General features: G+C 37.4%; 1 long non-coding RNA gene across 1 annotated transcript; it reads right to left on the reverse strand.

Annotated features, from left to right (window-relative positions):
* Window positions 1–19587: 19587 nt before the first annotated feature.
* On the reverse strand, window positions 19588–43327 carry LOC126947644 (uncharacterized). The gene is made up of 3 exons (XR_007723154.1): window positions 43272–43327; window positions 30178–30276; window positions 19588–19666 (listed from the first exon to the last, which is right to left on the reverse strand). It is a non-coding gene; the product is annotated as an uncharacterized LOC126947644 (long non-coding RNA).
* Between the last annotated feature and the right edge of the window lie 28762 nt (window positions 43328–72089).

A 72089-nucleotide genomic window follows, 5' to 3' on the forward strand; every position in this document is an offset into this window, starting at 1 on the left:
ATGCGTGTACCCCACAAATACGTACAAATGTTATGTATCAATTTAAGCATTTTTTTCAAAAACAGAATTATTACATACAAGCTATTCTATAAGACTTTGTCATTTAATAATATACCCTGAATACATACATTACATGTACATACATACATACATTATGGGAATTTATCAGAATGAAATATATTTATCTAATTCTCTGTTGCTGAAATTTTAGGTTATTTTCTATATTTTCCTGTTATAAAGCATGCTGTGATGTATCTACTTGTAAATATACTTATGCAACATTTGTTCTATTTTTTGAGCTATACCAGAACTTCATTTTTACTGTGATTTTCATAATGACCCTGATTTTTAATATGTGAATTGTTATGAACTATAAGAGGCCAGGCCCAGGAACTGGCACCTTAAATGTTAAGCACATGACTTACAGCTCTTAGCCTTCTTCTTTACTTTTACGAGGCCAACATCATCCTGATACCAAAGCCTGACAGAGACACAACAAAAAAAAGAGAATTTTAGACCAATATCCCTGATGCACATCGATGCAAAAATCCTCAATAAAATACTGGCAAACTGAATCCAGCAGCACATCAAAAAGCTTATCCACCATGATCAACTGGGCTTCATCCCTGGGATGCAAGGCTGGTTCAACATACGCAAATCAATAAACGTAATACAGCATATAAACACAACCAAAGACAAAAACCACATGATTATCTCAATAGATGCAGAAAAGGCCTTTGACAAAATTCAACAGCCCTTCATGCTAAAAACGCTCAATAAATTCGGTATTGATGGAACGTATCTCAAAATAATAAGAGCTGTTTATGACAAACCCACAGCCAATATCATACAGAATGGGCAAAAACTGGAAGCATTCCCTTTGAAAACTGGCACAAGACAGGGATGCACTCTCTCACCACTCCTATTCAACATAGTGTTGGAAGTTCTGGCTAGGGCAATCAGGCAAGAGAAAGAAATCAAGGGTATTCAGTTAGGAAAAGAAGAAGTCAAATTGTCCCTGTTTGCAGATGACATGATTGTATATTTAGAAAACCCCATCATCTCAGCCCAAAATCTCCTTAAGCTGATAAACAACTTCAGCAAAGTCTCAGGATACAAAATTAATGTGCAAAAATCACAAGCATTCTTATACACCAGTAACAGATAAACAGAGAGCCAAATCATGAATGAACTTCCATTCACAATTACTTCAAAGGGAACAAAATACCTAGGAATCTAACTTACAAGGGATGTAAAGGACCTCTTCAAGGAGAACTACAAACCACTGCTCAGTGAAATAAAAGAGGACACAAACAAATGGAAGAACATACCATGCTCATGGATAGGAAGAATCAATATCGTGAAAATGGCCATATTGCCCAAGGTAATTTATAGATTCAATGCCATCCCCATCAAGCTACCAATGAGTTTCTTCACAGAATTGGAAAAAACTGCTTTAAAGTTCATATGGGACCAAAAAAGAGCCCGCATGGCCAAGAAAATCCTAAGTCAAAAGAACAAAGCTGGAGGCATCACGCTACCTGACTTCAAACTATACTACAAGGCTACAGTAACCAAAACAGCATGGTACTGGTACCAAAACAGACATATAGACCAATGGAACAGAACAGAGTCCTCAGAAATAATACCACACATCTACAGCCAAACAAACATCTACAGCCATTTGTTTATCTTTGACAAACCTGAGAGAAACAAGAAATGGGGAAAGGATTCCCTATTTAATAAATGGTGCTGGGAAAATTGGCTAGCCATAAGTAGAAAGCTGAAACTGGATCCTTTCCTTACTCCTTATACGAAAATTAATTCAAGATGGATTAGAGACTTAAATGTTAGACCTAATACCATAAAAATCCTAGAGGAAAACCTAGGTAGTACCATTCAGGACATAGGCATGGGCAAAGACTTCATGTCTAAAACACCAAAAGCAACGGCAGCAAAAGCCAAAATTGACAAATGGGATCTCATTAAACTAAAGAGCTTCTGCACAGCAAAAGACACTACCATCAGAGTGAACAGGCAACCTACAGAATGGGAGAAAATTTTTGCAATCTACTCATCTGACAAAGGGCTAATATCCAGAACCTACAAAGAACTCAAACAAATTTACAAGAAAAAAACAAACAACCCCATCAAAAAGTGGGCAAAGGATATGAACAGACATTTCTCAAAAGAAGACATTCATACAGCCAACAGACACATGAAAAAATGCTCATCATCACTGGCCATCAGAGAAATGCAAATCAAAACCACAATGAGATACCATCTCACACCAGTTAGAATGGCAATCATTAAAAAGTCAGGAAACAACAGGTGCTGGAGAGGATGTGGAGAAATAGGAACACTTTTACACTATTGGTGGGATTGTAAACTAGTTCAACCATTATGGAAAACAGTATGGCGATTCCTCAAGGATCTAGAACTAGATGTACCATATGACCCAGCCATCCCATTACTGGGTATATACCCAAAGGATTATAAATTATGCTGCTATAAAGACACATGCACACGTATGTTTATTGCAGCACTATTCACAATAGCAAAGACTTGGAATCAACCCAAATGTCCATCAGTGACAGATTGGATTAAGAAAACGTGGCACATATACACCATGGAATACTATGCAGCCATAAAAAAGGATGAGTTTGAGTCCTTTGTAGGGACTTGGATGCAGCTGGAATCCATCATTCTTAGCAAACTATCACAAGAACAGAAAACCAAACACCGCATGTTCTCACTCATAGTTGGGAACTGAACAATGAGATCACTTGGACTCAGGAAGGGGAACATCACACACCGGGGCCTATCATGGGGAGGGGGGCGGGGGGAGGGATTGCATTGGGAGCTATACCTGATGTAAATGACGAGTTGATGGGTGCAGCACAGCAACATGGCACAAGTATACATATGTAACAAACCTGCACGTTATGCACATGTACCCTACAACTTAAAGTATAATAATAATAAATAAATTTTTAAAAAAATTTTGACCAATTAACTTCAAAATTAGTTAATTAATTGAAGTTAATAGGCATAATTAATTAATTGAAGTTAATTGGCATAATTTGTTCAAGTGTTCAAGTGAAAGGAAGAGTTTTATGTCTCTCACTTTAAATCCAAAGTTAAAAGTGATTACACTTAGTGAAGAAAGCATGCAGAAAGCTAAGATAGGCCAAAAGCTAGTGCTAAATAGCCAAGTTGTGAAATCAAAGGAAAAGTTCTTGAAGACAATTAAAAGTGCTACTCCAGTGAATATACAAATGATAAGAAAACCAAACAGCCTTATTGCTGATATGAAGAAACTTTTGTGGTCTGGATAGGAGATCTAACCAGCCGCAAGATTCTCATAAGCCAAAGCCAATCCAGAGCAAGGCCCTAACTCTCTTCAATTCTCTGAAGGCTGTCAGAGGTGAGGAAGTTGCAGAAGAAAAGTCTGATTCTTTTCTTCTGCAGAGGTTGATTCATGTACTTCAAGGAAAGAATCTGTCTTCATAATATAGAAGTGTAAAGTGAAGCAGCAAGTGCTAATGTAGAATCTCCAGAAAGGTTTTCAGAAGATATAGCTAAGATCATTGATAAAGGTGGTAACAACAAATAGATTTTTAAGGTAGACCAAACAGCCTTCTACTGGAAAAAGATGCCATCTAGTACTCTCATAGCTAAAGAGAAGTCAGTGGCTGACTTCAAACCTTCAAAGGACAAGCTTGTGAGGGGCTAATACAGCTGGTGACCTGAAGTTTAGACTAATGCTCATTTTCCAGTCTATAAATTCTAGAGCTCTTAAGAATTATGCTACATCTACTCTGCCTGTGCTCTATAAATGGAACAACAAAGCCTGGATAACAGCACGTCCGTTGACAGCATGGTTTACTGAATATCTTAAGCTCATTCTTAAGATCTGCTGATCAAAAAAAAAAAAAGATTTCTTTCCAAATATCACTGCTCATTGACAATGCATCTGGTCACCCAAGAGCTCTGATGGAGAAGTACAATGCGATTAATGTTTTCAAGCCTGTGAATACAACTTCCATTCTGCAGCTCATGGATCAAGAAGTAATTTAGACTTTCAAGTCTTATTATTTAAGAAATATATTTTGAAAGGCTGCAGCTATAATACATAATGATTCCTCTGATGGAATGAGAGGAATCAAAACAAATTGAAAACTTTTTGAAAACAAGTCATTACTCTAGATGCCATTAAAATATTGGTGATTTATGGGAAGAGGCCAAATATTAACATTAACAGGAGTTTGGAAGAAATGTATTCCAATCCTCATAAATGACTTTGAGGGGCTCCAGACATCAGTGGAAGAAGTCACTGCAAATGTGGTAGAAATAGCAAAAGAAATAGAACTAGAAATGAAGCCTGAAGATGTGACTGAATTGCTGCAATCTCATAATGTTTGCACAGATAAGGACTTCCTTGTTATGGATAAGCAGCAAAAGTGATTTTTTTCAGATGGAATCTACTCCTGGTGAAAATGCTGTGAACACTGTTGAAATGACAACAAAGGATTTAGAATATTTTATACACTTATTTGACAAAGCAGCAGCAGAGTTTAATAGGGTTGACTCCAATTTTGAAGGAAGTTCTACTGTGAAAAATAGTTATACTGGTAAAATGATAGCAGCATTGCATGCTACAGAGAAATCTTTCGTGAAAACAAAAGTCAATCCATGAAGCAAACTTCTCGGTTATCTTTTTAAGAAATTGCCATTGCCACCCCAACATTCAGCAACCACCATCTGATCATTCAGCAAACATCAACACTGAGGTAAGACCCTCCACCAACTGGAAGATTAGGACTCAGTGAAAGCTTAGATGATCATTAGCATTTTCTAGCAATAAAGTATTTTTAAGCAAGGTATGTATATTTTTTAGACATAATGCTATTGCACATTTAATAGACTACAAATAGTGTAAACGTAACTTTCATCTGTACTAGGAAACCAAAACAATCCATGTGACTCACTTTATTGTGATATTCACTTTATTGTAGTGGTCTGGAACTGAACCTGCAATACCTCCGATGCATACCTGTACATGTCATGCAGCTAAAGGGAGTGTAGTGTCTTAAATCAGCCAAAAACAAAATAAGACAAAAAGAAAATACAAAAGTGGAAATTAGTCACTATTATTTGTAGAAGGGAAGAAACAGTTCTCGGAGAAAAGATAAAATTACAGGAAAAATTGCAAACTGAAAGATTTTAAACTTCCAAATCACTGCTATTTTCGCTAATAGTTGTCTAATCATTTGCTATAATTTAGTTTGGTCAAACAAATCATCTCAGTATCACATTCTGAGAAATTTTTTTTGGTTACATAATTTTCAGAGAAGTTAATTTCAAGAACATCTGAAATACACCACAAATGAAGATAATTAGAGCTGGGAGAAGCAGATATAGTAGGTTACCAATGAACTATTGGTTGCACAAAGTTGATAATTTGTATTTGCTTAGCATAACTTTTTAGCAAAACTCCTCCAGTATGTGTCAAGCTTGAACAGTATATAAAATTTCCAACTGACACTCAATTGCACAATATGACAGAGATGAGTGCAATAAAAGAAAGTATGAAAATTTCTGGTCCCACCTTTTTATACCTAGAATCAGCTGGTATATTTTAGAAAAGCAACAAAACAAAAGAATTATAATCAAACATCTGGCACTGCTGTAGTTTTCTATGGTATTATTGACTTCTTCAGTGACATTGTGAGAATAAATGAAATAACATATCTAAGGCCGGGCGCGGTGGCTCAAGCCTGTAATCCCAGCACTTTGGGAGGCCGAGGCGGGTGGATCACGAGGTCAGGAGATCGAGACTATCCTGGCTAACATGGTGAAACCCCGTCTCTACTAAAAATACAAAAAACTAGCAGGGCGTGGTGGCGGGCGCCTGTAGTCCCAGCTACTTGGGAGGCTGAGGCGGGAGAATGGCGTGAACCCGGGAGGCGGAGCTTGCAGTGAGCCGAGATCACACCACTGCACTCCAGCCTGGGAGACACAGCGAGACTCCGTCTCAAAAAAAAAAAAAAAAAAAAAAATCTAAAAAACCTAGATTAATACAATGCAGTTATAACTGTAGTTCTGGAATTAACTCTTTTCCTATGCTGCAAAAAACAGGTAAATGCATTGGTATATCTGGACATATGTGTTGGGTTTCTTAAAGGCTGTGATGGTTAATACTGAGTGTCAGCTTGATTGGATGAAGGATACAAAGTATTGATCCTGGGTGTGTTCATGAGGGTGTTGCCAAAGGAGATTCACATTTGAGTCAGTGGGCTGGGAAAGGCAGACCCACCCTTAATCTGGGTGAGCACAATCTAATCAGCTGCCATCAAGGCTGGAATACAAGCAGGCAGAAAAATGTGTAACATGAGACTGGCCTAGCCTCCCAGCCTACATCTTTCTCCTGTGCTGGATGCTTTCTGCCCTTGAACATCGAACTCCAGGTTCTTCAGTTTTGGAACTCGGACTGACTCTCCTTGGTCCTCAACCTGCAGACAGCCTATTGTGGAACCTTGTGATCATGTGAGTTAATATTTAATGAACTTTCCTTTGTATTTATATCTATTCCATTAGTTCTGTCCCTCTAGAGAACCCTGACTCAATGAATATCAACAACATCCATATTCTCCACCTGAGTTCTGAGCCATTCAAAATACAGACCTAGCTGTCAAACAGTAGGGGGTAAATATTTCAACTTTATTATGAGTAAAGTCATTTAGAGAATAGCTTAGGTCTGCATGCAAGATGTCTCAGCCAGTCTAGCAGCTGTGAACAGCTAGAGGACCACTATAGGCCACAGAGGCAGAGCCTGCTGACAGACGCTCTCCTTGACCAAATTTGAGTCAGGTGCCTCTGAGCCCTCTTTCTAGTAAAGCTTGACCTTCGACCCTGTTCTTGCTGAGCCTGCATATCCCAGTTTTATCATGAATTTTGCTAAATTAGTTTAGAAAGAATCCCCCACCCCAGATATCTGATCATCCTTGGTATCTGATTAAATTCCTCATCTCTTACCATTGTCTAGGTGATAACCTCGTTATCTTGGTCTGCCTTCAGCAAGGATCATGTTAGTTTAGCAAGAATTACCCCTACCCTTGATGTCTGCTCTTAGAAATTTTCCATCCACTGCCCCCGCTTCTCCCTAACCTGCTCCTTAGCTATAAAATTCCGTTTATTGTTGTATTTGAAATTGAGCTGGATCTTCCTTCCCTATTGCAATAGCCTGGATAACTATCACCATAGTTCTGAATAGTCTTTCTTACCATTTTAACAAGTGTCAGAATAATTATTTAACACTGCTCCACTCAGTTTACATCATGGCAGAGAAAGAAGATGAGAATAAACTTTCTCTGTAGTCAGGCAAAACCCAATAAGAGAACCAGGAGCAGCCAAAATGTGTATGCATGTCTAATTCTGGTTCCCAAACTCCTTGAGCAGGAAAAAGTATAAGAAAGCAGAAAGATGTTAATTTAACTAAATATATTCACATTCACTACGCACAGTGAGGTTCTTAAATATTCTTTCTCCTGTCCTTAATGCTAATCAGGACAAATAGTCAAAGTGCAACCTCTAATTCAGGTCTGCTAAAGAAGCACCATGTGCCCACCACTAAAAAGAGTGGAAAACAAATGTAAAACATAAACCCTACCAGCAAGGAAATTGTCCAATAATTATCATTAATGAAACACTAATTAGTTAACGTGAAATTAGCTTAGTGACCACCTACTCTGTGCTGAGAACAACACTTTAAGATAATTCAGAAGTGTGATACTTGGTCCCTGGTACCAAAAAGCTTAAGCTCTAAAATTTGACCTTCATATGTCTAGAATGCCAATATCTAAGGGCCTCAGCCCTCAGTAATAACACCAAGGATCTGAAAATAACTAAATTGAGACATCAGGTGACAGATAACAGTTACACAGGTCAAGAAATTCTGTATCTCCTGGTTATACACACTAATTATGTCTTTGTCTCCAAACTGCCTCCTTCACTCACTCATGCCCTGAAAAAAAAATTTATCATTGATCTCTACCTTCTCACCCACATAACAAATCCATCAGCAAATTCTGTTGCTCAGACCTCCAAAGTCAAACCTGATTCTATCCACTTCTCACCACCTCCACTATCACCAATAATATGTGGAGCCGCTGCCTGGACCTTGTAATCAGCCTAGCGACTGTTTAGGGAATTTCTCTCTTACCTGTTCAACCTATGCAGCTGGAAATCTTCTTAAAATATATTTGAGATCTTCCCACTTTCCTGCTGAAACCTATTTCCAACCGTACTTAGGAAAAATATAAATCCATAAAATAGCCAAAAAGGCCATGCAATATCTGACTCCACTAGCTGCACATTGCTTTGTGTCACGACACTCCTGCGACATTGGCTTCTCTTTAATTCCTACAAGCACGAAACTCTTTTGCAACCTGGGGCTTTAACATATGATATTCCCTTGTCCTGGGATGTTCTTCCCTTGTTCCTCATCTGGCTAAGATTCACCTGCTCTTTGGATTTCAGCTTCAATGTCCCTTCTCTGTAGAGGTCTTCCTTGACACACACATCTAAATCACTTACCTTTGTTTTACTTCATCGTAACATCCCTGTAATTTTCCTTCTTTGTGCCTTCTCTAATTTATACTTCTATTTATGTGCTTTTTGTTTAGTACCTATACTCTATAAGTAGCGTAAGACCTAGCAATGTCTGCTTTACTATTGTCTAGTAACTAGCATAATACTGAAATACAGTGATCAATAAACACTAAATGAACCAATAATTGAATCTTCTTAGAAGCAGAGGCTTGAATGAGAAATAGGGGATCTTTTTAATGTTTATACCTTGAGGAGCAACAATTGACAGTAGTTTTGGGGCTAATTGTATCGGGAGAAAACAACAATTACATGTTTATGATCATATGTCACCAAGAAAAGCCTAAGTTGTTTTAATATAGATGTTTACTGAAGTAGGGGAGTAACATTTTCTGTAAAACTTAACAAAATTAACATTTTTAAAAAGCTTCTTACCAAAATGGTTATTTCAGTTATTTTACAAAGCTAACTATTCATCTTGGATTAATGAGATATTATTTGGAAAGTTAACACTTCTATACACAAAACAATCCATATGATAAAATGTGTTACAAACATTAAGGTTCAGCAGAAACAAGGAAGGAAAAAATATCATTTTGAAAGAGATTTACTTAGGGAAAAATTTTGAATAGAATTTATATAGGTAGAGAGATCCTAAGGAGTGGGTTCTAGCAGAAAAGAAACAGAAAATTCAGAAATGCTTAAGTGGAAAAGATGGAAACCTGCATGAAATAGAGCAAAGGGTCCACATTACAGCAATAAGGTTGGATAGATAGATTTGGGTCAGACTATTTGTAAGTGCAGAGGTGGAAGAAATAAATGTCCTAATCTTGATGCTTTAAGCTACAGATTTACACATTTCTTCGTAAAAGGAAACCCATAACCTCAAATTGAACATGAACCATTTCTCACTCCCTGAATTACCTTTCCTACAGATAGAACATAGCTTTAGGGAAGACTGTCTTTCCTAATACAAAATACCTAATGTCATAATAAATTCAAATTAAATAATTATGGTTTTGTGAGGCTTTTTCCCCCAAAATTACTATCAAACACCTCAGTAAATATAAGCAGTAAGACTACGCACAGCCATTACAGAAGTCATCCTGGTTCTAAATTCCACTATTGATTTAGCTATTAAAAAGGCCAGCTTCAGCCAGACTGCTGGCCAGAACAACCCCAGTGGGAGATAACCTACCTACTACAACAAAGGGCTTTAAATAGGTCTTTAGCCCAGCCCTCTGCTTCTGTGAGTCTGAGGAACATAAATAAATAAACTTGCTTTCCAGACAAAAATTGAGAGATTGCTCTACTTTAAAAGAAAAAAATCAAAAGTAAATCATCTAAGACAATTTATTAAATAACTATTCAGTGGTAATACGGAGCAGGATAATGTTCACACAAATCAATAGAATTATCACTGACTTTGATATAAGTATATTTATTTATAACATTTACAAACACACAAAACTAGAAAATTAGAGGTAATGAATTGAACATTAGGATGAAGATTCCATAAGGTATTAAACTTGAACAAAGGGTTAAGTATGAAATTTTAATGGAGCTGTGTCAAGACCTGTATATAGGTCTTTCAAAAAAAATTACATAAATACTTAATATGCTTCAAGGTAGGTTCACATTCAAAAAGTGTTCACTTGGCTGAAATTATAACATACCACTAGTAAGATTTCATGTAACATACTTCCTTACATTTTAACAGTGCTGTGCATTTTTCAGAGGTCTTTATTTAGCGTTAGCAACAAGCCAGTGAAATGTGGCAGCAGCAAACATTCCTTGAGCTCCTCACTATGTGGCTGTTGCTTTATCTTGTTCAACACTCAGACCAAATGTCTGTGAGATAGGTGCTACTATTATCCCTGCTTTACAGGTCAGGAAACAGGTTTTTAGAGTAACTTGCTCAAGGAGCTTCGTTTATTCATTTGAATTTTCCCAGTGCTGAGCACTTTATAAAACACAGAGAAAAAAATAAAATTATTGTGTGTGAGAGAGTGTGTGTTTTAGTTTAAGGAAAGGATTTTCCAACAAAACAAGAGAAAGAAAACGGGAATAAAATAAGTAGCCAATCACAGGACTGTGAAAGAGAAAAAAAACTACAACCATCTCTCACTCGAAAATCTATTGTCCTATCATTTAAAAATAAATATTAAGTACATTGATTTTAAATTATTTTAAATGTCTCCCTCAAAATTTAATTAAAAGCAAGATTACAGAAAACGTTAACTAAATTAAGAAAAGCAGAGAAGTTCCAAGTAAACAATTAGAAGAATTATAACTATACATCTTTCATCTCTAGGGATTATAAATACCTCAGGAATAATTTTCTGTTTCAGTGAATAAAAAGATATGCAATTAGTTCATCATTTATTCATTTATACCTTTCCTTGTTTCAAAGGACATTTAGGAAGTTTATCGAATTTCATGCAATTTATGGTGAAATATGTAATGAAATCAAGGGGAAAAAAAGAACAGCTGGGTGGAAAAGGCTGTAATAAAGCCCAGGAGAAAAATTAGTAAACAAGATACCTGCTGAGAGATCCTGCAATGTGAGAGAAAAATGTTGCTGTGAATTTTCTAACACCCTACACAGACAAAGGCTGTCAGCTTTTTGGTTTGCCATGTCATACAGTAAAGCAAACCACTCACTTGGGAGAAATACACAACATGTGGCATGAAGCAGAGAAAAAGATTATCCTACGTAACGTTACAAGTGTGTGACATTCTCCACTTAGAGTAAACAAGATGAAAAGTTTCAGCAATGTAGGCAGATAGTTTCATTCCAATGTGCAATTGAGCATTAAAAATGCCAGTTGGCACAGGTGTTTGCTGACCTGTCTTTTAAAGGGTATATTTTAGAGCAGAGTCCAGAAAAATTAATAACTTGCATATTTTCATATAGTCATTCATATGTGTGATTTCTCCTAAGAGAACTTTTATTTTATTATTATCAAAGTATGTTTGGATCTATAGGGAGATGGTTAGACAACATGTTAAAAGTAGTTATAACAGAGACACCTAATTTAATCCATCAAGTATTCTCCCCCATTTATTTTTTAAATGTAGTTTTCTGCAGCCTCTCCATCACGCTCTCTTCAATTCCTCAGAAACAACTGTCTTCAACTTCTCCACTTGTTTTTGTTTGTTTGTTTGTTTTTGGTGGGCAACTATATAGCAAAAACAAACAAAAAACACACAAAAAGTTGAAATAGTTATTTATTGATTTTTCCATTTTAGGCATTATCTATTGACTTTGCCAAAAGGACGCAAAAGTCAGCTTAAAGTAGTCCCCACTGGCCAAATCGGGGACGAGATGAGCATCAACATAAATAAAGATAATCGATAGAGCCAGAATCCATGCACCCACACTGATAAAAAGAAAGGTAGGAGTGGGGGCCCTTTCTTCCAATAGAAAGCCAACTAATAAATAGCAACAGAATGATACCATTAGAAAATCATCAACTGGCAACTATTATGACAGTTAGCTTAGGCAAGAATTAGCAAGCGATGCTAAAATTGGAGGATAAAATTTAAGGGAATAACAGAATATTTACATAGTGTCAAAATACTACCCCCAGGATACATATTAATTGCAGAGGATAAAACAGTAACTTCACAGGGGAAAAGCCTGGCAGACACCATCTTAATCAAGTTTAATATATTTGATAATGAGACTGATAGCTTGTGCTTCCTGATATAATGCATTAAGAAGAATTCAGCTCACATCTATAATATTCCTGCCAAACTTGCATAAACTGAGAAAACACCAGACAAACCCAAACTGAGAAATATTCTACTGAATAAATGGCCTTGCCCTTCAAGAGTGTCAATGTCATGAAAGACAAAGACTTAGGAAGATCCAAATTAAAGGACATTTAAGATATATGGTAATCAAATATAATACATGACCTTGTATTTACTTTGTCTAGACAGAACATTATTTTATAAAGTCTGAATGAAGTCTATATAAAGACAAATTTGAATAAATCCCACAGATTATATAACAGATAATATGTAATATACTGCATAAATAATCATATGATACTAATGTTAATCTCTTAATATTATAATTGCACTGTGGTTATGTAAGAAAACTTTTTTTTCTTTTGGAAATACATATGAAAATATTTAGAGGTAAAGAGTCATCATCTTTTCAACTTACGGTTCTGGAAAACAAATATATATATATAGCAGCAATTACAGCATGTTTAATGATTGAAAGGATTCATCATACTCCACAGTGTATTCACATAAGACATTTAAAAGAGTGAAGAATGTGGTACAGCAGGAAAATCATAGGCCAACATCAGAGCAACCTGAGACTTCCAGTTATGGTTCCCAGGGTTTTTCCCAGTCTCGCAGAACACATTTCATCTTCAGAACATGAATCACAAAGACTGTGTGAGACATCTTTTCAGTGGTGCCACAGTCCCCCCTGAGCAAGAGTTTTTAATATCACACTGATCACACAGCCAAAAGCAAGTTGCATGATCAGGCTCAATAGCAAAAACCAGGTGCAAACAATCAATCTGTACGTTTTCTGAAATAAATGCTGATAAACTGCTAAGGTTTTTCCTGATGTTTTTCAGACCCTAGTACAGATCTGTATCAATCACTAGTTAGCACATTTCATTCAGGTTTAGCCAGTAATTGGCACTATGGCTCTAGGGGTCTTGAAGATAAGTACAGGGATACAACAGGACAACTGAAATTAGACCTATACTCACATAGTCCAAGCCCCTGACCCTTGGTCAGCTTTCTAAATTCCAAACCACATAGCATTATTCTTTTTGCATCTTTCAACATTTACAGAATAAAAGAAGTAGAAAGATACATATCCAAACACTAATCATTTGTATCTTCCATTGAGGAGTAGGCATTGCTTTACAGAGTCATTTGAGTTTACCAAATATTCCACCATAGGCATTCAAAATCATGTACAAACCTGACAGCTCCTTTACCTCCTTCCACAACTAAATATGAACTTTCTGAAAGTTATCAATGTAAACAAATTGAATTTAACAGGTTGACTGATGATTAACAAAATCTGTTCTTTCTCTAATCAATCAGCTTTCATCAGAAGAACAGCTCATGGGAGTTTTTTCATTCTCCCAAAAAATTGCAACACTGATATCAGCTTATCACAGGTTTGTTGAAATCAAATTCACCTTACCAGTTATACCAGTATTACACCAAAATCCAGTTACATTATGAGTTATCCTAAGATCCTAACAAAATTAATCAGAATTTCAATAGAAAATTTTCTTACCCTTCTAAAAAAATGATATTTGCACAGATGTTGTCATGGACTGAACACTCTAGATATAAATACAGACAGAGATAGAGATAGATGATAGAGATGTGGATAGGGAGACACAATATATTGTGTGTATATATATGAAAGAAAGATAACAAATAAATATGTATATTTATATATACAGTGTATACAACTGTTATACACTATATATGGTGTATGTTTACATATATACAACTATATATACAACTGTATACACACTATATAGTGTGTATGTATATAGGTAGATGGATAATGTGTATACAGTTGTTCCTTCCATGGGTACCAAATTGTGGATGCTCAAGTCCTTGAAATAAATTGATGTAGTATTTCATATAACCTATGCACATGCTCTGTATATTTTAAATCATCTCTAGATTATTTATAATACCTAATACAATGTAAAGTCTATGTAAATAATTGTTGTATTGTTATACATTATTCCTGTATTCCATTATTCTGGTATAATGTATTCCTGTTATACATTATTCCTCCCTGTTTAGGGAATAATGATGAGGGAAAAAAAGTCTTTACGTGTTCAGTACAGTTGCATTATTTTCAAATATTTTCTATCTGTGGTTGATTAAATCCATGAATGTGGAACTCTTAAATACTGAGGGCTAACTGTGTGTGTGTGTGTGTGTGTGTGTGCGCGTGTGTGTGTGTGTGTATTCTATTGGTTTAGTTTCTCTGAAGAAACTTGACCAGTACATGTGGTTTTTGTTGGTACATGGGGTCTTTCAAGTCAGAGAGCAACCCATATCAATTACATCTTTAATTTATAAATTCCAATTTACTAGAGATATCATAAGTCTCCCACAAATTTATTCCCTGGCTTCTACTGCCAAAATTTTTCATTGAGCTACCTAATAGCCCCTCTGGGGTCAGCCTGTATACTGTTCTCCATTTATGCCCCATTAGCAAACTGGCTGCCTATCTGTTGAGTTTGTTTTACGTGTTTTTCTAAAGCTGTCTTATTTGTCCAGGCCAATTGCCATCCTTTTCCTTTTTTGCCAAAATAGCATCATTTCAGCATTCAATATGGCAAGTAAATCTTTTTTCTCAATACAGCTCTCTTCATTAAAGGTAAATGTGGTTTATTCTAGGATGTGGATCTGTACCAATTTATTCTAATTACCTTTTAGAAAATTTTTTTACTGACGTTTATTTTTCCACCAAATGTTTCATTGTCGTTGAGGACTTAGTATTAGAGTATAATTTAATTGCATAAATTTCCATTTCCATTTTCCCAATAAATCTGAACACAGATATCAGTGTCCCAGGACAGTGTCACATAGTTAATAGTCACTTTCAAATATACTCCACTTTGAACATCCCATAGAGTTTCTCATAGGTGCCCTTGGTGAGTATCAGGGCTATCAGCAGTATGTAGATGACTTCACTGTGTCATCCCTAAACAGTGGTTCCAGTTTTTCATCTTTACTTTAGCCACCAGTGTCCACTTATAGGAACATGTCTATAAACACAAGGAAACATGAAAGAATGTTTTATGTCCACTCATTCCAGGCACTTTTCAACAGATTGTCACTTAGGTTAATAGTTACACAGTGGCTCTGTTATAGAACAGGTCTTTTGTGTGCATACAGGAGCAACAATCCCCATGTTACCTTCTAATGGGAGTCCTCTGTAGTGTATGTAATGTGCCAAATGAACACAAAAGACAAAGCAAAATAGAATTATTCCAAGTGCTCATCCACAAGGCCTTAAGGTCATCAAGGCACATCACACAGCCAACTCTATATTGAATGCTAGGATCCATCCTTGACCTTTAGCTCCAAATAAAAGAGTATATTTCTTCAGGCAAATAGATTCCCTCCTCTAGGATTCAGGGCTGGCTTCAAGAGCTTGAGACCTGTACAGTCATACAGCGCCTCGTGCTTACAAGAGACATACTTGGTTTAATGCTTGACTGACTACCAATGCTTTATCATTTCTGAACAAAACGCCTTGCATTTTTATTTGCACTGGGCTCCACAAATTTTGTAGCCAGTCCCATGTTCATGTGTAAAAACAGCTTACAGATAATATCATTCCCTTGCTCTCATCATCTCACAACAAAGCAAGGTAATGTTAGCTTTCCCTTTTAGCATTATCTATTTATTTACTCTCTTTGCATCAGCAATTACTTCACCTTCTTTCCATTTGTCATTAATTTTAATTCAGACCCTTTGCCATAGAAAATAAATACCAGATTCAGCAAGAGGAATGACCTGCAACACAGGTAGCAAGTTCTTCATCCTTTCTCTGGAACAGGATTGGAAAAGTACATTTTTACTCACTGTGTAGGAAAAAGGCAGACACCATTAATTTCAACTTAGGTGAGAAATAAACACCCCTCCCACCATTTCTCTATAGATTTGACAGTTATATTTTGATATATTATCATAGTGTCATGCTTGTCAATTGATCCTTTCTCTGGAACTCCTAGATGAAATACAGGTCCCAGCACTATATAATCAGGCAGAGAAAACAAAAATAAAAAAGTAAAAAGGAAGTTTACATAAGGTCTTATGTATGTTTTTCCTATATTTCTTCTTAAAAAAAAGGGGGGATACATGTGCAGAATGTACAGGTTTGTTACATAAGTATACATGTACAGTGGTGGTATGCTACACCTATTGATTCATCCTCTAAGTTCCCTCACCTCACCCCCCATCCCCAACAGGTCCTGGTGTGTGTTATTCCCCACCCTGTGTCCACGTGTTCTCATTGTTCAACTCCAGCTTATGAGTGAGAACATGCAGTGTTTGGCTTTCTGTTCCTGTGTTAGTTTGTGGAGAATGATGGCTTCCTGCTTCATCCATGTCCTTGCAAAGGACATGATCTTATTGCTTTTTATGACTGTATAGTATTCCATGGTGTATTTGTACCACCTTTTATTTATCCAGTCTATCACGATGAACATTTGTGTTGGTTCCATGTCTTTGCTATTGTAAATAGTGTTGCAATAAACATAGGTGTGCATATGTCTTTATAGCAGACTGATTTATAATCCTTTGGGTATATACCTAGTAATGGGATTCCTGGGTCAAATGGTATTTCTGGTGCCAGATCCTTGAGGAATCGCCATACTATCTTCCACAATGGTTGAACTAACTTACATTCCCACCAATAGTGTAGAAGTGTTCCTGTTTCTCCACAGCCTGGCCAGCATCTATCATTTCCTGACTTTTTAATAATTGCCATTCTGACTGGTGTGAGATGGTACCTCATTGTGGTTTTGATTTACATTTCTCTGATGATCAGGGATGTTGAGCTTTTTCTCATACGTTCATTGGCCACCTAAATGTCTTCTTTTGAGATGCGTCTGTTTGTATCCTTCGCCCACTTTTTGATGGAGTTGTGTATTTTCTTCTTGTACATTTGTTTAAGTTCCTCGTAAATTACGGATATTACACTTTTGTCAGATGGGTAGACTGCAAAAATTTTCTCCCATTCTGTAGGTTGCCTGTTCACTCTGATGATAGTTTCTTTTGCTGTGAAGAAGCTCTTTAGTTTAATTAGATCTCATTTGCCAATTTTGGCTTTTGATGCGATTGCTTTTGGCGTTTTGTCATGAAGTCTTGGTCCGTGCCTATGTCTTGAATCGTATTGCCTAGGTTTTCTTCTAGGTTTTTTCTGGTTTGGGGTTTTACATTTAAGTCTTCAATTCATCTTGAGTTAATTTTTATATATGGTTTAAGGAAGGGATCCAGTTTCAGTTTTCTGCTTATGGCTACCCAGTTTTCCCAGAACCATTTACTGAATAGGAGATCTTTTCCCCATTGCTTGTTTTTGTTGGGTTTGTTGAAGATCAGATGGTTATAGATGTGTGGTGATATTTCTAAGGTTTCTGTTCTGCTCCATTGGTCTATATGTCTGTGTTGGTATTAGTACCATGGTGTTTTGGTTACCGTAGCTTTGTAGTATAGTTTGAAGTCAGGTAGCGGGATGCCTCCAGCTTTGTTCTTTTTGCTTAGGATTGTCTTGGCTATATGGGGTCTTCTTTGATTCCATATGAACTTTAAAATAGTTTTTTCTAATTCTGTGAAGAATGTCAATAGCATTGAATCTATAAGTTACTTTGGGCAGTATGATAATTTTCACGATATTGATTCTTCCTATCCATGAGCATGGAATGTTTTTCCATTTGTTTGAGTCCTCTCTTACTTCCTTGAGCAGTGGTTTGTCATTCTCCTTGAAGAGGTCCTTCACATCCCTTTTTAGCTGTATTCCTAGGTATTTTATTCTCTTTGCAGTGATTGTGAATGGGAGTTCATTCACGATTTGGCTCTCTGCTTGCCTATTGTTGGTGTAAAGGAATGCTTGTCATTTTTGCACATTGATTTTTGTATCCTGAGACTTTGCTGAAATTGCTTATCAGTTCAAGAAGTTTTGGGGCTGAGATGATGGGGTTTTCTAAATATAAAATCATGTCATCTGCAAACAGAGATAACTTGACTTCCCCTCTTCCTGTTTGAATACCTTTTATTTCTTTCTCTTGCTTGATTGCCCTGGCCAGAACTTCCAATACTATGTTGAGTAAGAGTGGTGAGAGAGGGCATCTTTGTCTTGTACCAGTTTTCAAAGGGAATGCTTCCAGGTTTTGCCCATTTAATATGATATTGGCTGTTGGTTTGTCATAAATAGCTCTTATTATTTTGAGATATGTTCCATTAATACCTAGTTTATTGAGAGTTTTTAACATGAAGTGATGTTGAATTGTATCAGTTAAGGTCTTAAATTAACCCCCACTCCCTCTTTTGAGTCATCTCAACAATTTATCCAGTGGTGATCCTCTTTTACTTTCATGTATATTCAGTGTTAACATGCATTCATTTAATCTTGCAAGCCATTCATTCGTTCTCTTATCATGTCCCAATTTAGTTAATAGATATTTTAATTGTCTATTTTCATTTTTACTTAGTCCACTACTTTGTAGATAAAGTAGACAACAGTCTATTGTACATGATGCTTGTTAGCTCTCTATTGTATTTCACCTGCAGTAAAATGGCCACAGTGACTGTAAAGATTCCAAAAAAACCCCATGAAGAAAAACCTCGTAAATACCTGACAAGCTCTAACATTCCAGTATAAACTGCAAGATAAACTGACTGTAAAACACAGGCCTAAATACCTGACCATCCTAGAATAAACTTGCCACATATAAACCATTTAAAATTGATAAACATTATGGCTTTTATTTAGAATAATTGATCTGCTTCCTTTGTCAGAAAAATATTCGTGGCTTTCAGAAATCTTGGTAATCAGAATAATTCAAAGTTAGGGTCCCATTGATATCACACATGTCTGGCTATTTCCAACTTAAGAAATTTAACAAATAATGCTATACTACTGCTAAGCCAAGTATTATTTATCAAAGCTTATTGCATAATTTTAACATGTGAATATTGTAATGCCATAAATTCTAAGGTAATAGCCTTGCTTTTAACCACTTTTTTTTCTCTGTATCAATACATTATTGACTGATGGAATAACACTTCCTGAAAAGGAAGCTAAATTGCAGAAAACATACAAAAAAATCACAATTTCTAAAATGTTAAAATAATTACAGACTGCAAAATAACACTTTTACTTAAGGATAGTTTAAAATACCAATGAAAATTAACATCGCTTTGCCACCAAAGAAAATTGTCAACTCACATTCATTTATGCAACATATTCGTCTGTAATCCAATTCTGGTTTAGGGACTGGGACACCAGGATTAGGAATTTATAGTCCCTGAGCTGTAGAAAGAAACAGGTTTTTTGATAAATCAATAATGTAAAATAAATAAGCATTCACAATGCAGGGGTCACCTCATATCCAGAAAATAATAGAAAATAAGAAAAAAAAATTTTGCCTCAAAAATCAACACAATCTATCAGAACAGAGAATTGGAAACTATGCTTAAAGAAATAGACTGAACTTCAGGTCAGTAAAATTCAGACTATTATCTATTTTAAATACACTAAAATCAGAAAGAATTTGCCAATTAGACAGGGGTACTTCAGCCATTTAAATATACAGAGAAAAAGAAAGTCATATACAGGGGAAAAGGGGGAAAGGTCAGTAGTTTTACTCCAACTACCAAAGGAACTACCCAGAAGAAGAGTTTTATGAGGTTTACAGGATTATCTGCTCTGCCTGAAGGCACATCCCTGTTGCTGAGGTAGTTGTGTCCAGTTATTGGAGCTTAATGTCAAAAAATATTGAAATTACACAATGAATATAAATCTCCTTGTTCTGATTCCATGCTCATCAAGCATCTCCTCAATAGTTTCGTTTTCACTATAGCTTAAATACAGAGAGCAAAGGTACTTAACAGATAAATGTAAATGTCATGTCAGTTTCACAGATATTTCTCATTTTAAGTTGACAGAATGGCCTCTCTGAGGTCTCTTAGTGTGAGTTAGCATCTTTACATCTAATCATTCTTATTAACAGAGACGTGGTTGAGGCTGGATTCTGAGCACACATAGCTCACCGTCTGACTCTGCACTGTGGTGAGGTCACCAGGCAAATAAATGAATACCACCCCGTGGCAATGTATATAGGTGACCCATTGACCTACCACATGAAAACACCTATTCATCCTCATTACACGTGTTCTTAAATCTTCTAAACTGATGAAGGCCATATCATAGATGTGCAGACAGCATACCTAACTCTACCTGGAGAACATCATAAGGGATGAAAGAATAGGAGCTAACCCTTCAGCTGAGGCTTAACTTGGCCTAGTAGCTAAGGGAGGGAAGAGTACTCTAGAAAGAAATTTCCCTTGCAAACAGCTGACAAATGTGAGAAAACTTGGGAAGAATAGTCTTTGGAAAGTCTGCAACACGGAGTATGCTTTGGGGACAGATAAGAGATGACATTGGAAATGTGGAACACGACAAAATTATGAGGAATTTGTATGTTTTCAAATCAATTATGAAGTATATCGAGTGTCTGCCATGCTCTAGGCTCCATTATAGACCTTTGAGACACATCATTGAATGGAAGGTTGGACTTTGTAGTACAGTTAATGAAGATTAAAAACATTTAGCCAGAGAACTCATATGTTTCTTACAAAGACATTCAATACAAATGGTAGCGTACAGAAAAGAGTTTACATAGCAAGCCTGAGGATGATATTCTCAGAAAGAGCCACTTACAAGATTAGCTTTTGGCCTGTGTCTGGGAAGTTGGATTTCAAGAAGGTCTTCAGCATTCCCTAACTTATTAAAACGACTCTGCCTAAATTGTTTATACGAACAGTGTGGTTGTTCAGGGAACACCTGATTTCCTTCTAAGAACTTGGAATTTTGGTAAGTAAAAGACAGAGGGTGTCTGCATGACCAGTCAACTACAAAAAACATTGGGCACTGGGTCTCTAATGAGCTTGCCTGGTAAACAACCTTCATATATGTTGTCTGAAATTAATGCTGAAAAGATTAACCATGTCCTACGTGTCTCCACAGGCAGAGGACTCTTGGAAGTTTGTACCTGGCTTCCACTCAGACTTCACTTCTTGCACCTTTTCCCTTTGCAGATTTTGTTTTGTGTCTTTTAGCTATAATAAATCTTATTCATGAATGCTACTATATGCTGAGTCCTACAAGTCATTCTAGCAAATTAAAGAACTTGGAGAGTGGTCTTGGGGATCCCCAACACAAACAGATGGGAGGAGATCGGGAATGGATATGTGCAGTAATAGAGGGAGTAGCTGATGGTCAGTTGATGATCAGGCAGAACTTTAACAGTAAGATTCTGAATTTGCATGCGTTACTGAATGAATAGTATTATTATTAAGCAATACTTTATAAAAAGTTTTCAGAAGAAACAAATTTAGGGAGAAAAATATTTTCATTTTAGACCTAGTATATTTAATTTAGCTATTAGATATCCATAGAGGGCAACTTAATAAGTAGTAAGAAACATAGGCTTGGACCTTGGGATAGAGACATTGTAGGAGTCACTGGCATTATAGCAGGGTATCTATTAGATCACTCAAGAAAGTTTTAGGAAGTAAGGAAAAAGAACCAAGGATTAAACCACAGAATATCAACATTTAAGAGGCAGATGGAAGAAAATAATTCTACAAAAGAAATAGTATGGTAACAAATTTTAAGTAGTATCAAATGCAGCAGAAAAGTGAAGTATGAAGATATCTGAGCACTGTCCATTGGATTCACCATACTAAAGGTCCCTAAAGACCTAGGAGGGGGTAGCCTTACTAGAATGTGTGTGCTGGACCATAGCAGAGGGAGAAACCAGATTAATGAGTGAGTAGGGAAAAAAGAAATAGGGACAAACAAAAATAATTAAGATAATTCCCTGAAGCATGAAGAAAGCCTTTTTGGCTTTTTTGGTTTTTTGTCATTGCTTACTTACACATGTGAGAGAGCCTTGGATATATTTCAAGTTTAAGGAAATAAAGCTAAAATTAATAGGGAAAGGCTGAAGAGTCAGGAAGAGTCAGGAAGAATACAGGAGAGTCAGGAAGGCTGCCAACACATGGCTATATTCTTATAAATTATCCTAGCTCTTCAGTGATCAATAGGAGACAGTTGAATGACACACATTGGCAGAGGGGGGCTCCTGTGTGTGGCACCTGTTGATGTCCAAGACATCCTGGCAAGATAAGTGATTATACATATAACAAAAATCAAGTTATACAGATGTGAGCTTTGTCCTGTAAGTCAGCCCATTCCAAGCTCATGCAAGAGCAAGTCTATCAATGAAATACATTTTTTCCTCATTAATCTTCATCCTCTTTGTCCTAAAATTTCCATTGTTCCCATCCACATCAGGTCATCAATAGCTTCCCCATTAATAGATTAGCAGAAAAAAAAAGGCCTTCAACAAGTGCATTCAGAAATCTCCACAGAAATAGAAATAGACTCCCATGAAATGAGTCTTTCTCTTTTAGACCTCTTACTTGATATTCCACCCTAAGCTTTTTAGGTGTTGAGCTTCATAATGTAAGAACCATTTTTATTTGCCTTACAAGAAAGAGTATTTTTAACTATATTTCTGAAAGTTTAAAGAGATTAATTTAATTAATCCAAATCATAAATCCATGAATACTATCATCATATTTAAAAGATTTACCAGAAAAGAATATATTTCATATCTTTTTTCTTTTCCCCACATTAAAGTTAAATAAATATATAATTAAATATGTTATTTCTCCTTTATAAGACTATATAGATAAATGTTCAAATCAAAAATGTAAACTGTCAGATATTTGGAAGAAAATAAAGTTACAATATCTATAAAATATTGATCACTCTTCATTTCTGTCAGCATGTGAAAAAAAGAGAAGGTACAGGTCAAGAGGCCAAATTCAAATTGTAATGTCCTCAAAAAAGGTAAAACACACACACACACACAAACACACACACAACCCTACCTAGCTGCTATCACTCGTGTGAGCACTTAGAAGGTACCCTATTCTGACTGACAGGGATAAAATGAAAAAGAAAATTTAAAGAGGTATCCTAGGCCCTATGGCAAACTGCTAGTCATTTATAGGGAACAAAAATAAGATGTTAGCAACAGGTATAGGGAAGATGGAGGACAGGAGGCAAAACTAGCTGGCAGCTCCCACTCGGACAGACAGAGAAGCATATGGAGCTTTTGCTCCAAAAATTACCACAGGAAGATACCAGGAAAGCTGAGAGAATCCACAGAGGCTTTAAAGGAACTGGATCGATGCTGTACGCTCCCTGAGACTCCAAAAAACTGAGAGTCTGCTTGCTTTCTCAGAAGGGAGGCTGGTAGTCCAGCGCAAGTTCTCAGCCCTGTTCACTGGCTGCCTGGAAATATACTCAGTGCTATTGGGAGGCACAGTGGGAGTGACACCAGCCTTTAGGACAGTGGGCTGCATGGGAGCAGTGTGAGGCCTGTGAACCGCCAGCTTTCCCCTACTTCCTTGATGACCTGTATGATGAAGCAGAGCCAGCCATAATCCCCCTAGTAATACAACTCCATTGGCCTTGGAACCACACCCCATCCCCCAACAGCAGTCATAGCAAACTCTACCCAAGGAGAGTCTGAGCTCAGACATGCTTATCCCTGCCCCTACCTAGTGGTCTTTCTCTACCCACCCTGGTTGCTGAAGACAAGGGACATCATCTCTTTGTCCTGCCCACCACCTGAGAAACCTGAATACTTAACCAGGCAACCCTAGGACAAGTTTGCATCCTCCCTATAGTATCACAGCTGATACATTCTTGAAAGCACCACCTCCTGGCTAGAGGCCAACCAACACAAAACTAGCACACTAAACAAAAATACAACCAAGAACCCTGACAGAGTCCACTTCCCACCCCTGCTACCTCCACCAGAGCAGGTGGTGATATCCACGGCTGAAAGACCTGAAGATGGATCGCATCACAGGACTCTTTGCAGACACTCCCCAGTGCCAGCCCAGAGCCTGGTAGCTCTGCTAGGTGGCTAGACTCAGAAGAACCAAAACAATCACTGCAGTTTTGCTCTCAGGAAGGCCCATCCCTAGGGGAAGGGGGAGAATACCACATCAAAAGAGCACCCTGTGGGACACAAGAATCTGAACAATGACCCTTGAGTCCCAGATCTTCCCTCTGACACAGTCTACCCAAATGAGAAGGGGCCAGAAAAACAATTCTGGTAATATGACAAAACAAGGTTCTTTAACAGCCCCAAAAGATCACACCAGCTCACCAGTAATGGATCCAAACCAAGACAAAATATCTCATGCCAGAAAAATAATTCAGAAGGTTAATTATTAAGCTAATCAAGGAGACACCAAAGAGGGGTGAAGTCTGACTTAAAGAAATCAAAAACATGATTCAGGATATGAAAGGAAAAATCATCAGTGAAATAGATAGCATAAATAAAAAACAATCACAACTTCTGGAAATCAATGACACACTTAAAGAAATGCAAAATGCACCGAAAGTCTCAACAATAGAATCAAATAACCAGACGAAAGAACTTCAGAGCTTGAAGCCAAGGCTTTCAAATGTACACAATCCGTCAAAGATAAAGTGAAAATAATTTTTTTAAAATGAACAAAGCCTCCAAAAATTTAGGACTATGTTAAGTGCCCAAATCTAAGAATAATTAGTATTTCTGGGGAAGAAGAGAAATCTAAAAGTCTGGAAAACATATTTGAGGCAGTAATCGAGGAAATCTTCCCCAGCCTTGCTAGAGATCTAGACATCCAAATACATGAAGCTCAAAGAACACCTGGGAGACTCATCACAAAAAGATCATCACCTAGGCACTTAGTCATCAGGTTATCTAAAGTCAAGATGAAGGAAAGAATCTTAAAAACTGTGGGGCAAAACCATCAGGTAACCTATGAAGGAAAACCTATCAGAGCAACAGCAGATTTCTCAGCAGAAACCCTACAAGCTAGAAGGGATTGGGGTCCTTAAACGAAACTATTATCAGCGAAGAATTTTGTATCCAGTGAAACTAGGCTTCATAAATGAAGGAAAGATACAGTCTATTCCAGACAAACATTGGGAGAATTTGTCACTACCAAGCCAGCACTACAAGAATTGCTAAAAGGAGCTCTAAATTTTGAAATAAATCCTCAAAATACACCAAAATAGAAACTCCTTAAAGCATAAATCTCATAGAACCTATAAAACAAAAACAGAATAAACAAATTTTTTTTTAAAAAAGGTATTCAAGCAACAAATAGCACAATGAATAGAATAGTACCTTACATCCCAATACTAACATTGAATGTAAATAACCTAAATGCTCCCCTTAAAAGATACAGAATGGTAGAATGGATAAGAATTCACCAACCAGGTTTCTGCTGTCTTCAGGAGATTTTTCTAACCCACAAGGACTCACATAAACTTAAGAAAAGGGGTTGGAAAACAATATTCCATGCAAATGGACACCAAAAGTGAGCAGGAGTAGCTAGTCTTACGTCATGCAAAAAAAAACCTTCAAGGCAAAAGACAAAGAGGGAAATTATATAATGATAAAAGGACTAGGCCAACAAGAAAATGTCACAATTCTAAATATATATATACACACCTAACACTGGAGTTCCCAAACTTATAAAACAAGTACCACTAGACCTAAGAAATGAGATAGATGGCAACACAATAATAGTAGGGGACTTTAATACTCCACTGACAGCACTAGACAGGTCATCAAGACAGAAAGTCAACAAAAAAACAGTGGATTTAAGCTATACCCTACAACAAATGAACTTAAGAGATATTTACAGAACATTCTACCCAACAACTGCAGAACATACATTCTATTCATCAGCACATGGAACATTCTCCAAGGTAGACCATATGATATGCCACAAAACAAGTCTCAGTAAATTTAAGAAAATCCAAATTAAATCAAGTACTCTCTCAGACCACAGTGCCATAAAATTGCAAATCAACTTCAAAAGGATCCCTCAAAACCATGCAAACACATGAAAATAAAATAACTTGCTCCTGAATGATTTTTGGGTCAATAATGAAATCAAGATGGAAATAAAAAATTATCTAAACTCAACAATGATAGTGACACAACCTATAAAACTTTGGGATACAGCGAAAATGTTGCTAAGAGGAAAGTTCATAGCACTAAATCACTACATCAAAAATTCTGAAAGAGCACAAATAGACAATCTAAGGTCACACCTCATGGAACTGGAGGAACAAGAACAATCCAAACCCAAACTCAGCAGAAGAAAAGAAATAACAAAGACCAGAGCAGAGCTAAATGAAATTGAAACAAACAAACAAAACATACAAAAGATGAACCAAACGCTTGTTCTTTGAAAAGATAAATAAAATTGATAGACCTTTAGCAAGATAAACCAAGAAAAGATGAGAGAAGATCCAAGTAAGCTCAATTAGAAACAAAATGGGAGATATTATTACTTATGCCACAGAAATACAGAAGATTATTCAAGGCCAATATGAACACCTTTATGCACATAAATTAGAAAACTTAGGGAAGGTCAATAAATTCCTGGAAATATACAAACCTCCTAGATTAAGCCATGAAGATAGAGAAACTCTGAATAGACTGATAAAAGCAGCGAGATTGAAATGGTAATTTAAAAATTGCCACCAAAAAAAAAGTCCAGGACCAGACAGATTTATAGTTGAATTCTATCAGACATTCAAAGAAGAATGGTACCAATACTATTGACACTATTCCACAGGATACAGAAAGAGGGAATCCTCCTTAAATCATTCTATGAAGCCAGTATCACTTTAATACCAAAACCAGTGAAAGACATAACCAAAAAAGAAAACTATAGATCAATGTTCCTAATAAACATAAATATAAAAATCCTCATCAAAATACTAGCTAACCAAATCCAACAGTATATCAAAAAGATAATCCACCATGATCAAGTGGGTTTCATACCAGGGACGCAGGAATGGTTTACCATACACAAGTCAATAAATGTGATACATCACATAAACAGAATTAAAAACAAAAATCGCATGATCACTTCAATAGACACAGAAAAAGCAGTTGACAAAATCCAGTGTCCCTTTATGATGAAAACCCTCAGGAAAATTGGCACAGAAGGGACATACCTTAAGGTAATAAAAGCCATCTGTGACAAACCCACAGCCAACACTATGCTGACGGGGAAAAGTTGAAAGCATCCCCCTGAGAACTGGAACAAAACAAGGATACCCACTTTCACCACTTCTATTCAACATAGTACTAGAAGTCCTACCCAGAGTAATCAGACAAGAGAAAGAAATCAAGGGCATCCAAATCAGTAAACAGGAAGTCAAACTGTTACTGTTTGTTGATGATATGATCATATATCTAGAAAACCCTAAAATCTCCTCCAAAAAGCTCCTAGAACTGATAGAATTCAGCAAAGATTCAGGATACAAAATTAATATACACAAATCAGTAGTTCTGCTGTATACCAACAGTGACCAAGCTGCTGATCAAATCAAAACTTAACTGCTTTTACAACACCTGCAAAAAATAAAACAAAATACTTAGGAATACACCTAACTAAGGAGGTGAAAGAGCTCTACAAAGAAAATTATGAAACACTGCTGAAAGAATCATAGACTACATAAACAAATGGAAGCATACTTCATATTCATAGATGGATAGAATCAATATTGTGAAAACGAACATACTGCCAAAAGTAATCTATATATTCAATGCAATTTCCATTAAAATACTGCCATCATGCTTCACATAACCAGAAAAAAAAAAAATCCTAAAATTCATATGGAACCAAAAAAGAATCTGCATAGCCAAAGCAAAACTAAGCAAAAAGAACAAATCTGGAGGCATCACATTACCCAACTTCAAACTATACTATAAGGCCATAGTCACCAAAACAGCACGTTTTTATTGGTATAAAAACAGGCACATAGACCAATGGAACAGAATAGAGGACCCTGAAATAAAGCCAAATAGAGCCAACTGATCTTCAACAAAGCAAATGAAAACATACAATGGGGATACTTAAATCTAAGTCCTGAAACCATAAAAATTCTAGAAGACAACATCAGAAAACCCTTGTAGACATGGGCTTAGGCAAAGACTTCATGACCACACACCCAAAAACAAATGCAACAAAAACCAAGACAAAGAGATGGGACTTAATTAAACTAAAAACTACCTGCACAACAAAAGAAATAATCAGCAGAATTGACAACCCACAGAGTGGGATAAAATCCTCACAATCTTTACATCTGACAAAGGACTAATATCCAGAATCTACAAAGAACTCAAACAAATCAGCAAGAAAGAACAACCAATCCATCAAAAAGTGGGCTAAGGACATGAATAGACAATTGTCAAAAAAGATATACAAATGGTCAACAAACATATGGAAAAATGCTCAACATCACTAACTGATAGTGGGGAAATGCAGATCAAAACCACGATGCGATACCACCTCACTCCTGCAAGAATAGCCATAATCAAAAAATCAAACCATAATAAATGTTGGCATGGATGTGGCAAAAGGTAACACTTTTACACTGTTTGTGTAAATTTAAACTAGTACAACCACTATGGAAAACAATGCAGAGATTCCTTAAAGAACTAAGAGTAGATCTATCATTTTCTCCAGCAATCCCACTACTAGGTAACTACCCAGAGGAAAAGTCATTATACAAAAAAGATACTCACACAAGCATGTTTGTAGCGGCATAATTTGCAATTGCAAAAATATGATCTCTTCAGATGCTGTTATGGACAGAATTGTGTCTCCCTAAATGTATAAATGTATATGCTGAATTTCCCATCTTTAATGTGACTGTATTCAGATTAAGAAAGTAATTAAGGTTAAATGCAGTCATAGAGTTGGGATCCTAATCTGGTAGAATTACTGTCCTTATAAGAAGAGATATCAGAGCGCTCTCTCTCTCTCTCTCTCTCTCTCTCTCCCCCTCTCCACCCCCCGCCCCTTCCTCTCTCCCTCTCTCTCTCTTCACCACGAGAGGAGGAGGACGTAGTGAGAAGGCAGCTGTCATCAAGCCAGGAGGAGAGCCCTCTCTGGGAACCAAACTGGCCTGTACCCTGATCATATGCTTCCCAAACTTCAGAACTCGGAGAATTAATTACTTTTTATTAAGCCAACCTAGGCTACACAAAGAGCTTATGATATTTTGTTATGGCATCCCAAGATGACAAATACAAATGCCACATAAATACAACATAAATAAATACTGAAAGGAATACCCCACACACCCAGTTCACATGAAAAATCTCAATGCAACGTTATAAAAATATTACACAAATTGTAAATCTGTGTCCAAATATCCAAGGGCTTTTAAGAAATCATAGGGTAAAATGAAATGTTTGAAGAAAACACTAATTATTAGATGCATTAGTCAGCTCTGCTGCATAACAAACAAGCCCCAATACTAAGTGGCTTTAAACAAATGCACATATTAGGAGTCATCAGGGTAACTCTTGGATTCTTGCTAGATTCACTCATGCATCTGAATCAGCCGTGGGTCTAGTAGGCAGCTCTTCTGGTCTTGGGTGGACTGTCTCACACATTTAAGGATCATCTAACTCTGGGCTGGCTTCTAGACGGAATAATGGGACTTTCTTCCACATAGTCTCTTATCCTTCACAAGTTGGCCTAGGCTTATTCACATGGCAGTGATATGGTTTCAAAAGAAAAAACAGAAGCATTCATGACTGCCTAAAGCCTAAGCTTAAAAGTGGCACCTTAGCTCTTCTGTCACATTCTATTGACCAAAACAAGGCAGAAGGTTTAGCCCAGATTAAGGGAGTAAGGCAATAGACTTACCTCTTGATGGAAGAATCTGCAAGGTCACTTTGCAAAGGGGATGAATACAGGGAGGCCATTAATTGTGGACTTCAATGCCATTGATTTACATTAGAGAACCTGAAAAAGCAATTTATAAAATGAATGTATGCACAGAAATGGAGGTGGGAGGGTTGGCCCATATAGGGATAAATTAGGGCTGACATTTCTTAGGCATAATTATCATAATTTAAGAAGTAGTTATACATACAGAGGTGTGGGAGTACAGAGATTATTCTAATTTTCCTAATGAAAGAAAATTCACTTCTTTAAAGAACATTTGAAAGAATTTAAAATGAAAGATTTTAATTACATAACCTTAACATGAAGATATTCATTGTCTGAAGTAAATCAATTCATATTGTGCCAAAATCTGTGAGTTTCATTTTTCCTTTCCTGTTGTATGAATATTTCTTTGTAATAATTTCCTTTGTACAGCACAATAACTACTGAGCCCAGTCTGCCAATCCTCTCTGAGTAGGAGGCTGTCAAACGGTACACAAGAGTCAGGCAAAACGCAACCATCTTTCTACATCGTGACACTAAAGAATCAACCAAAAGCTTTTAGTAACATGGAGATAATAAGTGAGTTTTAGCCCTAAGTGTACAGAACAAAACTTTCATTATTACAGCATAGCAGAGGCAAAAGTCAAAGAAAGGCAAGCAGACGTCATTTTCTTTTAAACCTTCAACATGTTTATTTTTATTTGACAATTGTTAAATAGAATTAAAAAGTCACACTAATGTTCTTTGTAAGGAGCTTGTTTTTTTGCTTTTAAGTCTAGTTGGAAGAATAAATATGGAATTTAACAAAACAAAATTTCTATTAAAAACAAAATTATGATTAGTTTGTGCCTCACATGTTCACGCATCTTCAAGTATACGAAAAAAAATCCCTTATTTTCTACAATTAAACGTAATTTCTACTTTGTGTCCTGACTTTTCCAGGGAGGTGAAAACTTCATGTTAGCCAACTTAGTGGCCCCTCCGTTTTTCCTCGGAGTTGTATATATGCTCCAGGGAGCTTACATCGTGCCAAGGTATTGGGGGCACAGGAGGGGATGTGGCTTTCTTGTCAGCAGCTATGAGCCCTGGAATCCACAGAGACGTCCAGCATCCCTCCTGGGCCTCAGTCATCTGTTCCCGTATTGCACTAGCTTTGCTTGTTTTCTGCCACAAGACCCCTCAGGTCCAGCAACAACCTCCATGACTTCCATGTTCCTGTTCGGTGCAAAGGAATTATTCATTTTTCTTGCCACAGAGTGTGGAAATCCTAGCTGGTCTGTTTTAAGGTCTTGTGTGCTAAGATATACCACTCCGCCAATTCAGTTTTGGGGGACCTTGCCATTGCTCAGATTCTTAACTAGGAAAGGAGGCAGTGTCTTTCCTCCTTTGGGATATACTCCCCACCCCAGGCCATCTGGGTTTGGTTTGGTTTGGTTTGGTTTGATTTTTCTGCCTCTGGCGGGTGGTGGGGCGGGTGGCGCTGGTGGGGGGATCTATCATGGAAGTAAGATAAAGGACTTTTCACCCTGAACTACTGACATCCACATTCTTAACACTTCTCCTGACTCTTTCTTCTCACAGGCCCAAAAAACCTTCTTTCCAAGGTCTGTGGGGTAGGAGGGTTGTTCTTTCTCATATAGTATTTTCTTCTATGTCTTTCATCAAAATTATGAGTAATTTTTGTTTCTCTAAGGAAGGGAAGTGGATATGTTACATTTAGTTTGGGAGTTAGTGGGAAAAAAAAATACAGTTGGCTTCTTTACAACCAGCTCTGGACTTCCTCCCATGTTTAATTCTATTAGAATTATTCTTCATAGTGTTTCACTGTTTGCTATTACTTAACAAAAATTAGAAAATCATTTTATTTGTAAATAGACTTAAACATAGTTCTCAAAGGAGCAACATTCAGAAAAAGACTTCTTTTTTTTTTTTCTAGTTTCTGCTTTGTGTTTTCTCCATGAAACTGCCCAGTTGCTTGAAAGGAGTAAAGGTCAAAGAGGAAAAGCAAATGTAAAGGGAAAAATATTCATTCATAATTTTAAATAGTACCCTTCCACACTAACAATGATAATCACGTTTGTTTTACACATAATTATTTGTTGGGGTGGGAATATGTGATTTTCTTTGACAGCACAATCGGAATTACATCATGCCAGACTCATCACAAATGTAGGTCAAAAACAGTTCAATTTCCTGCAATAGTTGGTAGTCAATTCTAAAGTAAAACGGTGGGAGAAGACAGAGGATTGTTTGGGGTTTAGGGGAAAAACAGCTGACCGCTTTAAAGTGAGACGTGAACCTCCCTCTTTGTTTAATTCTAATATACTTATTTTTATTGCTGTTTTACTGCCTATTAATTAATAAAAATTAGAACATCATTTTATTTATAAGCAGGCTTGTAGACAAAGCCCATCTCTTGGCCAACCATCTATTCAGTTAGTTTATAAATTTGTCTGAGGTGAACAAAGACTCTTTACTTCTTCCCCACTAGGACCACACAACAAATACCACAAACAAGAATGATCTGGAAACACTTCCAGACTGCGTGAGGATGTGTGTATGGGGTTGTGTTTCTATATATCAATCTCCATTTCAAAACCAAATTGAATTTCTTAATTACTGTGGCTTATGCAGATAAAATCCTGAGTGTCCTGGGGGTTCAAGTCTTATTTTTGAGACCAATGAGTACTCAAGATTGATAAATATGAGTGTTGTCAATGCTTTTTCTCATTTTTGTTGATTTGGATAATCAATAATTATATCTTATTCTGGCAACCCCTGAAAGCAGAGGCTGAGACGATGTCATCTTGAGCAAAAGTAGATTATTTGAGAGAAAAATGTGGGAAGCAGAAGAGAGTAGGGAGAGTGACATATGGAAAGGCAATAAAGTGTGCCTTAGTTAGCCAGTTACCACTTAGGACCACTGGGGTTCAAATCATGGCGGGGACCCTCTGAGAAACTGTGTGGAACATGCCTCAGATTTATCTTCCTGAAGACTAGGAGGCTTGATGTTTGCCTCAGGGGATGTTAACTTCTTTCTCACTTCCCTCCTCTTCACAGGAGCCAAGTGTCTGCTATGGCTTAGGGAACTCATAGAGATGCTCATAATGTACAACTAAGGCTGGTGCTGACAATGTGCACAGTACTGTGGACATTTGATTGATTGAATTCTCTGAAGCTGAGTTTTCTCTCAAACAAATTGAAATAACACTTGCCTTGCTTTTCTTTCAGGATTTCTTCAGTTGTATTAATTCAATTAACCCTTGCCACACATTGTGTCATAGGAAAATATTCATGCCCATTTTGTAGGTGAGAAATTGGAGGTTCTGAGAGAAAAAGTAGTTTTCTGGGTCTTCAGACTTCATCAATGGTATTCCTTCGATATACCAAGATGCTTCTATTGTAGGAATAGATGTGAAATTTAAAAAGGCCTTTGAAATGTGTAAATACCTTTGGATTAAGTCATAGTGATCAAACTATAAAATCCACCCCGTAATTTTCAGGCCTCAGCAAAACAAAAAGAGGATGCCTCAGTCAGAACTCTTTTGGCTGTGTCTGACAAAAATCCAAATTAGGCAAAGAGGAATTTATTAACTCTGGTAACCAAAGAGCTGAAGGGGAGCCCTCAAGTGATTCTGTTTCTGTTTCTTGGTTTCATTATCATCTGCTACGAACTAGCTTCTTCTTCAGGATAGGGTGCATTTCCATCCATCACTGCCAGAATCTCCAATATCTGTTATCAAAAGGAGCCTGTAACCTGTCTCTCCAATGCAAAATTATAAAATCCCAGGACAGAGCTCTGCTTGGTCCAGCTTCAGTCAGACACACACCTTTAAAGAGGTCATTAATACCAGAGAATCAACATCTGCTTGAACTTTCAGGCCTTTGGACTGTGGGAGGACTCAGAGTAGAAGCATTTCTTGTAAAAGTTAGAAAGTGAAACTTTGTACAAATAAAACAATTCCTATCTATCTATGCCCTAGGAGAAAATAATGTGATTGCTACAGAAGACTTATAAAGCATTAATATTCAGTAAACAGAAAAGCTTAAATACTTTGACAGTTTTCTTTTTTTGTTCCTAAGTAAATTTGACCAAGTTGGACAATCTGCTCTGATGTTCTGACACCATTTAGGCATAGTCACTTTCTTAATTAAGAAAAGAAACTCCTACAGAATCGAGCTATAAAATATTTTTCTGTTAAGTATTGGTTATGTATTATCTTTTAAGGTCTATGCTATTGCTATGAATGTCCTCTGGGTGAGCTAAATGAAAATCAACATCAAGAAAAGCCTAAAGTAAAGAAAAAGGAGAAAGAGAAGGAGATCTGTATTTTGGAAGATGATAAGCTTTGGAGAAAATTGGAAATACAGTAATAAAATTAAGAACCCAATGAATGGGCTTAATAAAAAATTACACATAACAGAAGAGAAAATTAGTGAACTAGAAAACAGGTCAGAAGAACATACATAGAGGGAGAGTGAGACAAAAAGATGGAAAAATAAAGGAGAGGGCAAGAAATGTAAAGAATTCACAAGAAGGCCAAATATATGTAACTGAAGTTGCAAAAGGACAGGAGAGAGGGTGTAGAGGTAAAAATTCTTTTAAAAAACATAATGGCATCCGTTCTTTCCACCTTCTCTTCGCCTGTTATCTTTTTTTCCATTTCCATCTTCAGGTTCTTCCCCAGCCCTTCCTGTCCCACCTACGCTTCCCAAAGTGGTACAGTCAGCATGGTGGCTAAGAGTACACAGCAGTTAAGTAGGGGATAGGAAGCCACACAGATTATTTTAAAAATCAATAGAGTGGCTTCCTCAAGAAACTTTTCCTTTTATTTATTAAGTGGAAAAAATACCAAGAAAATCGTGTGTGTGTGTGTGTGTGTGTCTATAGTTTGGTTATCTTACAAGAGACATGCTTTTAAAATGAGGACACAGGAAACACTAAAAGAATATTATAGACACACACACTTCACATAAAACGCAGTAAAAGAAATGTAGTGTAGCAAACTGATACCAGATACAGCAGACTTTAATAATTCAACAGAAAGGTATGGCAGTTCTATGTGTGTATGCTCTTAATAACATGCACTAAAAACACAGCCAAAATCAGAAAAACTAAGAGGAGAAATATGAAAATCCAAGAAAATATTTGGATGTAACTCAACTTAGAAAATGATAGAAGAGGCCAGGGCGGTGGCTCACAGCTGTAATTGCAGCATTTTAGGAGGCTGAGATGGGTGGATCACTTGAGGTCAGGAGTTCGAGATGAGCCTGACCAATATGGTGAAACCCCATCTCTATTAAAAATTCAAAAATTATCTGAGCTTGGTGGCACACGCCTGTAATCCCAGCTACTCAGGAGGCTGAGGCAGCAGAATCACTTGAACCCGGGAGGCGGAGGTTGCAGTGAGCCAAGATTGCGCTACTGCACTCCGGCCTGGGCAACAGAGTGATACTCCATCTCACAAAAAAAAAAAAAGAAAGAAAGAAAGAAAGAAAAGAAAATGATAGAAGAAAAAAAAATCAGTGTAGTATTTGCAAATGTTTGAACACCACTATGGACAAAACACCCTCACTGATATACATTATACATAAAAATTACTTTACCTAACTACTTCAAAATACACATTCTTCTCAAGTTTACAAGGAATATTTAGCAAAATAAGCCATATGCTGGCCATAAAACAAACCACATTTCTAAAAATGAAAATTATATAGTATGTTCTTTCCACTTAAGAAATTAAGTAGGAAATCGATAACAGAAAGTAACTAGAGGCTGCTGGGTGGGGTGCTGGAACCTGTGCCTGGTAAATGCTCCCAGGACAAGAGAAAAGAAAGGTATGTCAGACAGAGAAATAAATGGCCTGTCAGGTTTTACAGGAAGAGAGGGAAGGGCCAGCTACCAGAGTTGCTTCCTGTGATATCCAATGACAGAGGCCAAAGAGAGTCCTGGGGAACCCTAGAGGGAAAGTATTCCGGCACCAGTTGTGGTTGAAATTACCTTTTCTCTTTTCTTTTCTTTTTTTTTTTTTTTTTTTTTTTTTAACCTATTTATTGTCTCTTACTTGCCTTTCTATATAATGTAAGCCCAGTAAGGCCAGAGACTTTATCTAGTTAATTCCCTGTAACCCTGGCACCTTGGACATACAGGTATTCAAGTATTTGTTGCCTAAAATAATACTCTGATTTAGCCAGCTCACATATGAAAAATAACACCAGCTGGGGAGCGCCAGTACTGACAGCCAAATGTTTGTTAGACATTTGCTATGGGCCAGGTTCTTACTGTGCTCCTTCTCCCTGTGGTTTTCCAAGCCATTCACCTCATCTGAAGCCTCAAACTCTTCACCTGCAAAAATGAGTTGCGGCAGGTGCCTCTGAAGCAAAAATCCTGGGCTGGAAGGAGTACCATCATCTAAGGCAAAAAAGAAAAACAAAATCAAGATTAAGAGAGGAGGAATTAGAATGAGACTCATGTACCCTCCTTCCCCACTTCAGGGGAAGGAGAGACTGTTTGGGAATGCCCTCCCACTACCTCCAGGGCAGAGGCTGTGCAGAGGAGCCTTGGAGAATCCGCAGCCCACTGATGACTATGCTTCAGTCAATGTTTCTGACTTTCTGATGGAGAGGACTCCCACTGATAAGATTTTTGTCACTGCAGCTAAATGGGGGCTTTGAATACAAATAAGTTTCAGTTACAGAAAAAAAATTCTTGCACATTTAAGCTTATCCCTGCTACAGTATTATCTGTGAGCCTTATAGAGCAACCATAAGCAGTCAACATTTAGCTGTATATGAAAATTTTTACCTCACTCAAAGCTTGTGAGGTTTTATCATTAACATTTTAATTTGGTGGCTATAGTTGAAAAGAACAAAGCTAAGGAGAATCAGTGAACACTGCCTTTCCTGGGATTGTCACTTCAGTAGGTTGTGAGTTCCCCTAGGGCAAGGGCAGGGTCCATACATTCCCTTTGAATCCCTCACTTAGTCACTAGCATGTACAGTGCTTGTATCTAGCACACACTCAATAAATGTGGAATGAATGCATCATGAACAAAATATATACTAATGATTTTCAGTGCTAATTGTTTTTGTCAATAGTATAATATTTAAGATATTTATGTTACAAATACCAAATCAGTTGTCAAAAATATAATAGAGCATAAATAAAATTAAAGAATTTCAAAGGGAAAACTAAACCGTGTTTTTGGATATCAAGCAATATATTTCTACATAACTCACAATCAAAGAAATATTAAAATAGAAAGTAGAAACTATAGTGAACTAAATACAAGTTAAAATACTATTGTAAAATGCAGCTAAGGTTATACTTGAAAAGATGTTTATAGGCTAAATGCATAGAAAAAGAGAAAAGTATTAAAAATTAGCCTGGTGTAGTGGCGGGTGCCTGAAATCCCAGCTACTTAGGAGGCTGAGGGAATCACTTGAACCCAGGAGGTGGAGGTTGCAGTGAGCCAAGGTCACGCCATTGCACCCCAGTTTGGGCCACAGAGCGTGACTCCATCTTAAAACAAAGAAAGTATTAAAATTAATGAACTAAGTATTCTTCACAATAAGCTAATAAAAGAACAGAATATTAAATGAAAAGAGGTATCATAAGAGCCAAAATAAATAAAATAGAGAATTAATATACAAAAGGAAAAAAAAAAAAAGCAAAGCCAAAGGTGAGTTTCTTGAAAACCCTAATAAACCCTGGCAAGACTGGTCAAAGAAAAAAGAGAGAAAACATAATTTCTAGTAGCAGAAATGAAAATGGGAACTTGGCTATAGATCCCAGACATTAAAAAGCCAGTAAGTGGATACTATGAAGAAATTTATGTCAATAAATTCAATAATTTTATGAAAATGGACAAGTTCTTTGAATAACACAATCCATAACAATAGACGGCGTTTATTCCAAGGATTCAAGACTGGATTAACATTTTAAAAGCAAAGGATTTCTGTTGACATTATTTATATTAAATTTAATAGAATAAGGAGGAAAAAGCATATAATCAACTTAATAGATACAGAGAATATATTTGATAAATAAACCCCACTCATAATAAAATCTCTGAACAAACTAGAAATAGAAAGAAACTGTCTAAATTTGGTAAGAATGTCAACAATATATAATCTATTACATATGCATATATAATATGTATGTACATTTAACATTATACTATGTTGAAATGTAAATGCTTTCCATTTATAAAGATGTCCATCATTCTCATCATTACTATATAACATTGTATCAGAAATCCTAGCCAAACTACTAAGGCAATAAAAAGAAATAAACAAATACTGATTGAAAAGGAAGAAGAAAATCTGTTATTATTCACAGATATTTTGTACATTAAAAATCCAAAAGGGTCTCCAACAAATTATTATAATTACTAAATAATTTTCACAGTCACAAAATCAACATTTAAAGATTAATTTTATTTCTATATACTAGCAATGAACAATTAGAAACTAAAGTTTTTAAAACAATATTATTTTCAGTAGCATCAAAACCTTTAAATATTAGGGATTAATTGAGCAAAGTCTGTGCAAGAACTCTAAACTGAAAGCTACAAACCTCACTGAGGAAAGTTAAAGAAAATCTAAATACATCAGGATATATACCAAGTTTATGGATTGGAAGATTCAATATTGTTAAGGTGTCACTTCTCCTCAACTATATACATAAATTCAATGAAATCCCAATCAAAATCTTGCAATTTTTTTAATGGAAATTGACAAACTGATTCTAAAACTTAAACAGAAATGCAAAAGACTGAGAATAGCTTAGACAATTCTACAGAAGGAAAAACAAAGTTGGAGGACTGACAATCTACCAGATATCAAGGTTGACCATAAGCTACAGTAATTGAGAGACTGGTAATGTTTGACAGATGAATATATAGGAGGAAATGGAAAAGAAAAAGAAGTCATGAGTGCAAAGCAGGTTTAAAAACCAGAATCCAGGCAGTGGCTACCAGATTGAAGGTCTTGAATAATCCCCTATGCCTCTTAGCTCTGTCCTCCAGGCTGTGGGCTTCACACTCAGTCCTCAACCCCATCCTGTGGGTTCCAAGTTCTGCTCTCCAAGCTCTTGGTTGTACCCTCTGATTCATCTTTCCCTTATGCATGAAATGTAGCTTGTGTTGGCAGATAAGTAGGTTTACAGGGGTTGGCAGTCACCTTTTATTTAATACAATTTCTGTTCCTTTTCGTCTAGTTTGTAGTGTTTCTGCCAACATCATTTTCTCTAGAATCTTGTGGATTTTCATGAATTTCATGAGGGTTCACTCCATTAGACTAAAGTCTCACCAACAGATCTTTCTGAGCTAATCCCATCTCTATTTTTAGCTTCTGCTGAGATGGCCAAGGGATCACACCATTCAACACTCTTAAACTTGAAATCTGTGAGCTGCACCCTTAATCTCTTGCAACTGAATGATCTTTGATCTTTCAAAGATTTCCACAAAAAGTTGTACAGTGACACTCTCAGCCTTTTCTCTATGCCATGCTTTTGGCAGTCATTTGTGAATTTTAGCCTCTTTCACCACCTGGATAGATTGAGAATATCCCAAAGCATCAAGTTCTGGTTCTCTTTTGTGTAATTCTTTTCTCAAATTATATCTCACTTCTCTTATTTTACTACAAGCTACAAGAAAAATCTAGGCCACACCTTCAGTACTTGGAAATCTTTGTTCAATATCCAAGCTCGTTGTTTACAAGTTCTGCTTTCCACATAGCTGCAAGAATCAATTCTGCTAAACTCTCTGCCTCTGCTTAACAAGAATCCCCTTTCCTCCAGTTTCTAATAATACGTCCCTCACTTCTTTCTGAGATTAAATCATTGTGAGCTCGCAGTACTATGGGTCAGAAGTCTTCACAGTCATAGCTGAGGTCACCGATGAGGGTCTCACAGGGCCTAAATCAAGGGGTTGGGTAGGCTGAGCTCTTATCTAGAGGCTCTGGGGAAGAATAGACTTCCCAAGCTCATTCATGTTAATGGCTAAATTCAGTTGCTTGCTGTGTATAAGCTCTCAGTTCTTAAAGGCCACCTCCATCTTCAAAAGCAGCAAAGATACTTTGAATTCCCCTCTCACTTCAAATCTCTGGCTTCTCTCTGACATCAAGCAGAGACGATGCTCTACAGACTCTCCTAAATAATCTCCTTATCTTAAGGTCAACTGACATCTGCAAGCTCTCTTCACTACAATGCCTAGATTAGTGCTTGATAAGATAATCAGGGAATGAGAATCTTGGAGGACCATCTTTAGAACTCTGTCCACTGCATTTGGGGAGGGGGTTCTGACTAGAAAGAGCATGAAGCAACTTGCTACATCTTGATGTGGGTGGTGGTTACATAGGAAAATTGAATTTGTAAAATTTCAAGCTATACACTTATAATTTGCATACTATTCTACATTTTTTTTATTGCAATAAAAAGTTAACAAAGAACATTCCTGTAGGAAAGCTCTGTTTTCTCATTAATATTTTTGAATATATTTCATTTGGAAAGTTTAGATATTCAGTGATTAATATCTGCCCTATAGTTTGTAGATTACACTTATTTTATGGTCATCATTATATAATGTATAGAAAGTAAGATGGCTTTTTCTTTCACCAAGTTCAAGCTTTAAAATTTGGGGAATGAATATTTAAATTATACCTCCAGATTTTAATTTCTTCACACATTCTGAACTTTGATGTAGGTGACATAGGAGAAAATTTACTATGCCATTGGTCTTGGCCAAAGGACAAGGCAGTCATGACCCAGGTTTGTGTTGGATCATTTTTTGTTTTTGTTTTTGTTTTTTTGAGACGGAGTCTCACTCTGTTGCCCAGGCTGGAGTTCAGTGGCACAATCTCAGCTCACTGCAAGCTCCACCTCCCAGGTTCACGCCATTCTCCTGCCTCAGCCTCCCGAGTAGCTGGGACTACAGGTGCCTGCCACCACAACTGGCTAATTTTTGTATTTTTAGTGGAGATGGGCTTTCACCACTTTGGCCAGGCTGGTCTCAAACTCCTGACCTCATGATCTGCCCGCCTCAGCCTCCCAAAGTGCTGAGATTACAGGCATGAGCCACCACACCCGGCCTGTGTTGGATCATTTTGCTTCAACATGAATGAGAGTTCTTTGGCAAGGATCTCTAGAAGAGTGGCTGGTGGCAAACTAATTAAACCCAGAGCGACATTTTGAAACAAGTCCCTCCTAAGATTTACTTACCAAAAATACCTAAAAATGGAGTTTCACTGTATTCTGCTTTCTTCCATTTTTAAAGGGATCCTAAGCCCCAGATGCAACATTGCGGGTTCAGCAGATTCCAGCAATGGGACATTATTGTTATTAAAGGTCCAAACATCTCCACAAAACAAACTCTGTCACTTATGACTGACAAACTCAGAAAAAATTGTTAGATTTGGTGATAATAATTAAGCTAAACTAAATGTTTTTTGGATGCTTATTTAACAAAATCTCAAAAAGATTTTGAAAAAGATTTGGTCCCTGATCAAACCTACTTAGTTTAATGACAGCTACTCTCCCCTTTGAAGAATTAAACTTCAGATTTCCAACAGTTCACAAAAGCAGCTTTGAAAACTTTCCTCGTTAAACATGGGAACATACTGCTCTTAAGCCCTGAAATGAGAAAACTTCCTTCCAATGTAATTGCTCCAAGTGAAATACCACATAATATTAACCTCCTTGGATAGCACCGAGAACCTTTCAAGTGGCTCGTTACTGCTGAAGATAGTCAATGTACTTCCTAATGTTTTCAAAACTTACAGGAAACAAGAAATAAAAGTGGAGAATCAGGTCTTCTAAAAAAATCATAATAAACTGTTTTGGTTGACCTCAGCAGAATAATAATAGTTAATATTCATCTAGTGATCACTAGATGCCAGACACCGTTCTTAGTGCTTCACACATACTAATCTGTTTAATCCTCACTAACAATATTATCTCCCATTATACCATGAAGAAAGCTGAGACACAGAGTAAGTCATGTGGCTGGTGTCACATAGCTAGAAATGCCAAAGTCGGGATCCAAACCTCCGTATCCTAAAATGCTACATCAATCTTCCTTTTAAAATAGTTCTGGCTTCCTGAGAATGACTCATGTGGGTTTTTACAACAATTTTTACTCTGATGTAGCGCATCTTTTATGTGGGAAGTGGGCAGGCCAGTTCAGAGGAGCTAACTGGGGCTCTCCCTCCAGGAAAGAAAAGATGGTTCAGAGAAGTTACTTCTAAGTGGGTCTTGGAACTGTGTCAGCCACAGTCTTTCACGCTGTGTGCAGTGCGTGCTAGGGGTCCTGAGTCCATTTTTATTACGTGCACTAGAGTGACTTTGACCTCTGACTGCCTGGTTAAAGGTATAAATGTGTTGAAGGCATCTCATGATAAAGGGATGTTAAAACTTAAAGAAGGGCCCCAAGCACATAGTCTTACGAAAAGAAATTGTGCACTGCCTGTTGCCTTTGGCTGTGAAATGAACCCTTAGTTAAAGGACCTGTGGCATGCACATGGTTATAAAATAGATATATTTTATTATCTTCCTTATGCAGGTATAGCACTGGGCACTTTATATGCATTATCTTCTTTACTTCTTATGATAACCCTATAAGATTACTATGATTGCCTCCACTTTCCAGATGACAACCACAGTGCTAATCAATAACAGAGAGAGGAATTTAAGTTAAATCTGTTTTTCTCTGAAGCTTGTGCTCTTTAATGTTCATCTAATTTTCCAAAAAAAAAAAAAAAAAAAAAAAAAAAAAAAAAAAAAAAAACAGGCTAAGTTTTTTTATTATTAATTTAGGAATTTCCCAAGTATTGTTGTGTTGGTTTCTGCGTTGGACAGAGATCCCAGGCAGCACTGCCAGAGACAGGACTAGACTCTCTGAAGCAGGTTGTCAGGAGCCAGAAAACATGTAAGGATTGATGTCAAGACAAGGTAGGAGTGAGAAGGGGATTGAAGGGAGAGGAGACTCCAGGCAGACAGTATCAAAGAAACATAGTCCTGGAAACTGAGGCCATCTGGACTTCGATGCCAGTAGCTTTCTTCTTATGCTCACCTTGGATTCAGTCTTCAAGTTACAGTTAATGTTCTCTTTTGCCACAGCTGGATGCTGTTCCTAACGAGATGCATTAAGAACATGGTTAGTTCAATAATCAGAGAATTCCAGTACCCACAATAGCATGCTTGGCTGACAGTTATAAGAAGGTTAGTGTTTTTGAGAGGTTGATTGGCATAGCCCCTTGTCTTTTCTTCTTTTTTTTGTTTTTTATAGACAGAGTCTCTGACTGTCGCCCAGGCTGGAGTGCAGTGGTGTAATCTTGGCTCAGTGCAACCTCCACCTCCTGGGTTCAAGCAATTCTCCCGCCTCAGCCTCTCAAGTAGCTGGGATTACAGAAGCATGCCACCATGCCCTGCTAATTTATTTTGTATTTTTAGTAGAGACGGGGTTTCATCATGTTGGCCACGCTGGTCTCAAATTCCTGCCCTCAGATGATCCGCCTGCCTTGGCCTCCCAAAGCGCTAGAATTACAGGCATGAGCCACCACACCACTTTCATTTTTACCAAAATTTGTGAACAAGAACAGAAAACTCTTATTGCCCATTTGAAAACTTTTATGAACAGCTATTTTAATTCAAGATGGCAAACCAAAGCACACATTTTGTCATTTAAATTATAACTTTATGACTTTTCATGCTAGATACTCTCTTACTTATTCATAAATAGTTGATGCTAAAGTGACTAATAAATAGTTATTCATAACTATTTATAAGAAATGCTAGAGTGGGTAGTTTAAAGAGCAAGAAAACAAATACATATAAATATCAGCATCAACAAACTCAAAAAAGAGAGAGATTTCATTTAGTCAAATATTCTAATTGTGTTTGAAATCTCAAAATATATTTTCAAGAACATTTTATCTATTCAACCTTATTGTTAGGAGAAAACAGAAACATAGCTGGATTAGAAATCCCAGAATTATCTTCGAGTCATAGTAAACAGAACAAAAGATAGAACCATGTGCCCCTAGGGATCTATAGACCTTTATAAATTTTTTGTTGTTCTTCTGATTTGTTTTTTTGTTTTCTTTTCTTTTTTCTCGTTTATTTATTTATTTATGTATTTTTGAAACTGGGTCTTGCTCTGTCACACAGGCTGAAATTGTGTCACTGCACTTCAGCCTGGGTGACAGAGCAAGACCCTCAGTGGCACAATCACGGCTCACTGCAGCCTCAACCTCCCCAGCTCGAGCAATCCTTCCACTTCAGCTTCCCAGTTAGCTGGGACTACAGGTGCATGCTATCATGCCCTGCTAATTTGTGTATTTTTTGTAGAAATGGGATTTTATCAAGTTGCCCAGGCTGGTCTCAAACTTCTGAGCTCAAGCTATACGCCTTACTCGGCCTCCCAAAGTGCTGGGATTACAGGAATGAGCCACTGCACCCAACCTCTTTGTTAATCCCTAAACATAGACTCTAAAGTGAGTAAAGAATTATGCAATAAAAAGCATTTTTGAAGACTCATTTCAGAAATGCTTTCTAAGTGTTTCCTACTATAAGGCTGAGATAAATTTCCACAAAAATCTTATATTTAGATTTGTCTTACATTATTTTTATAAGTTATTTACTATAGGTGATTAATGCTTGATTTTTTTATGATACTTTAAGTTCTGGGATACATGTGCAGAACGTGCAGGTTTATTACAGAAGTATATACATGCCATGGTGGTTTGCTGCACCCATCAATCCATCATCTACATTAGGTATTTCTACTAATGCTATCCCTTCCCTAGTCCTCCACCCCCTGACAGGCCCTGGTATGTGATGTTGCCCTCCCTGTGTCCATGTGCTCTCATTGTTCAGCTCCCACTTATGAATGAGAACATGCAGTGGTTGGCTTTCTGCTCCTGTGTTAGTTTGCTGAGAATGATGGTTTCTAGCTTTATCCATGTCCTTGCAAAGGACATGAACTCATTCTTTTTTGTGGCCGCATAGTCTTCCATGGTGTATATGTGCCATATTTTCTTTATCCAGTCTATCATTGATGGGCATTTGGGTTGGTTCCAAGTCTTTGCTATCGTGAACAGTGCTGCTATAAACATATGTGTGCATGTGTATTTACAGTAGAATGATTTATAATGCTTTGGGTGTATACCTGGTAATGGGATTGCTGGGACAACTGGTATTTCTGGTTCTAGATCCTTGAGGAATCGCCACACTGTCTTCTACAATGGTTGAACTAATTTACACTCCCACCAACAGTGTAAAACCATTCCTATTTCTCCACATCTCCCCAACATCTGTTGTTTCCTCACTTTTTAATGATTGCCATTCTAACTGGCATGAGATGGTATCTCATTGTGGTTTTGATTTGCATTTCTCTAATGACCAGTGATGATGAGGGGTTTTTCTCATATTTTTCATATATTTTTTGGCCACATAAATGTCTTCTTTTGAGAAGTGGCTGTTCATATCCTTCTCCCACTTTTTGATGGAGTTTTTTTTCTTGTAAATTTAAGTTCTTTATAGATTCTGGATATTAGTCCTTTATCAGATGGATAGATTGCAAAAATGTTCTCCCATTCTGTAGGTTGCCTGTTCACGCTGATTATAGTTTCTTTGATTGTGCAGAAGCTCTTTAGTTTAATTAGATCCGATTTGTCAATTTTGGCTTTTGTTACCATTGCTTTTCGTGTTTTAGTCATGAAGTCTTTGCCCATGCCTATTTAAATTAACTTATCAAGCTAAAAATATCTCTTTCTAAAAATTATTTCGAATGCTATCTCTTAAAAAAAGCATTTATACAGAAATCGTACTTATTTTCAGTTTTACTTCCTTTTCAGTTGTATGTACCACTATCCTAGAAAATATAAAATACAGAGATAGAAGAGGAAAATCATCTTTTTATCATTTTACATATATAGCCACCTATACAAGTAGACTTACACCATCTTTTCAAGAGATATAAGAAAGGAAAGAAACTTGGCTGAACTGTTAAAGCTTATGTAATTAGCATGGGAATTTTTGCTGGAGAAAGAGTTTGAAATATTGTTCTTATATAACCTGATAATATTTTGGACAAGAGTTTAATTTATGAAATTATGGTGTAGAATCTCAAAACACAGCAATTCACATGTAAATATATAATGTCAATTTGTTTTACTTTAGAAGCTCTCATGAACAATTATATTCTGAGAATTTTTATTATAAGATATATGCTTGAAAAAAACTGTGTGGGTGGCTCAGTGTTGCGTGAAAATTCTACTGTACTTTACAGCTCTACAATCTTAGGAATGTTGGTAATTTTTAAGAGCAGATGTTCTTCTTGGCATCTACTGTAATATTTAGCATAAACAAAAGTACTGGACACATTAAGATAACCAAATAATAGGCTTTCCTGTCTTTCTAGTCTATTTAAAGCTTAGAGGAAGGGGGTGGGAAAAATCTAACTAAAACTATTATTACATTCAAGGCTTATAAAAACAACAGAGCAAATTAAATTTGTTGTCCTTTAGGCTTAGATTTCCATCACAATCTTTATCTCACAGCATTAACAGAAATGACAATCCTCACTATTGTTTTTCTCTGCAGTGTTTCTTGTGGTCATTCCCAGTGTGCTCACTGAACATTCAAAAAGAAACTTGGGTGATCATTTTTTACTTGTCTGTTATTTTTTCTTAATGGAGGAAAAGGGAATACATTATTTCTGACCATATCAAAAATGAGATCCAGTGTTCATGCAACAAATGCAAACAGTATTGTCATATAGCTCCATCTCAATAAATTAAGTTATCTCTATTCTCATTATTTTAAAACAAATGTTTTTGGCAAACATGGAACTGAAAGGTGCTCAGTTTTTGTTTTTTTTAAAAAATATATATATCTTTGTTTTAGGGACAGAAGACAATATGACACAAGGACTCATAAAATTTATAATATTCATTCAGTAACTAGCTTCTGAAGTCCTATCATATGTCAAGCATTGTTCTAGGGACTGGAGAAAGCTTGACGAGAAGCACAGAATTGAAGTGTTCCAAGAGCGTTCCTGGACATTCAACTATTGTTGACCTTTGTCAAGTGTCTTATCCATTGGTTTTTACAAAAAGTCATCAACAAAATACATTATTGGTTGAGTAAGGTTATTACATATGAAAGAAAATCCTTTGGTCTTCAAGTAGAAAAAAAAAATCCTTTCAAAGCTTAAAGTATCTGATGCAAGCTGAATAATGAAATGTGGCATACTAGCTTGATCAAAACACTAATTGCCAACTTTGATGCTCCTCCTCTGTTGAATACCCCTTAGGAATGCCTGAGGAAGCATCAAAGAAAAGAAATGTGAGGAAATCCACGTTTTCATCTCTCAGTAAGTTAAAAAAGAAAGCATAGTTAGATATTCCATAAATGTCCTCATACAGATCAATTCACATAAGCCCAAAAATTAAGATATCAAGAAAATCTTTTTCATGTTGTGTTGGGGGTACAGGAACATCCTCACTTTTTTTTTCAGCAAGCTTTAGTCTGGTAAGATTAATGTGCACTTAACAGCTAGAGATTTCCTAACAGAGTCTAAATTTCTCATTTCAGGTATCTAGTATTTTCTAAAGCAAGGGCCATATATTTGAACCTCAATATGAAAATATACTGCTGGTGGGAACCCACTTTAGGAAACAGTTCCTCAGTATTTTAAAAGCTCAAATATTTAAATATTTTAAAAGCTCACCTGCCACATGACCTAGTCCTTCCTTTCTGAGGTGTTCACCCAAGAGAAATGAAAGTACACAGGTTTATGCATGATGTTCAGAGCAACTTCATGTACAATAACCAGAAACTGGAAACAAGTCAAACCTCCCTCAATAGGTAATGGGTAACAAATTTCAGCGTATTAAATAACGGACTAAAATCTCAAGGATCAAAAGAATCTAAAGAATAGACTGTTGATACACATGCAATATGGATGCATCCCAAAATAACTGCAGAGGGAAAGATGCCAAGCAATGAGAGCACATATTATATGATTCAATTTATATAAAATTCTAAAAGCAAAACAGTTATCTATAATGAAAAAAAAAGCACATCAGTGGTTGCCTGAAGATGAAGGTAAAGGCAAAGAGATTGGGGAGGAAAGATTATAAAAGTATATATAAGGAAACATTTGAGAGTGATGGAAATGTTCATTATCTTGACTGTGATGATGGTTTCCTGGGTTCATATTATATCAAAACATTACATTGTAACACTTTAAATATGCACAAAACAACTATGGGCTGAGAAGTAAAAGAGAAATCGCACAGATAAACTATTTTCCTCAAATGGCACATGGATCACACTACATTTGACCACTTTCCCATGCAGACTATGACTTATGGTACAAGCCCACTACTTAAGCATCTCCACTAAACTACACAGATACGTGTGTTCAAATTTAATTTTTAAGAGTTATTAAATTCATAAGCAAAAATTAATTACACAGGCTCTTGGTGACTAATATAGTCTCATATTAGGAAATAAAGCCAATGAATAAAATTTATACTGTAATAAAATTGTTCTATTTAAATGTCACCTTGGATACATTAAAAGGCTAAATTTTCCAGGGGTTTTAAATAGTGGCAATGTTGACTCATAATTTGGGAGTTAAAACCAACATGATAGCTATACTGAGTGACCCAAGAAAGTCACCATCACCAAGATGACCATAATAATTAAGTCACGCAGACTTAAGTAAACTTCAGAAAATGAGTATATTGTTTTATTAAAAATGTGATGTCCTAGTACAAGAGATTTTAAGTTTTTCTGTACAAGGTCAGGGTTTCCATATCCTGAAACACTGAAAATTGATCATGTGGTTTTATGTAAAACACAACAGAGACCATTGTAATTCTGTTTGTTTTCTTGAAGAAACACCTAGCTTGTGGCTGGGTGAGTATGGAGGTCAGCCTCTACTCTTGGACCCCTAGTGCCTGGCACAGTGCCTGACAGTGCATAGATGGGGCTCATTAAATGAAAACAGTGGTCTCCTTTGCAGCTGTCATTTAAAGTGCACCATACTAGGCTTTTAAACCAATCTACCTTAAGGCAGCTTCAAGAAACGCTAAATTATGCATAATAAAAGCAACCGGTAGGTTCATAATATTTGAAAACCAGTAGTTTTGAAGAAAGTACTAAGCATATATAATACAGTAATAAAAGCAATATAGTGATAGTAATGCTTATAGTAATAAAAGTAATATAAACACTATGTCAGGCACTATGCTAAGCAGTTTAATTGTTATTTCTTTTACTTCTCACAATAATCATGTGAGATAGATGTTATTGTTATCATCACTATAGACTGTACTAACCTATTACCTATGTATTTGTGCAGAGAGAGAACCACATCTTTCTTGTGCTCCACTATGTACCCAGAACCAAGCATGGTTTCTAACACAACAGATATATGTGAGTACATTATACTGTTGGCTACTGAACCTAAGTACCTAACTCAGCATTCCATGCCTTGTAAATAGCAAAGTCAGGACTCAAACTCAGGGCATTCAGACTTCAAATTCCATTTGCTTGTAAATCATTATTTATGCCAGTAAAAAACTAGACACAATGATCTTATATTTGTGAAAACCTGAAGACTTCACCAAAAAACTGTTGGAACTAATAAATTCAGTAAAGTTGCAGTATACAAAATCAACATACAAAAATCAGTAGCATTTCTATATGCCATCAGTGGACAGTGTGAAAAATAAATCAAGAAAGTAATCCCATTTACAATAGCTACAAATTTTTTAAATGCCTGGGAATTAATTTAGCCAGAGATGAAAGATATCCACAATGAAAAGTATAAAAGCATTGATAAAAGAAATTGAAGAGGACACAAAAAAATGGAAAAATGTTCCATGTTCATGGATTGGAAGGATCAATATTGTTAAAATGTCCATAATACCTATAGCAATCTACAGATTTAATGCAATCCCTATCAAAATACCAATGACATTCTCCACAGAAATAGAAAAAGCAATTCTAAAATTTATATGAAACCATGAAAGACCCAGATAGCCATTTCTATGCTGAGCAAAAAGAATAAAACTGGAGGAATCACGTTACCTGACTTCAAATTATACCATAGCGTTATAGTAACTAAAACAACATGGTACTGGCATAAAAACAGCCCCATAGACCAATGTAACAGAATAGAGAACACAAAAACAAATCCGTACATCTACAGTGAACTCATTTTTGACAAAGATGCCAAGAACATGCATTTGAGGAAATAGTCTCTTCAATCAATGGTGCTGAGAAAACTGTATAACTATACACAATAGAATAAAACTAGACCTCTATCTCTCACCATATATAAAAATCAAATTAAAATGGGTTAAAGACTTAAATCTAAGACTTCAAACTATGAAACTACTACAAGAAAACATTGGGGAAACTCTTTGGGTCATTGGAGTTGGCAAAGATTTCTTGAGTAATACACCACAAGCACAAGCAACCAAAGCAAAAATAGACAAACTGGATCACATCAAGTTAAAAAACATCTTCACAGCAAGGCCGGGCGCAGTGGCTCACACCTGTAATCCCAGCACTTTGGGAGGCTGAGGAGGGCGGATCATGAGGTCAGGAGATCCAGACCATCCTGGCTAACACGGTGAAACCCCGTCTCTACTAAAAATACAAAAAAAAAAAAAAAAAAAAAAAAGTAGCCAGGCGTGGTGTCGGGCCCCTGTAGTCCCAGGTACTCGGGAGACTGAGGCAGGAGAATGGCGCGAACCCAGGAGGCGGAGCTTGCACTGAGCCGAGATTGCACCACTGCACTCCAGCCTGGGCGACAGAGCAAGACTCCATTTAAAAAAAGAAAAAAAGAAAAAAATCTTCACAGCAAAGGATACAATCAAAAAAGTAAAGAATTGGAGAAAATATTTGCAAACTACCCATATGACAAAGGATTAATAACCAGAATATATAAGGAGCTCAAACAACTCTGTAGGAAAAAAATCTAATAAGCCAACTTAAAAAAATGGGCAAAAAATCTGAATAGACATATCTCAAAAGAAGACATACAAATGACAAACAGGCATAGGAAAAGATGCTCAACATCATCGATCATCAGAGAAATGGAAATCAAAACTAAAATGAGATACCATCTCACCTCAGTTAAAATGGCTTATATCCAAAAAACTGGCAATAACAAATGCTGATGAGAATGTGGAGAAAAGGGAACCCTTGTACACTATTGATGGGAACGTAAACTAGTACAACCACTATGAAGAACAGTCGGAAGGTTCCTCAAAAAACTAAAAATAAAGCTACCATATGATCCAGCAATCCCACTGCTAGATATATACCCCAAAGAAAAGAAATCAGTATAATGAAGAGATAACTGCACTCCCAGGTTCATTGCAGCACTGTTCACAATTGCCAAGATTTGGAAGTACCCTAAGTGTCCACCAACAGAAGAATGGATAAAGAAAATATGGTACCTATACACAATGGAGTGCTATTCAGCCATAAAAAGAATGAGAGCCAGTCATTTGTCACAACATAGATGGAACTGGAGATCATTATGTTAAGTTAAATAAACCAGGCACAGAAAGACAAACCTCACATGTTCTCACATATTTGTGGGAGCTAAAAATTAAAACAATTGAACTCATGGAGATAAAGAGTGGAAGGATGGTTCCCAGAGGCCAGGAAGGGTATTAGTGGGTGGGGAGGAAGTGGGGTGGTTAATGGGTACAAAAAAATAGTTAGAATGAATAAGAACTAGTATTTGGCAGCACAACAGGGTGACTATAGTCAATAATAATTTATTTAACTATACATTTTAAAATAACTAAAAGAGTATAATTGGATTGTTTCTAACACAAAGGCTAAATGCTCGAGGTAATGGATGCCCCATTTACCCTAATGTGATTATTATGCATTGCACACCTGTATCAAAATATCTTGTGTACCCTATAAATATATACACCTACTACATACCCACCAAAATTAAAAATTAAAAAAAATTTAGAAAAAACTAAATGTTCAATGATATGAAAATGGTTAAATGCATTTTGCTACAGTAACTCTATGGAGTTAATACAGCCACTAAAATGTTAATTTAAAAAACTAAATACCTATATGGGAAATTGCTCATAGGTTGATGGAAAAAAAGAAAACAAAATTATATTTCTGCTTTGATTATAATTATGTAGAAATAATGTACATATTAACAAGAACTGGAAGGGAGTAAAATATTAAGCAACATATTTTATGGTGTTTGTGGGTAATGTATTTAATTTCCATTATTGTTATTTAACGTAGCCTTCTTAAAATTACTTTTAAAAAAGCAAACAGTAGCATATGTTGATAGTATGTGAAAACCACATTTTTAACCAGTGTGTTTGCATTTAAACACCACCTCAACCATCCCTATTTCAACAGAAAAACGGTACACTGTTGTTGAACAAGTAAGCATTAAGTTGAAACCCTGTTAGATGATTAATTTGTAGGGTGGGCAAGGAACAGAGGGATTACAATATACCTAACAGAAAAAAGAGACCGTAATAAGCCTTCTCTGCCTTCTCAAGAGGTTATCCTCATAAATGTCTTTTACTTCTTTGCATCATATCTACAAAGTGTACAAAGTATTGCTATGTTGACAACCCTTTGTAGGACACGGGAATTATAGTAACCAAATTCCTCTTATGCCCTTATCTTCTTCAGCAGGTTCAACGCTGAAATTATTCACTCCTCATTTATAATCTTCAGGTGGAGGCTGATTGCTTAATACCCCAGGCATTCAAGGGGCTGTATTAACATGTATTCCTGCATCTTTCTTCCTCCCCTCTTTAATAACCTATCCTCCCACTCCAGTCACCACAGACTTAGATTATTACAGTCTCCAGCAGAACACATCACTACCAATAGAGATGTGGTGAGCATGGGGTAATAGCCATCAATTTAGAGCATTTGAACCCCATTGGCACCAGTAACCAGATTTAAATTAGAGTAAGTTATTTAACATTTCTTAACTTCAGTATTCTTGGTTGTAAAATGAGATCTGTAATGGAATTCAATTCATTGGATTAAGTAAAGATTAATTGAGAAAAATGTAAATAAAGTGCCTAGCCGATAATAAGTGTTCATTAATGTTAAACATCACCATAATAATAGTAATAGTTGTATATTTCCTTATCGAGGCCCTCCAGCAACTCCTGGATGCTGCCTGCAGACCTCCTGTTGACTTTTAAAGCTCTTCACCATATTTTCATTTGCCTAATCTCTGTTTATATCTTCTTATATTTTTCATTGATCACTCACCTCTAAGTATGGCTAATTCTTAAAATTCTTCACCAGGCTTTAATAGGTATACAAAAACAATTTGTTTTAAGAATGGATTAATTTCACATCTTTTGCTCAGTCTTTAAATATTAATTTAATACTTAAGCAATTTTCCATTAAAATACAGAGAGACTCTCTGAGTGTTTGACATCAGAAGCCATTTAGCTGAGATAGTGAATACAAAAAAAAATCTGAGTAGAATGGGCTACTGCCATAGTCAAAGGCTTAAAGGACTCAGAAATGGTGGTCCGTGTTTATACCCATTTAATTCATTAGTTTGGCCTGTGGAAAAAACAGGTAGATCCTGACAGATGACAGTGGACTAACACAATCATAACCAGCACTAGCCCCAGTTACAGATTCTGTACCAGATCTGATGTTTTCACTAAGCACATGAATGAAGTCCCAGGGAGGTCACGTGTGCCTATTGATTTGGTAAATGTGTTCTAGTCAATATCCATTAGGAAAGGAGATCAGAAGCACTTTGCATTCACTTGATGTGGACAAGTAAATAAAGTAAATATTAATGGTATTGCTGCAGAACTATGTCCTCTATCACAATATGAAGGGGCATGAACAATCTGTGCACTCTGCAGAAAATCACATGAATGTACTCTATTGATGACATCATGTAAATTGGACCCAATGAGTAAAACGTGGCAAGTATTCTAGCTGTCTTAATAAGAAACATACTCCCCAGAGTGAGGGAAATAAACATTGTAAAGATATTAGAGCCTGCTATACCCATGAAGTTCTTTGGAGTTCACTGGTCTCAGGCATGTTGGGACATTCCCTTCAAAATAAAGGACAAGTTATTATATTGCACAAAAACTAAATTGGCTGAGAGGCCTCTTCATTTTTTAGAAGGAGAAAATTCCATACTTGGCAATGCCGATCAATCTACTTAAGTGATGCAGAGACTCAAATATTTATTGCAATGAAATGGCAGGGGCTATATAGCCAGATTACTATCTTTAAAGAGCAGTAAAGTGCAGGGGTTAAAATCATGAATTTGGAATCACCTTACCCACATTCAGAACCTATCTCCACCACTTAACTATCTTGTGTGACTTGAGCAAGTTACTTTGCCTCTGTGGTCCTCAGCTTTCTCATCTGTAAAGTGAAGATAATAATGATACTTACCCCACCGAGTTGTAAAGACTATTGCGGACTACTACATCTGGCACAGATAAGGTTAGCTATTATTTTTATTATATTGGAAATGCCTCTGTTCTAAGTAGGCTGGGTATTTTGAAGAGAAGCAACAGAGAAGGGGATGCCTAATGTAAACATTAATACTCATTAGCTTATTTTAGTGACTGGGATTTTTAAAAAAGGTTAAGAATTACTTTAACAAAAGAAAAAGTAGAAGATTTGTTCTTCAGTGTAATACATGAAGAAGGTCAGAGTCTGATAGAAAGAAAGAGATACCCAGAAATAAGGAAGGAGACCCAGACAAAGACGGGGTGAAGCTGACCAGGACAGATGTGATAAGTAATAACAAAGGACAGGCAGAAAGGACAAATTAGAAAGCCATTGAAGTTGAAAGAAGAAAGGAGAGTGTGAGAAGGCCAGCAATGGATTTCAGGTGGCAGAGGGCATGTGCCAGTGAAGAACAACCAGCAGGGCCTTTGTAGAGAGGACAAACTGTTGACAGGAAAAAGAGAAGATTCAGAGTCCAGTGTTGGGATAATTATAATTTAGAAGCACATTCTGTTCTTGCAGCTGCAAGCATCAGCGCTCTGGTAAGGTCATGCGAATATGAGAAGCCAATTAACGAAGAGAAGAGGTCATCAGAGTCACTGAGGAAAATAAGTGCAAAAATGGTTGACAAAAGCACATCCACATGATCAAGAAGTTGATGGGAACTAAACAAAACTGGTATTATTAAAGCCCCAAGCATATTTAGTCAGTAAATGTAATCCTCCTAAATGTCATTTGTTTTAATGATTCCCATTGGTGTGGATTTTAAGACAACCTGTCCAAGGTTGATCGTGTGACTTTAAATGTGCAGAGAAAATGCAGAGTTGATTTACACAAACCAGAGAACTGTATCAAGGCCTGAGCTCATCATGATCAAATGACAATTTTGTTCCTCTAACACTGTCTAAAAGGGTTACAGAGTAAGACCCTACGGGTTGGTGTCAGCTCTGCGTGTGCAACCGCCAACCTTGCTTAACTCCTCCAAGCCTCGGTTCCCACATCTATGAAATTAGAATAATAAGAGCAACTATTTCATATGACTGCTATAAAAATTAGATGAGTAAACATATGTAAAGTGCTCAAACCAGCACCAAGCTCAAAGTAAACACCATGTAAGTGTTCAATAGCATAATATTTATAGGGGATATTAGCTCTCTTTCAAACTGACTGATTAGATTCATTCCATTAACTCTTAGTTATGGGATAATGTATTTTAAAATGAAAGGTTTCATTAAGTTCCTTTTTCTTAATAATTGTTTTATTTGTTTATAGAAATAGATAAAAATGACAGGAAGGGAGGCAAGGTATTGAGCCATAACAACAGTTCTCAGAAGTGTCCAGATATGATCACCACCCCTAAGTCATCAAAACAACGTTCACACACACCATCCCGTTTGTCATATTCCCCAAGTCAGTTATAAGGACCTGAATCTCTTCACATAAAAGACTTAGATTTATGTTGAACCTACAAGGGCGAACACACAGTAACTGCATCTCAGAACATTTTTTAATTTCAATGAAATGGGATCCTGAACGAGAGAGCTTTGAAAAGCTGTGCTTTGGTACTTTTTGTTGTTGTTGTTGTTGTTTGTTTATGACAGAGTCTTGCCCTGTTGCCCAGACTGGAGTGCAGTGGTGCAATCTCGGCTCACTGCAACCTCTGCCTCCTGGGTTCAAGCAATTCTCCTGCCTCAGCCTCCCAAGTAGCTGGGATTACAGGCACGCACCACCACACTCGCCTAATTTTTTGTATCTTTAGCAGAGACCAGGTTTCACCATGTTAGCCAGGCTGGTCATAAACTCCTGACCTTGTGATCTGCCTGCCTCGGCCTCCCAAAGTGCTGGGATTACAGGCATGAGCCACCATACCCAGCCGTGCTCTGGTACTTTTTAGCAAAGTTCTAAACAATAAATGAAGGTGTCATATCAGAGCTTCCTTCCTCTGGTGCAGCAGAGACTCCCAGCAGCATTCTTTCAAAAAAACAGGGACCGCATAAGCAGAATATTCTCTCCGAAGTGATAGAGATTAGTCCCTGAAATGATGGCTCAGTGGGGAAAAGCCTTCAGCCAAACTTTCTCCCCCAGCAAACAGACACCCCAGGGACACATCCTTGTAATATTTCCAGCTGAACAGAGGTTGCCACAAGATATATGATCTTTCAGTAAAAAATTTTCTTATCAACAAATACCTCCCCCAAACTCTAATGACTATGAGGCAGAGGTGCTACTTTACCTCCTAACAAGTTGGAAACTCCTTTTCCAAGCATGGAAAATATTCAAGCAAAAATTTCCATGGTTATTCATAACATCAAAAAGTAAAAACATGAATATTAGGGGTTCTTGCCTAAGGCAGTCTCAATTTCTTTTTTTCTAACATGGCAATTATTATTTTAGAATATTTCTCATTGTTAGTTGCATGATCATTAAGTAATTACCAAAAATCTAGCCTTAGAGGAAAATTCATCTAAATAGGTATTCCCTAAAGATTTGAAATCAGCATAGATAAAGGCCAATAACAGAACTCTATTTAGATGAAACAAATATGAGAGTATTAGGAGGTTACAAAGCGAAAATCTGAATCATGGATTCATAATTACTGGGGAGATGTTGCTGTTCCCTCACAGTAAGACTATTTGCCACAAAAGTGCAGGATATGACAATACACATGCCTATTAAGTCGGGTCAGTGGTCATTTCATTACATCCCCTTTAACTAAATTCCACATGCCCCATGAGTCTGAGCCATCCCAGGATAAAAGCTGCAGTGCCCGTCTGCTCACCAACCCTTCCACAATTCCTCTTAGTTGTCTCTCATTTGGCAGTTCCACTAGTCCTATTACCACCACTTCCTGATTCCCTGGCTCCCATTTTGCTTCCATCTGTTGGGTCTGATTCTCCATTAAAGCACTTGGATTGATGCCCAAGTAACCAACCTTTGACAAAATTCCAGGAACCCACTTCATTCTTCCATGCTCTAGTTTCCCAGACAGTGCACTCACCCATATGGCATCTGTCCGGGTTTAGCTTGACACAAACTAGACCTTCTGACCAGGAGAGTGAGAGGGAAGTTTCAAACAAACATTGCAATTTCACCAGGCTGGATACAAAATAGTGCCTAAGAGATAGACTCATCTCCAAATAGATTTAAAGCAGATTGTCTGTGACCACGAGGGCTCAAAGAGATGGTGAATTTCAAGCTGCAGTCTACAAGTGATAGGTAATATCAGTCTTTGTACACAGGGTCCTAAGCAATTTTGTGGGGGTCACTGGCAAGATTTTTGTCCTTTGAAGAGGGAACTGCCTAGAAAAACACTATTCCTCAGTCCCAGGTTGGAGGAAAATAAGAGACAAGGTGATTACAATAACTGTAATGGGGGTAGTGGGATTGAGGCTTTAATCCCAGTTGTAAGAATTGGGGCACACAGATCCACGGTTGTAGTGGTGATGGTGTCCCAGATCAGAGCACCTGGCTCACATAACCAGCTTAGCACAGCCAGAAATTCTATCCTTAATAACACTCCCAGGCCCCTCTTGAGGGTCCTGGGAATATAAGCTTTTTGATGATTAACTGGGCTGTGGGTGCTAGAACATGTCAGTGACCTCAATCCGTTACTACAGTCAGGAAAACACAATCCAGTTGCAGTGGAGGTTACAGTAGAGAAAGGATGAGCTGTTCCCAAGTCTGGCTATGCAAAGATCTTTCCCTTCAGCCCCATCCTGTTTCCTCCCACTCATGATTCTGGTGCTAAAATCTCAAGTAGAGAAAGATTTACTCAGAGCTGCCATCAAACTCCCACCCAAGCGTAGGTTGCTAGTAGGCAGATAGGCTTAGCACTTATGCAGTTCCCATGAAAAGAGAAGCCTCTGTCTGTTTTATTGTTTAGTTTAGTCAGACAGATAGAAATCTCAGATGACTCTGGTATGAGTAATGAAGTAATGTATAAACTGTTTGCCAGCACACTGTTCCTCCTATAATCTGCCATGTTACATCTATAGGTGAGCTCTAAGCAAGTTTTATTATCAGCACACAGATAATAAGTGCAAAGGGGAAAATTAATCATCTTACATTATCTTTTTAAATTGGTTTTAAGTAAGGGTTTTTAATTCCCCATGAGGGTGACTGGCACTTCCTGGTTTGCCTGGGGCCTTCCTGGTTTGATTAGCTATGTCCCAGGAAAACCCTCAGTCCCCTGCAAGCTGGGATGGCTGATCATCCTATCTGGAATTGTAAAACTTGGATTGGAGTTTACTGCACCATAGATTAACCATGTGGTTTGGGGCATATCAGTTGACATATCCTACTTTCAGATTTAATCTAGCATAATATCAGGACCTACACAAAGCATTCTCTTGATCTTTTTATTATACCAGAGCTTGTCAACCAAGGAAGAGGAGTCAACACCAAACCAAACAAACCCTAAGTAGTGCCAAAATTTGCCCTCTCCCTTCTGTCCTTTATTAAGAACAGGGAGAAGGCTGAAAAACAGGGGCCAACAACAGTTGAGTAGCTTCAGATAGTTCAGTATTGGCTAGGGAATTTATTCATCTTTAGTAAGAATTTAATATGTTTCAAACAATAAACTACTTGTTTACAAATACATTTGCCCATTTGCAGCAGGCATTTCTCCTACTCCAGCCCCCTCTGGCATTACTGTCTCACCTAAGGGAAATAAAAAGGCTAAGAAATGCGGTCACAGCCCAGCAACTCAGGCCCACCGAAAACTGAAATGTAATCATCAGATTATAGAATGTGTTCCCTCCCTCATACCTTACTACCACTGCAATAGGGCTCCAGTACAATAAAACAATTGCAAGACTCAGATTTTCCCTCAGAAGAGGTACTTAGGGAAGCCCAAAGTCAACAAAACAACAAAACAAGGATAATAAAGGAATTTAAAGCTTCTGGCACCTAGAACTGTAGCAGACATTAAACTTGGCACAAGTTCTGGCCAGAGTTACATAACCTCAAAGTTAAAGGGTAGAATTTACCTCAGTTCCTACCACTCAATGTATTATATCTATCTTCAACAAAATAATACAAAAAGAAAAAAACACAGTATGAATAGACAAAGCAAGCATCAGAACCAGACTCAGATATAACATGGATTTTGGAATTACCAGAGAGGGAATTTAAAATAACTATGATTTAATGTTAAGGGCTCCAATGCAAAGCTAAACAACATGCAAGAATAGGTGGGTCACACTGTGCCTGCTGTTAACAATACTGTATTGTACATTAAAATTAGCAGTTAACAATACTGTAATGTACATTAAAAAATTTGATTAAAATAACATTTTTTTAAGTAAAAATGGACAATGTAAGTAAAAAGATAAACATTCTAGAAAGGAATCAAAAGAAAATGCTAGAATCTTTAAAAATTACAACAGAAATGGAGAACATTTTTGATGGGCTTATCACGAGACTAACCACAGCCAAGGAGAGCATCAATAAGCTTGAAGACATGATAACAGAAACTTCCCAAACCAAAAGGCAAAGGTAAAACAGAACAAAATAAAAAAGGATGAAGAATCCATAACAGAATATCCAAAAACTGGAAAATCTCAAAAGGTGTAACAAACGGACTGGAATACCAGAAGAAGAAAGAAGAAAGCAAATGAAATGTGTAAAGTAATAATGTCTGAGAACTTTCCAAAATTAATGATAGACACCAAACCACAGATCTAGGAAGCTCAAAAAACACCAACCAGGATAAATACTAAAGCAACAAACAAATAAAACTTCAGCATAACTAGATACAGCATATTCAAACTTCAGAAAACCAAAGACAAAGAGAAAATCTTGAAAGAACCTAGAAGAGAGGACAAATACCTTACCTATAGAAGAACAAGAATAAGAATTACATTGGAATCCTAGTCAGAAACCATGCATACCGGGCCGGGCGCGGTGGCTCAAGCCTGTAATCCCAGCACTTTGGGAGGCCGAGACGGGTGGATCACGAGGTCAGGAGATCGAGACTATCCTGGCTAACACGGTGAAACCCCGTCTCTACTAAAAAATACAAAAAACTAGCCGGGCGAGGTGGCGGGCGCCTGTAGTCCCAGCTACTCCGGAGGCTGAGGCAGGAGAATGGCGTGAACCCGGGAGGCGGAGCTTGCAGTGAGCTGAGATCCGGCCACTGCACTCCAGCCTGGGCGACAGAGCGAGACTCCGTCTCAAAAAAAAAAAAAAAAAAAAAAAAAAAAAAAAAAAAAAAAAAAAAGAAACCATGCATACCCTTGCACACCTATTAGAATGGCTAAAATCCAAAAAGAAATGACAATACAGATTACTGTCAAGGATGCAGAGCAACATGAACTCTCATTCATTGCTGGTGGTAATAAAAAACAGTGCATCCGTTTTGGAAGACAGTGTGTCAGTTTCCTACAAAGCTAAATGTAATCTTACTATAATATCTGACGATCACACTCCTAGATATTTAGGATGTCCGTAAATATTTATAGCAGCTTAAGTCATCTTAAATATCTATAGAAAATATCTTTAAAAAGTGATTGCCAGATTATAAAGGGGAGGAATTGGGGAAGAGCATGAGGTAGGAAGGATTAAATAGGTGAGGTAGAGTGGAATTTTTATTCATGTTTCAGAAACTATTCTAAACTATTCTGTTTCATACTATAATGATGGACACATGACACCATGCATTTGTGGAAACTCATAGAGCTTTACAACAAAAAGAGTGAACATGAATGTATGTAAATTGTTTAAAATTGTTTAGGAGGTTGGGGGATTGCAGGATGAAATACAGAACATGACAATCTAACTGTATTGCAAATGGGTGAAACAGCCTCACTGAAGGAAAAGATGGGGGTGAGTTATTGATCAAAGAAACTTTGAAAATGAGTGCAGTCTGTAAGACTAATGGGAAAATAAATTATGCTGAAGTACAGCACTCTAATTAATACATTTGTTTCACAGAGGAGTATTGGTTAACAATTCTAATACGGCTATATATATGCATAACAACACTGAACAATTAAATAAGTGGATATAAGGTTGGGGGCGACACAGTTTTCTCACTGTTGGGGTGGGAGTTTGGAATAAGAAAGAACATTTTTCCAAGTAGAAGAACAGAAACTGGTAAATGCAATAAACAAAGAATGAACTAAAAACAAATTTTAAAAACAAACAAAAAATAATAAAAAGACCAGGCGCAGTGGCTCAAGCCTGTAATCCCAGCACTTTGGGAGGCCAAGACGGGCGGATCACGAGGTCAGGAGATCAAGACCATCCTGGCTAACACGGTGAAACCCTGTCACTACTAAAAAATACAAAAAACTAGCCGGGCGAGGTGGTGGGCACCTGTAGTCCCAGCTACCCGGGGGGCTGAGGCCGGAGAATGGCGTAAACCCGGGAGGCGGAGCTTGCAGTGAGCAGAGATCCGGCCACTGCACTCCAGCCTGGATGACAGAACGAGACTCCGTCTCAAAAATAAATAAATAAATAAAAATAATAATAATAATAATAAAAAGAAGAGGCTAGAATGGTTTATGTGACAGTGGATTACAGTTGAAGACATCAGTACTCATGGTAGCTTTACAGAGATCAGATGGTTACATAAGCATTTATACATATGTGTATATATATATGAGTTGATATACACACATATATCCTTGTTCTGTCTGCTGAGAGGGCTTAGAAGCAATGACACCCAGTAGCAAAAAACACATCTAGCATTGTGATTTGGGTTTTTAACACTATTCTAACAAAAGGAACAGTGTTCCTTAAAGAAATGGTTGATTCTAGAACTGGGGCAGGAAATATACAACATGAGCCTGGAGTACATCATTGTGTCAAAAAGTAAGAAAGTGTGAAGCATACACACACACACACACAATGATGGGGGTATGTCAAAGGGACACAGGAGTCAACTGAAAGTGCTCCCAGTGGCCAAAGGTAAAAAAAATTTGAGCAACAAAACAAGTAGAGTACTATTGGATTATAACCTGAAGTGTAAAGTAAATATCCATGAGTTCAAATTGATATCGATAAACAACTGATTGAATACATAAATAAATGGGAGGGAAGAGACCACATCCCTTATAAAAGCATTCCAAATAGTTTGTGTAAATACTTTGCTGTCAGGGAGGTGCATCATAACACCCCACTCCTTCGGTGTGGACTTCACATATTGACTTCCTTTCAAAGAGAAGTCTATATGGGAAAAGGAAATGGAAATGGAGAAAAAGAGAATAACTTTACAATAGAGAAAACTGACAAACACTACCTCAGTCAGGTGACTTAAGTTCACTTCAACAATGATACATCCCAAAATGGCGGGACAGGCACAGGATTCCCATTCCAAAAGAGAGCAACAGCAAAGAAGAAACGGGAAACAGGTTCCAAGTAAGTACAAAACCCAGTAGGAAAAACAACACTAAATTCTAAGGCTTGAGAATAATCTCCTTTGATTCCATGTCCTTACTTCTAAGAACACTGGAATAGAGGGTTGGTTCCCCCAAGGCCTTGGCCAGCCCCTCCCCCAGGCTTTGGTGGGCTCAGCTCATGCAGCACTTCTCCTAGGTTGGAGTCTCAAGCTTGTAGCCCTCCCAGGCTGGTGTTGCACACCGGTTGCTCTACAATTCTGGGATCTTAGAGGTGGAACCTACCCCAATGGCTCCACTAGGCATTGCCCTCTAGTGGAACTCTCTGCAGTGACTCTGCCCCTGTAGCAGGTCTCTGCAGCATCCTTTGAAATCTAGAGGGAGGCGGGCATGCCTCCATAGCTCATGCACTCAGTGCTCCTGCAGAATTAGCACCACGTGGATGCTGCCAAGAGTCCTCACTCTTGATTTTAAAATCTGTATTGGTCAGGGTTCTCCACGGAAACAGAACTAATAGAATATAGAGGTAGGTAAATATATGAGAGAGGATTTATTAGCAGAATTAACTCAGGAGATTATGGAGGCTGAGGATAGATCACCTGCAAGCTGGAGACCCAGAGAGGCTGGTAGCAGGGCTCAGTACAAGTCCAAAGGCCTCCAAACCAAGAAGCTGATGGTGTAACTCCTATGCCTGAGGCTGAAGAGCCTGGGAACCAAGGGGACCACTGCTGCAGGTCTCAGCAGCTGAAGGTCAGAGAAACTAGTTCTAATGTCCAAGGACAGGAGGAGAAGGGAGAGGTTCTCTGACTCTTTTTTTCTCTCTGGGCCCCCAGCTAATTGGACGGTGCTTGTCCACACGAGGATGGCTCTTCCCCACTCAGTTCACCAACTCACACATCAAATTCCTCTGGAAACTTATAGACATGCCCAGAAAGAATGCTTTACCAGCCCTCTAATTATCCCGTAATTCAGTAAAGTCAACACCTAAAATTAGCCATCGCAACCATGAAAACTGTATAAATGTGACTGTATAACATCAAATAATGAGGAACTGCATATTGGATTGCTAAAATATCTATTCATATTATAACAAAAACCCAATAAAAATATGTTGCCTAAATGCTTATAGGCTAATAGAAATCAACAAAAGACTTAAGTTAAATAGTCTAATATAAATAGCTTAATAGTTAACAGTAATTGTTGCAGTTTTATTTTCAAAGCATTCAACTTTTTAAATATATTTAATAGCCAGGGAAACTTCTCCCAAAAAGAAAGTATTTATTTTCTCCTGAGAAAAAAGAAAAAGAAAGAATGAATTATTCTATGGGGAACTTATTTGCACTGACCTTTCGTCAGATATCATTAGTTTCCTATAGGTATAAAATGGTGAAAAAAACTTTTTCACTGTAGCTACTAGGCAACTTAATCCCAAAGTTAGTATTCAGTTATAACAATTTTGTTCGTCTGTGTGTCCTGTATTTTTTTTTCAAATTTTAACCTCCTATTCAATTTGTTTTCTTGTTCTATTTTTGCCTTTCGCTTCTATATCATCTATATTTCAAATGTTTCCTCAAGTTCTTTTAAACCATTGTGAACTGGGATGTACACAAATGAATAACAAAATACTAAGAGAATATGAAATAATTATTATTCAGTTTCTCACAGTCTGTACTTTGGAAGCTAAATGATTTAAATTTACCTCCGCAAAAGGTGGTAAAAAAAAAAAAAAAAAAAAAAAAAGGACATTTTTATAATGTCCAAATGACGTGGAAAAAATGGTTCTGGTTATTGTATTTTTTTCTCCCCAAAAGTTCCCCTGTTCCAGGGAGTGTATATCATAAAGTGGAACTAGTCCTGCTCATGGAAGATAACAAGACAGGATGAGTTAAAGGTTTCCATTTTGCTTTGATTTTTTTTTCTTTGAACAGTTAAGAAAAGAACCTTCAGAAGTAGAATGCATATTCTCTAGTCCTTGGCATATTCCAAACACTTGGAAAATATTTGTTCAGTGAATACACTAATTAATTATCGAATTAACAGCTGAATGAATATTGTCTCCCTTGATAAATATAGTATGTTCTGGTAGGTACAAAGGGTACAAAGTTTTGGTTAGACAGGATAAATAAGTCCTGGAGATCTATTGTACAGCATGGTGACTACAGTGAATAATAACATATTGCACAGGTGAAAGTTGCTAAGAGATTAGATCTCAAATGTTCTCATCACAGAAATATATTAAGTATGTGAGGTGACGAATATGTTAATTAGCTTCATTTAATCATTTCACAATGTACACATTTATCAAAACATCATGTTGTACACCATAAATATAAACAATCTTTGTCAAATATGCCCTAATAAAACTGGGAGAAAACTTTAAGTGTATTCTGATTTAGGTGATATAAGAAGGTAAATGGATTGTAAACTACATATTGAACGTACACGAAATTTTATTAGGAAGCTATGGAGAAGAGTCATATAAAAGGCACAGCCTAAGCAAAGGTGCAGAAGTAGGAAAACTCAGGAATTGTTGAAGCCCCTGGAGCTGATTTTTGGCCAAATTACACAAGTACGTCTATGCCAGATGATGCCCCAAACTTCTCAAGGGTCCCCACCACCACCCCGGCTGCTCATACCACTGCCCAACAAGTTTCCATCTCCCAGTCACAATGACACCCAGCAACTACAGGGCTCACACGTAGCAGACAGAAGCCTCCAAATCATGCTCAGTATTCATTCATAAAAAGTACTGAGCACCAAGCACGTGCCAAGTACTCCTCTAAGTGCTAGGGGTATGGCAGTAAAGGGAACAGACAAAACAGAAGCGATAAAAACTGTTTTCCCTGTGGAGTTTATACTATAGGTGATAATGAACAAGATAAAAAGTAAAATATGCAGGATATTAATGTTATGTGCAAAGGATAAAGCATAAATAAGTAACTGCCGTGGTACCTGAAGATGAAATGTGACAAGGGTAGTGAGATTTCAGAGAAGTGGCACTACATCCAACTGACGGATGGTGTGGCACTAAGGTGAGGCCATGGCAGCTCCTTCGTGGTCCAAAGTGCAAGCTGTGCACACAGGAAACTCCACTGAGATTTCGAGTGACACCATCAAATCTTACAATGCCAAAGACTCAAAACCATAGTAGAGTTTGAGTGCCAGGGCTTCAAACCATTTGATTTCCAGCCCTGGGCTGGGTTTGCTGCTGAGGGCGTGAAGTTAGGGACGGTCTTCAGTGACATTCTGCAGGAGAAAGATTGGACTGACTATGAAAATAAGGTCCAGGGAGTCTATGGGAATCTCTGAGGTCATGCAGCAGTTTTTGAAGTGCTGAGCCCTCTCCCTGTACACTTGCCCCTAAGAACGAAGAGGGGACAAAAATGCCCCAAGCAGCAGAGCCCACTGAGGCTGGTCCCCTCATCCCTGTCTCCTGGCAGCTGCACCAAGCTCTCATAGTATGTATGCCAGGCTCAGTCACAGCCTCCCAAGCTGCATCAATAAAGCCCCTATTCATTCACCACTGGTTTATGAAGGTAGGTGAGGTGGCAGTCACTCCTTCCACAAATAACAATTCACACTGAGATTTTTGACTGCTTCCTGGCATCTTCCACAGTTTAAAATCCTGTGCCTGATATTTGCAAAATATGCAGGAGCACACAGCTTCTTAGGGCTCTCCAGATTTGGGGAATCAGGCAGGTCAGCCCGAAGGAACAAAGTTGTCAAGGCCAATGGCACAAGTACAACCGAGCCTCAAAATGAGGCCATGAGCCCAATAATCTTGAGCCAAGATACTATGTAGACTAGCTTGGCTTGCAGGTAAACCCAGGCATCCCTGCTAGCTGGTGTCACTTCAGATTCCAGAGCTAAAAGGGATTTTACAGCTCTCCTCCTGATATGAATCTGCTCCACAAAATTCTTGCCAGATGGTCATCTGGTGTCTGCTCTTTTGTTGCAATGGGAGATCCCCTCCCCTCAAAGAAGGCAGTATGTAAATTCTTCCTAATGCTAAGTCCATCTCTATGCTCCATATAGCTCCTTCTGCTGTTCTTCGTTTGTTCCCTGCAGGAACACTTGGACATCCCTGTGGAGATGTGAAGGCAGCAACTGTCATAGGTTAAATTGTGTCCCTCCCAAAATTCATATGTTGCAGTCCTAACCCCCAGTACCTCAGAATGTGACCTTATTTGAAAACTTGGTGGTTGCAGATGTAACTAGTTAAAATGAGGTCGTACTACAATGGAGTGAGCCCCTAATCCAATATGACTCACGGCCTTATAAAAAGGAGATATTTGGAAACACACACACAGGGAGAATGCCATGTGAAGATGAAGGCAGAGATAGGTGATGCTTCTACAAGCCAAAGAATGCCAAAGGTTACCAGCAAAACACCCGAAGCTAGATTCTTTCTCAGCCTTCAGAAGGAATCAACCTGCCAACACCCTGACCTTACATTTCTAACCACCTAAAGCATGAGACAATAAATTTCTGTTGTTTAAGCCACCCAGTTTGTGGTACTTTTGTGCAGCAGCCTCAGCACACTAACAGGGCAGCCAAGCCCTCTACATGCCATGGGCCAGGCTTTCTGGGTCTAAAGACCCCTACCCACACCCTGCAGATGGTGAACAGGGCTATTAGTACAAGGCCAAGTCATCAGAAGGTGAACATGCCTTTACACCAGCAAATCCACCAATAGAAATATCTGTTACGAGGGACCTTATTTCTCCAATGTCCTGCTGGCGCCTAGAATTCTTTTGGAATTAAAAATTAGTTATCTTCAAGGAAAAAAAGTACCTGCATAAGAGAAAGGGGCTATGAAGGACTGTGTAAGGTAATGAAATTTTAGAGTGGCCAGGGAAGACCTCACAACGGCCACTTTTTAGTAAAAATCTGAGGTTGTTGAAGGATCTCCCCTGTGAATGAATATCTGAGAAAAGAACATTCCAGGCAACAGAAACAGAATATACAAAGGTCCTGAGGCAGAAATATGCCTGCCCTATTAGAGGAATAGTGAGGAGGTCAGTGCAGCTGGAGTAGGATGAACAATATGGCAACTACAAAGGAGATGATTTTTGAGATGTAACTGGGTCAGATCATGTAAAGTCAACTTTTACTCTGAGTTGGGAGCGATTGGTGAGTTTTGAGTCAAGAAGAGACAAGACCTGACTTACATCAGACCATTCTGGCTATGTGGTGTGGGTGTTAGGAAGGACAAAAGCAGGATCTGAATGGAAGCCAGAAAGCCATTTTAGTAATCCAAGGTGAGTGATGATGGTGGTTTGGGCCAGGATGGGAGCAATGAATGTCGTGACGAGTGGTCAAATTCTGGATACATTTCCAAGAATTGGTAGGATTGATTTAATTCAATACAGGAGAGAAAGGCAGGAGTCAATAATGACAGCAACATTTTGGACTGGGCAGCTAAAAAAATTAAGAGGACATTAACTAGCAAGAAAGTTTCAGGAAGAACAGGCTTGCAGGAAAGTATCAAGAGCTCAGCTTTGAACATGGTAAGCTTAATGGGCCTATTAGACATCTCAGGGCAGATGTCAGGTAGGCAGCTGGAAACAAGGACCCCCAGTTTCAGGGGGAAATTCCACCAAGAGATATAAATTGGGGTGTCATTGGAATACAGACAGTATAGAAAGCCATTGATCTGAGCAGAATTGTCCTTGAGGAGACACACTGGATTAAAAAGAAAAGAAGACTCAGCCTTGAGGCATCTCTAGCTTTTAGGTTTTGAAAAAATAAGGAAGAACCAGCAAAGAGACTGAAAAGGAGTATCCAGTAAAGGAAAGCAAACATCTAGCAAGGGCAGCATCTGGGCCGTGAAGTGGAGTGTTTCAAAAAGAGTGATAACTTGTCAAATAAAGACTGAGGAACGAGATGACCATGGGGGTTTAGCCCAGGAAGATTCCTGGTGACCATGATAGGAGCAGACTTTTATGTATATTAGAACTTCACTTTCAAATTTGTTCATTGTCTTTTAAAGGCAATAAAATAATGATCCATTCTGCATTTCCCACACTGATGTCAGGTAGCAGTGTCATGACCCTGTATTGATCAGTGGGCTCAAGATCACACAAGTTTTGAAGAGGCTAAACCAGACTCAGGACTCTGTGAGTCTGGAGGTCTTTTCTCTCCCCTCATGCACTCTGTGGACACTTAAGATTACGGGATGTTTCTCCAGTTGTCTTCTATCCTTCAAGAGGTCACTATCTCACAAGAATAAATTTAAGTCTTTCCACGTTATTAATTTGTATTATAGAACCCATAGGATAACTAGTTACATTAATTTGTTATCCCGATTCTACTGCAATCTACCCTCTTTACCTCTGTCTACCCCTGCCAGTCTGGGAGGGAAATCTCCAATATGGACTGCCAGAATTGTTCAGCAAGTTCATGATGGAACTACACAGTCGTCACATTCTAATTCATGCCACACCCACACAGCTAGGGTGCTTTCTTCTGGCGTAGATGCAGAATTATTTTGTACATGCTTCAAATAAAATTTCTGTACTGTTTCTATCCTCATGATGCAAGACCCTACTGTGCTTCTTTGATTGTAACTCCAATACAAAAATAAGATAATAGCCTAGATTATTTTGCCCTAAATGCATTAAAGAAATAACACAATACATGGAACATCTACATTAATAGGTTGCAAATAAAAACCGATCTTACCCCAGATTTAAATTTTACCCCAACCCCCAAGTTGATCTACATCTTTGGAAATGTTAATCAAAAACCTTCCAGTTGGAAGTGTTAGAAACCAATACAAACTTGCTAAAGCAAAAAAGGTAATTTCTTGGCTCATATAATAAAAAGTCCAGAATATAATGGACTTAACTTTGCACATGTAGGCTCCAAGAGCTCACAAAAAGTCAAGACCCATGATGTTTTAGCTTTTCTTTCCTCCATGGGCTTCCATGGTCAGGCTCCTCAGAGGAGAAAGACTCTAAGCCTACACCGTCCTGCCTGCCTGCAGCCCCAGCTGAAAGACCAAATTGGGTCACCTGCACCAAACACTGTGGCCAGGGGAACTACGTAGTGTTCTTAGGCCTGGATCCACCTCAAATGATAGCAGTTATCCCCCAAAAGAAAATCAGTGTGCTTTACTGAAAAGAATAAAAAGAGGGAAAATAGAATTTGATTTCATTTGGGCACCAAATATAAAGAGGTCTTTGTATTATGACAGTGCTATTTTGTAAAGGATGGTATGTTTAGCTATCTGTTGGAAAACAGTGAATAGAATTGCTAGCATTGCTAAGTGTCTTATCTAATTTTTACAACTTTGTGATAGCCAATGCTGTTCTTGTTCTACAAATGAGAAAACTGAGGTTTGGAGATATTTAGTAACTTACCAACCACCTCCGAACTAATGAGAAACAATATCAGTTATGGAACCCAGCGTTTCTGGCTCTGAAGTCCAACTTATTTTCCCTCACCATGAGGCTCAGCACTGCTGCCATTGAGAGACGGTAACTAAATGGGGTGATATTGAATATAGTAAACATTGATTGCAGGTGGCACAGGAAAGATATTAAACTGTTTGTGAGTTGAGGGCATTATACTTTCCTTGATATCTGTCACATTCTAAACCATACCTGCAGCCACTAGCCTGGTCCAGAAAGAATTTTTTTTAACTCCTTTGAATTGAAAGAAACTCTTCTTATAATCCAGGGAGTTCACAGAAATTAGTATTGCATTATATTTTTGCATCACATAATTTCCCTTTTTTTTTTTTTGAGACAGAGTCTCCCTCTGTCACCCAGGCTGGAGTGCCGTTGCGTGATCTCCGCTCACTGCAAGCTGCGCCTCCCGGGTTCACACCATTCTCCTGCCTCAGCCTCCCTGGTAGCTGGGACTACAGGTGCCCGCCACCACACTCGGCTAATTTTTTTTTTTTTTTTTTTTTTTTTTTTTTTTTTTTTGTAGAGGCAGGGTTTCACCATGTTAGCCAGGATGGTCTCGATCTCCTGACCTCGTGATCCGTCCTCCTCAGCCTCCTAAAGTATTGGGATTACAGGCGTGAGCCACCGTGCCCAGACCACATAATTTCCCTTTGATGTCTAAAAAATATGTCCATTTTGATTCATAAGAGAATCATGTATATAGAAAATACAAAATTAGTCTTTCAATTAAAATTGCCTTTCATTTTTAGCCAACTTTCTGGAAACCTTTTTTAAGGTGTAAATGAAGATGTGCATGTAACACAAAAAATGTTGTTCTATTCAAAGATGCAGATCTTTCTTGCTTTGCTTCTCTGCATAGATGCTCTGAAAACATGCGGTCTATCTCAATGCTTTGAACTCTTTCTTGGAATTAAATAATTTCCATGGAAACTGGGGCTAAAGAGAACACTTGACAGCTCATTAAATAATACGCCACTTAAACAAGACTTTTTAAATTTCCCTTGTTAGACAATCAATGACTACCAGTATTTATATTCCTTAATGATGTAACTTCTCGACAAGCCTGGAAAATGATGTCTGATTAATCCACAGAGGTTTCTTCTGATATAGAAGGCAAAATCTAAGCTTAAAAAGAGATCCCTTGCAGCACAGATGAGGCAGAAAAGGAATCCAAATGTTTCCAAAGCAACTCAGCCTTTTAGCCACAAAGGAAAATCCTGTACTGACATTCCAGAATTTTTCTTTGTCTTGGTAATTTTCCAGCATGTGTTTTTACTCTTCCAAATGCCACATCAGAACCACAGATGGCAGCATGATTTAAGCAGGTTTGAGCTTCTTTGCTTTTGAATCCAAATCCTAAATTAGATGGAAGTTGATACTAACCTCCCAGCTTCCCTCACCCCTGTCTCCTCCTTCCCGCTCCTGGTTGTTTTCATCTCATTGAGCTTTCAATTGCTTGACCCTATTATTATTTTTTACCAGCACAATAAAAGCACCAGAGTCTTAGTATTATCAATACCATTTCCCAGCATCTCAAGTGCTTTCTTTCTTGTTTCAATTTGTATTTTCAAATCTAAACTAATTGAGGTTATCAGAGGAATG

Source organism: Macaca thibetana, chromosome 1 (genome assembly GCF_024542745.1).
Source record: "Macaca thibetana thibetana isolate TM-01 chromosome 1, ASM2454274v1, whole genome shotgun sequence".
NCBI lineage: Eukaryota > Metazoa > Chordata > Mammalia > Primates > Cercopithecidae > Macaca > Macaca thibetana.